Source organism: Ziziphus jujuba, chromosome 6 (assembly GCF_031755915.1).
Source record: "Ziziphus jujuba cultivar Dongzao chromosome 6, ASM3175591v1".
NCBI classification, from domain to species: Eukaryota; Viridiplantae; Streptophyta; class Magnoliopsida; order Rosales; family Rhamnaceae; genus Ziziphus; species Ziziphus jujuba.
The window spans coordinates 14,470,040-14,540,198 of NC_083384.1; the positions used below are offsets into that span (position 1 = coordinate 14,470,040).

At 32.4% G+C, this 70,159-nt stretch overlaps 9 protein-coding genes and 2 non-coding genes across 17 annotated transcripts in view; 8 read left to right on the forward strand and 3 right to left on the reverse strand.

The window, feature by feature from the left end:
• Window positions 1-9,131: 9,131 nt before the first annotated feature.
• Window positions 9,132-12,603, reverse strand: LOC125418837 (ankyrin repeat-containing protein BDA1). Of its 2 annotated transcripts, none has more exons than XM_048463479.2 (5): window positions 12,400-12,603; window positions 11,990-12,292; window positions 10,314-10,983; window positions 9,833-10,210; window positions 9,132-9,423 (listed from the first exon to the last, which is right to left on the reverse strand). In XM_048463479.2, exons 2-5 carry the CDS (start codon window positions 12,046-12,048, stop codon window positions 9,406-9,408), a joined length of 1,125 nt encoding a protein of 374 aa, XP_048319436.2. In that variant the 5' UTR covers window positions 12,049-12,292; window positions 12,400-12,603; the 3' UTR covers window positions 9,132-9,405. The 2 variants fall into 2 exon arrangements, with proteins under 2 accessions (XP_048319436.2, XP_048319434.2); XM_048463477.2 differs by having other exon boundaries at window positions 9,829-10,210; window positions 12,400-12,601.
• Window positions 12,604-25,390: 12,787 nt separating this feature from the next.
• On the forward strand, window positions 25,391-27,478 carry LOC107416291 (ankyrin repeat-containing protein BDA1). Of its 2 annotated transcripts, none has more exons than XM_016024779.4 (3): window positions 25,391-25,563; window positions 26,288-26,909; window positions 27,013-27,478. In XM_016024779.4, the coding sequence occupies exons 2-3, from the start codon at window positions 26,319-26,321 to the stop codon at window positions 27,277-27,279; spliced, it is 858 nt and encodes a 285-aa protein (XP_015880265.3). In that variant the 5' UTR covers window positions 25,391-25,563; window positions 26,288-26,318; the 3' UTR covers window positions 27,280-27,478. The 2 variants fall into 2 exon arrangements, with proteins under 2 accessions (XP_015880265.3, XP_015880275.3); XM_016024789.4 differs by having other exon boundaries at window positions 26,325-26,909.
• A 2,063-nt stretch (window positions 27,479-29,541) lies between these two features.
• Window positions 29,542-34,549, forward strand: LOC107416324 (aluminum-activated malate transporter 12-like). Of its 3 annotated transcripts, none has more exons than XM_060817817.1 (7): window positions 29,542-29,677; window positions 31,488-31,791; window positions 31,926-32,066; window positions 32,603-32,875; window positions 32,984-33,108; window positions 33,231-33,374; window positions 33,620-34,549. In XM_060817817.1, exons 2-7 carry the CDS (start codon window positions 31,500-31,502, stop codon window positions 34,235-34,237), a joined length of 1,593 nt encoding a protein of 530 aa, XP_060673800.1. In that variant the 5' UTR covers window positions 29,542-29,677; window positions 31,488-31,499; the 3' UTR covers window positions 34,238-34,549. The 3 variants fall into 3 exon arrangements, with proteins under 3 accessions (XP_060673800.1, XP_060673801.1, XP_015880299.3); XM_060817818.1 differs by lacking the exon at window positions 29,542-29,677 and adding an exon at window positions 29,899-29,917; XM_016024813.4 differs by lacking the exon at window positions 29,542-29,677 and having other exon boundaries at window positions 31,120-31,791.
• Window positions 34,550-35,445: 896 nt separating this feature from the next.
• TRNAC-GCA (transfer RNA cysteine (anticodon GCA)) lies at window positions 35,446-35,517 on the reverse strand. Its single transcript has one exon. It is a non-coding gene; the product is annotated as a tRNA-Cys (tRNA).
• A 166-nt stretch (window positions 35,518-35,683) lies between these two features.
• On the forward strand, window positions 35,684-36,640 carry LOC107416272 (uncharacterized). Its single transcript, XM_016024753.4, has 2 exons — window positions 35,684-35,911; window positions 36,052-36,640. The coding sequence occupies exons 1-2, from the start codon at window positions 35,689-35,691 to the stop codon at window positions 36,570-36,572; spliced, it is 744 nt and encodes a 247-aa protein (XP_015880239.2). The 5' UTR covers window positions 35,684-35,688; the 3' UTR covers window positions 36,573-36,640.
• A 2,352-nt stretch (window positions 36,641-38,992) lies between these two features.
• LOC107416163 (NAC domain-containing protein 71) lies at window positions 38,993-42,303 on the reverse strand. 3 transcript variants are annotated; one of them, XM_060817803.1, is made up of 5 exons: window positions 42,255-42,303; window positions 41,303-41,434; window positions 40,390-40,670; window positions 39,982-40,293; window positions 38,993-39,887 (listed from the first exon to the last, which is right to left on the reverse strand). In XM_060817803.1, exons 1-5 carry the CDS (start codon window positions 42,280-42,282, stop codon window positions 39,606-39,608), a joined length of 1,035 nt encoding a protein of 344 aa, XP_060673786.1. In that variant the 5' UTR covers window positions 42,283-42,303; the 3' UTR covers window positions 38,993-39,605. The 3 variants fall into 3 exon arrangements, with proteins under 3 accessions (XP_060673786.1, XP_048320640.2, XP_015880116.2); XM_048464683.2 differs by lacking the exon at window positions 42,255-42,303 and adding an exon at window positions 41,708-42,094; XM_016024630.4 differs by lacking the exon at window positions 42,255-42,303 and adding an exon at window positions 41,708-42,092 and having other exon boundaries at window positions 41,303-41,382.
• Window positions 42,304-48,199: 5,896 nt separating this feature from the next.
• LOC132804015 (uncharacterized protein At4g02000-like) lies at window positions 48,200-48,908 on the forward strand. Its single transcript, XM_060817895.1, has 2 exons — window positions 48,200-48,307; window positions 48,444-48,908. Exons 1-2 carry the CDS (start codon window positions 48,200-48,202, stop codon window positions 48,906-48,908), a joined length of 573 nt encoding a protein of 190 aa, XP_060673878.1.
• A 6,955-nt stretch (window positions 48,909-55,863) lies between these two features.
• On the forward strand, window positions 55,864-56,178 carry LOC132804016 (uncharacterized). Its single transcript, XM_060817896.1, has one exon. The coding sequence runs from the start codon at window positions 55,864-55,866 to the stop codon at window positions 56,176-56,178; it is 315 nt and encodes a 104-aa protein (XP_060673879.1).
• Window positions 56,179-64,200: 8,022 nt separating this feature from the next.
• On the forward strand, window positions 64,201-67,994 carry LOC107416153 (protein ABCI7, chloroplastic). Its single transcript, XM_016024614.4, has 3 exons — window positions 64,201-65,188; window positions 66,933-67,192; window positions 67,485-67,994. Exons 1-3 carry the CDS (start codon window positions 64,292-64,294, stop codon window positions 67,801-67,803), a joined length of 1,476 nt encoding a protein of 491 aa, XP_015880100.3. The 5' UTR covers window positions 64,201-64,291; the 3' UTR covers window positions 67,804-67,994.
• Window positions 67,995-69,141: 1,147 nt separating this feature from the next.
• LOC112490328 (U6atac minor spliceosomal RNA) lies at window positions 69,142-69,273 on the forward strand. Its single transcript, XR_003054579.2, has one exon. It is a non-coding gene; the product is annotated as a U6atac minor spliceosomal RNA (small nuclear RNA).
• Window positions 69,192-70,159, forward strand: part of LOC107416439 (pentatricopeptide repeat-containing protein At5g46580, chloroplastic) — a 2,584-nt gene continuing 1,616 nt past the window's right edge. The window contains exon 1 of the mRNA XM_016024926.4: window positions 69,192-70,159. This exon is cut by the window's right edge and continues 1,616 nt beyond it. Coding sequence (XP_015880412.1) covers window positions 69,511-70,159 — 649 coding nt within the window. The 5' untranslated portion in view covers window positions 69,192-69,510.

The window sequence follows — 70,159 nt, forward strand, 5'->3', positions numbered from 1 at the left end:
TAAGTGATGATTCAGATCCAGTCACTTATGAGGAAGCCATAAGCAGTTCAAATTCAAATTTTTTGTTGGATGCAATGGAAGATTAAATGAAATCCATGGCATCAAATGGAGTTTGGGATTTGGTTGAGTTACCAGAGGGTAGCAAGCCTATTGGGTGCAAATGGGTTTTTTTTAAGACTAAAAAAGGACTCCAATGGTCAAGTGGAGAGGTATAAGGCTAGACTTGTAGCTAAAGGGTTTAGCCAGAAGGAAGGAATTGATTATATATAGACTTTCTCTCCTGTATCCATAAAGGATTCTTTTAGAATCATTATGGCGATTGTGGTGCATTACGAACTAGAGTTGCATAAGATGGATGTAAAGACTGCTTTTCTGAATGGTGATTTATATGAGGATGTATATATGGTTCAACCAGTTGGTTTCCAACAAACAGGGAATGGTAATTTGGTTTGTAAACTTAAGAAATCTATTTATGGTCTTAAGCAAGCTTCAAGACAATGGTATCTTAAGTTTGATGAGGTTGTCATCCAAAATGGCTTTAAGGAGAATATTGTTGATAGATGCATATATAAAGAAAAAAAGGCCAGTGGGAGCAGTTTTATATTTCTGGTGCTGTATGTTGATGACATACTTTTGGCTACTAATGATACTGACCTATTGGCTAAGACAAAGCAGATGTTGTGCAACCATTTTGATATGAAAAATCTTGGAGATGCCTCTTTTGTTTTGGGCATCAAGATTGTTCGAGATAGAACTAATTATGTGTTGCAATTGTCTTAAAGAGCCTATATTGATAGAATCCTTAAGAGATTTGATATGTATAATTGTTCTCCTGGAAGTGTGCTGGTCACAAAGGGTGAAAGATTTTCTAAGGATCAATGTCCCAAGAATGATAGAGAAAGGATGGCAATGAAGAATGTTTGCTATTCTTCAGCAGTAGGTAGTTTGATATATGCTCAAGTATGTACACGGCCTGATATAGCTTTTGCTGTGGGTGTGCTTGGTAGATTTATGAGCAATCCTGGTCCTATTCATTACCAAGCAGTTAAGAAGGTCTTTAGGTATCTTCAGGGTACTAAAGATCATATGTTGACATATCGTCGCACCAACTCTCTTGAAGTAGTGGGTTATAGTGATGCAGACTATAAATGTTGTGTGGATGATAAGAAATCTACCACTAGTTATATATTTATCATGGCAGGAGGTGCTATGTCTTGGCGGAGTGCCAAGCAGTCAGTGACAGCATCCTCGACTATGGAGGCAGAATATGTGGCGTGTTATGAGGCTACCCGTCATGCAGTTTGGCTACGGAGTTTTATCTGTGATTTAGAAGTAGTTGACTCCATTGAGAGGCCTATTATGATGTATTGTGATAATACTGCAGCGATATCTTTCTCCAATAATTTAAAAGGTACTCCTGATGCGAAGTACATTGATGTGAAATATTTTGTGGTAAAGGAGAAAGTTGAAGAGGGCCTCATTACTGTTGTTCACATGCCGACTTATAGCATGGTGGCAGATCCACTGACCAAGGCTTTACCGATAGGCATATTTGAAGAGCATGTGTCCCGTATGGGATTGTTAGGCAGTTGAGACTGCTGTGGATCAGTGGGAGTTTGTTATGTTTTCTGTAGTAATATCCATGTTGAGAATTATTTATTTCTTTGAATATTTTAATACATTGATGTATGTGGATCATTATTTATTTATGAGATGATTTATTACACATATTATTGCTCCTTGTATTTACAGGCCTGTTGAGACTATTAGTCTATGTATATGTGTATGTTGATCCACAGGTGCCATGGTGAATCCCTACTACCTAGTTTAGGTATATTGATGTATCCTGTCGATACACAATGTGCTCAAATGAAATGGTATTTGTGTGTTGGGGGATTGCACATGGTTAGGTAAATCTCTATTACCTAGAATGAGTTTATGGCATGCAAAGTACTCGGTTGAAATGGTATAATGTTTTGGGAGATTTACTGAGAGAATCTCTACTGCCTAGTCTAGTATATTGTTGTGCCCTGTCGGTATACTATATATTTGGATGAAATGGCATCATGGTTCGGGAGATTCTATAGTAAGTGAGTTTGGATTTTATATGATGATGATTATGCAGTCCAAGTGGGAGAATGTTGAATAAATTAATATTTGTGGACTTGGCATAATCAATTACTCACTTACAGGGCCTATTTATGCCATTAATGGGACTGACTTATTTTATTATTTTGTAGTAGGGCCCTTGGTCACACACTCTCTATAAGACTCTAGTTGGCTTATTGGACTGGAGGACCAACTCTCTTTATAAGCCCATTGACTTATTCATATTTTTCCTAGTATAATTATATTATCAAATTATTATTATTTTATATGTGTCAAAATTAATGGATAAGTCTGACTTGCAGAGACTATTTAAAGGTCTAGGGCAAGCAAACAAACATATGTCATACGGTATTTTGATATTAGGGTTTTCAGAAAGCTGAGAGTGGTTTGAGAGTAGTGTGTCTGTAGGCACTACTTTACGTTGTTTCTATTTTGCAGGATTAAAGATCTAATTTATCAATGGCTGCGTTTGGAGGTTAGTAATTTATGATTTATAGAATTTATTATGTATATTTAGATCCATAAAATTTCTAACAGAAAGCTCCTATATCCCAACAAAATAGCCACAGTTGTGGAGCTTATATAAAGGGGCAGAGAGAAGAACGATGATGCATATGTATTTTGTTTACCATGTCAAAATGTTAATCATAAAAAGGTAAATTTTTTGGGTCACAGGCTCACATGTGAAGATAGCTTTATTGTTTGAGACCGTTGTAATTAAATGATTAGACCTAGCGGTATCAATGCCTACCTTATTGATTTCTTCTTTTTCATGCATGGTATATTCTCCTTTTGCGAATTTTATTAATTAAATTTACCGATACACATTATAGTCAATATATTATTCCTTCTTAATTTCCCCATCTAGTATCTGTAATTTCTCTATATAATATAAATTGTCCTCATTGATAATCTAATGGCAAAGCCCAGAGTTCAAATCTATATTACGTGTTGAGCAAGATAAATTAATTTTTGTATATAATTGTGTGACTGAGTACTAAGTTTTATATTTTTTTATTAATTTAGGTTTTATTTTTTTTATTTGTTTTAAATTTAATTTACAATATTACATTGAAGCAAAACGAAGCAGTGGTCGAATCAAAATAAATATATACATAATGGTTGGTAGTTGGTACATCCTTATAACGGTACCATAAAATTTGGACAGATGTGAGACATGAAAACATGCAAATTGCAAAGTAAAAAGAAAAAAAGCACACCTATTGCATCTCTTTATTAGATATCAACAAGATTCAATATTGCGAATGGTATATTCTTCAAAAAATAATAATAATAATAATAAAATAAAATAAAATTGCGAAAAGTTGATGTTGGTCCAAATCATTATATTTCGTTGTATGTATTCAAATTTACCGTTTGAATCCAGCCGTTGGATTTTGTCTGCCATTTGGTGTGCACATATATATTCACTACTCACTATTCTGTGGTTTTAGGAAATATCTGTGTGCATTATCAGTATGCATTGGATAGATTATTACTGTTTTAACTAATTTCGTAAGTAAAAATATATATATATATTAGGTACTATTTTGATGGATGTTAATGCTATATTCGGAATTTTGCTGGCTCCGAAAACAATTGTAACAATCACAATCAAGAACTCAAAGATCTCACTGCTTTTTTAATCGATATTGCACAATCACAATCCAAGAAAATTGTGAACTAGTCAGATCAATTCCATAGGATTATGAAGCTTCGACAGCTTTATCATTATGTTTCGATAATTTTGCAATGATTTTTAGACATCACTGCAACAGTATCGAAAAATGATGAAGCTGTTGAAACATCGTAACCTTTTATCTTCTGACTTTTTCACTATTCCTTGGAATGTGATTGTGCCGTAATATCAAAGTCTAGTCAGATCCTGTGAGTTCTTGATGTTTATATCTTAATTCTACAACAAATTGACATATTCATTCTTTGCTAGTCTGGATTTTATTTTATTTTTTTTCTTCTTATTTTAAAAGAATTTGATTGTGGAAAACAATAATAAGTGCTTTACATTTTATTTCTTTATCTTTTATTTAATTGAAAAATCGAAACCAGAAACTTAAAATAAATTACAAATAAACACTATAATAAATTACATTATTATGACCACCCCCACCCACTTTTTCCATATAAATCAAAACTTGACCTGTGCTTCCTGGTTATTTTATTTTGCTCTTGTTGTTCACAACCAAAAAGACTTTAAAAATTTAAAAATAAATAAATAAGAGCTAAGAAAATTTTGAGAAATGCAAAGTAATTAAATAGTATTTACAATCAAACCGAAGAATCAGATCCTTGACCAACATGACTCATGAGAAATCTCCTACTCAGTTTGGAGCTTCTAACCATCAAACCAAGAACAAAGAAAGTACCAAATCACAAAAATTGCAACATAAATAAATCTTTTATATAGTGCTAATTTTTAACATTGTCATGGAACACATACAAAGGTTCATAGTTAAAACTAACAGAAAATGCAGAGCCAAGTACTCTGTAAAATAGGGGGGCGAGAGTGAGAGAACCTTTTCAAGAAAATCTTTATATACGAAGTCTAATATTCTATGGAGATCCTTAGCAGTAGCTTCCTACCTACCAATCATTCTAAATATTTTTTATTTTAATTTTTTAAGATAACCCTTGTTCTATCAAGTATAATCATTTGTATACTCTCCCTAAATTTTTGTTGAACTTTTGACTTTAATCTAAATTCTAAAGTTTATGGAGATTTTAAAATGATGTTTCAGCTTTTTCTTGTTGATGGTGATTACTGTTGGAATCTATTCTTGTGATTTTGGAACAGATTTGTTAATGCCATGACAATCATATATGTTACCTTGACGTAGGTTGTGGAGGATGTTAATGCATCGGTAATCCTTTTGTAGTTCAGTTTATCATGTTCTGTATGTCTAATTGTACTGTGTATAGTTTATTAAGACAGCTATCCATTAATGGTAGCAAAGCAAAAATGATGTGTGGCGTGTTAACACGCATTGACATATATATTTTTGAGAATTAATTTACTTTTAACCTTACGCTTGTGGATTCTAAGTTGTAAAGGGTTGTTTTAGTGCGGTAATGTTAATTTTCTTCTTTCTACTCTTTTCCCATTCTCATAATCATGGAATTGGTAGTTTTGCTGCTTATGATAGATTTTTTTCCTTATTATCTAAATTGTTATAGAAAATGTTGATTCTCTTTCTTACTATCATTTTATATCATTAAAAATTTTAAAAGGCATGGTTTTGAAAAATATTATAGTACTATAAATTTTTTTTTAATGTAATATAAGATTTTTAAATTATATTTTCTCAAATTTTAATAGTCTTTTTTACTATACGTTTTTTTTGTTGGAAAGCTTAAATTTTTATTTTTTCAAATTTTATTTTATTTTTTTGGTGAATATCCTTTACTTTGAGCCATGTCGCAAATTAATTCATAAACATTTTTTAAGAGATATTTTGTATTTCCCTTTGGAGTTTTGTGGGTTAGAAAGAAGGGTAATATTAAAGGGAGGGGGGGAATAAGAAGTCAATTTTATCCAAGTGAGCTTCCTTCTAACCCCTTAACCAAATCATACATATATATATAAGTACATCATATCAAAACGATATAAAAGATACATGCACCAACTCATATATATATATTTATATATATATATATTATATCTATGCTAATTGATAACTGGGTGTGTGATTGTGGGCATTACATGTGCAAAGCAGGAAATATTGCTGAAACAAAACGAAGGCCATCATTGGCAGGGTATGCTGTGTAAACCCCAGCGTCCCACATCCAAAAAAATTGGTCGTTGCAATATATTTTATATAATGACAAGCAGTATGATCACCCCCCTGGTCAAGTGAGGATTCTGACCAGTGCACAGAGGGTTGGGGGGTGATAAAGGGCTTCTGTAATGCCATCGAGAGTTGTGTGGATTAGATAGTATATTTGTGGGCTCGGAGAGCCTATATGGCCCCAGCATGTGATGAGCCTTTAAAGAGGGTTAGGTAATGTGCTAGTTGAAGGGGTGTTCAGGAAAATCAAATGGAATGAGTAAAGTCTGGCCCTGCTCCACTACTAACTCATGACTCTACAGTTAACGGTCCCAATGCCTTAGCGGCCCATTACAACCGCCCACCCAATTTTTTTTCATTTTATTTTATTTGTAATCTATAATTAGGAAAAATAATTGATTGTTAACGGCGATTTGAATATACCAGTCACCTAATTTTTTTTTATTTCATAAATCTAAAAAAAAAGTTTAATATATTAATCTTAATCTGATTAAATTTGTAAATAATTAATAAATCCACAATTAAATGACAATGTCTATAGAATAACTTTTTTAAAAAAATATCGATTTATCCATCTCTAAATTATCATTGGAATTAGAAATCATTATATCCGGTATCAACAAGAACAATATAAATCAAAACTTGAACTATGCTTCCTGTGTCATTTCATTTTGCTTTTGTTGTTCATAACCTATTCCTTGCCAAGAAACAACCTATAATAATAAATCTTTTATATAGTGCTAATTTCAACTTTTCCTGTGCCTGATTTTCTAAATAATTGTTTTGTTTGTAGTTGAAAAGTTCTTTACATGGCATTTAATAACTTATTTTTGAAATTGCAATGAAAATGTTAGATTATGAGTTTGTAAGGTGTAATATTTTATCATTAAGTTCCATTTTAAAAGACTTAAATATAAAGGAAATTGATTTCTAAAATATAATTTTCTTGACCTAAATAAGGTAAGTGGTTTTACATGAAGAAGATTTAGCAAAGTATATTCTATTTAATAGGGATAGGAGAAGAGCTAGAATTGATCTTCTTAAAAAAACGATTAAAAAAAAAAGAAAAATCATAATCAAACCAAGATAATATTAAGGTTACTACTTTGGTATTAATTTAAAGCTTTTTTTCTTGACATTGTTTAGTCCTTTATTTTTGAAATAGAAAGAGTCATGTTTGTCTTTTGGTCAAGAAAAGAATCGTGTTAGATTATGAGTTTTTTAATTTTATTTTTTTCAAGTCTTATAAATTTTTTTAAAAAAAAAATTAACAGATTTCAGTTAGTTCAAAATATTTTATGTAACATTAGTTAATGGCTTGTTTTTGATAGAGCAAAAATATTGATAGATTATGGGTTTTTATAGTTTTAACAGTTTTGAAATAGTTAAAAAATAGTTACAGAAATTAGTTGATTTAATATATATTTATATATATATATATATATATTTTAACCTGCCATAATTTTTCCAAACCAAAACGAGATTTTCGATTAAGAAAAAGGGAATACATCTTCACATAAAAGCTTTCTAAATTTAGAAAGATAAGAAAACTTCCAATACAAAGAGAGAGAGACCTATTTAAAATGCTCTTGACTATCCAATCTGCTATTTTATTAACTATGAGAAACAAAAAAGAAAATACATAAATCAAAGGAAGGTTGCAAAAAATAGCAAAACTTTAGACTAAATTGTGATGGTTCATATAATGTGGAAAATAGAGATTGCAAAATGGGAACTATTGCTAGAGATTCAGCTGGATCTCTTCTACTTTTACACCGTCTTGTTCATTCGGCTAACTTATCTTTTCAAGCTGAATATTTGGCTGTCCTTTATGCTTCTATATTCAGCTGCTTCTCTTGGCCTCCGGAAAATCATAATTGAGTCTGATAATGCAATCTTGGTGCAAAGCTTGAATTCAAATCTAATGTGTCCATGGGGAGTGCGCAACCATAACGGCTTATATTATTATTATTATTTTTTTTTTTTGCAATCTTCCTTTGATTTATGTGAGCTAATACATAGTATAACTCACTTTCAAATACTGATTTTATCTGGATCAAATTGACGTCCTGTAGGAAAAAAATGTACAACTCTGCATACACACTAAGATTTCATTTCTCAATTTCTAAACACGTTATTTTATTTTCTTTTTAATATTCCACTGTCATTGTAGTACAACTTATCCTTATGAAATGCATCTAAGTATATTTCTCAAATTGTTCCTCGTGTACGTGAAGAGACATAAGAAGTTCATTGCTGAGTCTTTTCACCATTACAGCTGCAACAAGCAATATTTCTATTGCAAATAATCTTGGAAAGGTGTAGATTTGGAGCAGTTAATTACAAGGTAAATTACTAGCAAATCAACATCGATTTTCTGTGACAACAGCAAGCAAAAATAGATAAAAGTGAACTTAATTTATATCTTTGTATAGTTTCACATCAACGTTTTTATCTCAGTTGCAAATATACATATATATAAATATATTTTGTTGCAAATTCTTGCTAAAGTCCTATCATAACAAAAGAGCTCCAAGTGACTATTAATTCTCTAATCCTCAAACCACATCTCACTATTTGTTAGTGACATGTTGTCCCAGATAATAAGAAATTGGATCAAAATCTTAATGTAATTCAGAAAAAAAGAAAGTAGTAACTAGGAAGAAAAAAATCATTATAAATAGTGAAAAATACCAAGAGAGGCTGAGAAGAAATTTAGACAGAGAACAACTTTGTCGTCGTTACTTATTTACTTTGTGGGTGAGATAAAGCACAAAACTAACTGCAAAATTAAAGTGTAAATTAACTTCTAACATGGAAATATTTAAGTTCAAGTAATTATCCTTACTTGAAAATATGCATTGTACAAAATCAGAAAGTTCAAAGTTGGATTTGTTTTAAGCTCTGCTTCTTAAACAAAGATTGTAGCTATTTTACCTCAAAATATTGCTATGAATATGTATCAAATGGGGGCATTATATTAGAAGCCTCTCTCAAATGCTGATAAAAAACTTCAGAAAACATTATTATTGGACATCACATTCTTTTTGCTCCTCTGCAGATCAGATTAGTGAAACCAATTTCTTTCCTAATCATAACACTTTCTCATATCAAACATACATGCCAAATTGATGCCAATTTTTTTTAATGCAATAACAGAAAGGAAGAAAGAAAATCTCACTTCCATTATAAATAGGGAGTATGTATAAACTAGAGAGAAACACGAGAACCAAAACTCAATGATATTTTAAGAAACTGAAGATGGACTGAATTATAACCATTAGAAAACTAAATTGTTACGAAAACAGATTCCAATGCCAAAAAAAAAAAAAAAAAAAAATTCAGTTAAAAATTAAACATTTGATACTTACTATTTAGAAAGAAAGCAGTAACATGTTGAGAGCACAGAACAAGAGCAGCATTGGAAAATTGGTGAAGGCTGCAATGGCAATTAGTACTGTTGTTGAGACTGTCAGCAGTGGACCCGTCAATGTCATGTTGTGAGATAATGCTGTTAAAATGAAATTTCAAGCAAATAATTAAAAATAACCGAACCAAATTTCAACAATTTGTAGAAAAATAATAATAACAATAATAATAAGCACTAACTTCATATTAACTTATTACATCCGTTTAAGTGTTTTGGCCACTCTATCAAAAAACCAATACCCCAGCATAAACACTGTCAGTGGTAAGGCTACAGAAATGGTTATGATAACTACTGAGATGACAGGACTTGGTGATACCAATGACAAAGAAAATGTATAGCACTGGGAGAATAGATAGACTGGAATGAATAGCAGTTTGCTAAAACGGCCATCAATGAGGAAGAAAAAAGCAACTTGGGTAGTCCAAAGGGTTATGGAGTTCAAGATCCAGAAGAAGAGAAAAGACATATCACTCATGATAACTTTACCTGCCTGGTGAACTTGTGCTGTTGATGAGTTGCTGTCCTGCCAAACTCCTCCAGGTGGGGTGAGTGAACCCTGACAAGTGACTGTTGCTATCAACACGGTGATCACCAGCAATGCATTGCGTGTATCATGTGGTATATCTCTTTTGAAACGAATGATAGATGTTATCAAACGCTCCTTGAAAGAGGGTATACGCTTTAAACTATCAGCTGTGAAAGGTATTGGAATAGTCAAGTTGGAAGCTTTTAATGCTCCAGCAGCATTAAGCATTTTTCTGACTTCTCGATTGTCTACTTGCATATCATCTAAAATATCTAGAGCAGTCAAATTCTCTGTGTTCTTTGTATTTATATCAACTCCACAATCGATTAGCAGTTCGACCACCTGAGAAGTCGATAAAAATTCACCAAATTGCTTGATCAATAAACTACTCAATGAAAAATAAATGGTTGGAATGCATAGCTTGTTAAGTGAAAAGAGAGCTTACCTCTGAAATGTTCTTTTGCACTGCAATGTGTAAGATAGTGTTGCCTTCATAGTCCTTCCGGTTCAAGATCTCTGTTTCCTGTGTTGAAGAGCCCTCATGCTGGACTCGTTGAAGGTATCCAACCAGGAAGTAAAAAGCGTCCAGCTTGCCATTCTTCAAAGTAACATGAAGAACCGTCTCTCTTCTTGTTGTCATATCTTGGAATGATTTCGGAGAAGCTTTTAAGAACATTTTCAGGAGATCGATGTTCCCTTCTTGAGCCAAATAATGTAGGAAAACGGTTCTTTTCCTTCCCTCACAAGGAATTAGATCGCGGTCCACCTCTAAAAGTCGAAGTGCCAAATCATTTCTACCATTTTGCAAAGCAACAAGCAAAGGGCACAACCCTTCTGGGTTTAACTTGGTGAGAAAAGAAGGTTTGAAGCTCACCATCTCCATGGCAAAAGGGGTATGGCCATGTTTAGCTGCTATGTGCAAAGGCGTATTAATGTATGGCACACGATCAAATCTTTGTAGGACATATGGATCGTCCCCAATTAATTTGGCGATATCTTCATCTCTTCCTTCCTCAGCTGCAGCCTTCATTTCTTTCATTTTTCTATCGTTGATATCTTCCATGCTTTCATATTCTCTTTGAGCAGCTTCAGCATTATTCAATGTACCTTCCATTCTGATTAAAAAATATATATATATATTAAAATAAAAAAATATTAAAAAAAAAAATGTCAATTAGTAAAGGAGAACCACTAAATGTATAAAAAAACAGATAGTAGATTATCATTATAAATTGATCAACTTAGTGGCTTTACAAACTAAGGTAACCGTAGTCAATATATTGTATACCTCCTCTTTCTCTCCTTTGCGTATAAACTTCTGAACTTGACGCTAGTATGTCTTATAACTTATATGCCTAGATAAGATTGACTTTTGTACATATACGATTGACTTTTGTACATATACTATAGACTACATATAAAGCATAACATCCAAATATTGGTAGAACATATTGATAAACGAAATTAAAACAGAAAAGAGAAACGTATCAGCCAAGAAAATATTAGATCAGGTTTACTTATGTACATACATCTATGGTGTATATAAAAAGCATAACATCAAAATATAACATACTGATAAACGAAATCAAAACAGAAAATAGAAATGTATCAGCTAAGAAAATATAAGAATCAGGTGAGGGCTACCATAGATATATATAATTCTATAGCTATCTCTTAATTTCCAGAGAGCATAAGTCTTTCCTGTTTCTTTTGGGTTGGAATTTGTTCTCAAACTAATTAACAAGATTCATATCCTTGGTTTCTTTCTTTATGTTTTTCCCATCCTAAAAAATAAATGCAAATTAATTCTAGTAACGGGGATTTTCCAGTACGGAAAATCTATGGTTACAGAAACCACAACACGGGGTGAAATTTAAACTTGAAAAGCAGATATCCAAAGCCGTCAAATTAAGCATATCATGAAGATCTGGCTGCTGTGAATGGTTGTCCCTCATCGTTATTGTGCACAAATTCCTCACTATATCAAAACTATATATATATATATATATATGTATATATCAATATATGTAGATGTATAATTTCTAGATGATCTTGGACAACAAACTAAAGCATAACAATCACAGACTAAAAATCATACAGGATCTGAGTTGCAAAATTTACCTGTTTGGAGAGAACATAATCCCACATAGAAAATGAAAAAGGAAAAAGAAAGTAGACATGGATGATCTTTTGCTGTTTTTTGAAGTTCCATGAACTTTTGTTGTTTTTGGAAGAAGAATCCAATCATGTATTCGCTGAAGTTGCAATTATTACATTCACAGGCGAAGAAACGCAGCAGAGACCAAAAACAATGCTAAAATATGCATGAAACATTGGTTTGGTTAGCTTTCTTGTAGCTTAAATTCATGCAAATTGCTTTCAGGTGGAGATCAGGAACGAAAATGACTTTGAAACTGAGTGCACCTACAAGAATAGTACTGCCATCTCATATGCATAGCATAATATATAGATAGATATATAGAGAAAAGAGAGTTCCATATAGAAGAACAAAACCACAAAGAAATGTATACCTTCAAAGTGGAGAGTAGCTCTGGATTTGTGCCAATAACAAGTTCAAATCCTCCAAAAAGCAAACCAAACCAGGAGAGAACAGAGAGCTAAAAGCAAGGTGTGGATGAGAGACGCTTATAAATCATACATATATATATATATAGAGAGAGAGAGAGAGAGAGAGAGAGAATGAGAGGTTGAAGCTCCTATATGCCAGCAAAATAGCCAAAGCTGTGAAGCTTATATAAAGGGGCAGAAAGAAGAATGATGATGCATATGTATTTTGTTTACCATGTCAAAATGTTAATCATAAAAAGGTAAATTTTTTGGGTCACAGGCTCACATGTGAAGATAGCTGTATTGTTTGAGACCGTTGTAATTAAATGATTAGACCAAGCGATATCAATGCCTACCTTATTGATTTCTTCTTTTTCATGCATGGTATATTCTCCTTTTGCGAATTTTATTAATTAAATTTACCGATACACATTATAGTCAATATATTAATCCTTCTTAATTTCCCCATCTAGTATCTGTAATTTCTCTATATAATATAAATTGTCCTCATTGATAATCTAATGGCAAAGCGCAGAGTTCAAATCTATATTACGTGTTGAGCAAGATAAATTAATTTTTGTACATAATTGTGTGACTAGGTACTAAGTTTTATATTTTTTTATTAATTTAGGTTTTATTTTTTTATTTGTTTTAAATTTAATTTACAATATTACAGTGAAGCAAAATGAAGCAGTGGTCAAATCAAAATAAATATATACATAATGGTCGGTAGTTGGTAGGGTCCTTCATCCTTTTAACGGTACCATAAATTGGGACAGATGTGAGCAAATTGCAAAGTAAAAAGAAAAAAAAGCACACCTATCGCATCTCTTTATTGGATATCAACAAGATTTCAATATTGCGAATGGTGTATTCTTCAAAAAAAAAAAAAATTTTGCGAAAAGTTGATGTCGGTCCAAATCATTATATATCGTTGTATGCATTCAAATTTACCGTTTGAATCCAGCCGTTGGATTTTGTCTGCCATTTGGTGTGCACATATATATTCACCACTCACTATTCTGTGGTTTTAGGAAATATCTGTGTGCATTATCAGTATGCATTGGATAGATTATTACTGTTTTAACGAATTTCCTAAGTAAAAAAAATATTAGGTGCTATTTTGATGGATGTTAATGCTATATTCGGAATTTTCTTGGCTCCGAAAACAATTTGTGACAATCACAATCAAGAACTCGAAGATCTCACTTCTTTTAATCGATATTGCACAATCACAAGCCAAGAAAATTGTGAACTAGTCAGATCAATTCCATAGGATTGATCAGTATGAGGGTTTTTTAATGCTCCAGCAGCATTAAGCATTTTTCTAACTTCTGAATTGTCTACTTGCATATCATCCAAAATATCTAGAGCAGTCAAATTCTCTGTATTCTTTGTATTTATATCAACTCCACACGATCGATTAGCAGTTCGACCACTTGAGAATTCGATAAAATTCACCTAATTAGTCGATCAATAAACTACTCAATGAACATGAAAAATAAAAAGAAAGAAAGAAAAACAATCAATGGTTGGAATGCATAGATTGTTAAGTGAAAAGAAAGCTTCCTCTGGAATGTTCTTTTGCACTCCAATGTGTAAGATAGTTTTGTTTTCATCGTTCTTCCGGTTCAAGATCTCTGTTTCCTGGGTTGAAGAACCCTCATACTGGTTGGTACTTGGTAGGGTTCTTAATTCATCCTTATAACGGTACCATAAAAATTGGACAAATGTGAGACATGAACACATGCAAATTGCAAAGTAAAAAGAAAAAAACACGTCCATCACATCTCTTCGTTGGATATCAATTAGCTTTTCAATATTGCAGAAGGCAGATGGTCGGTCCAAATCATTTATATATAGTTGTATGTATTCATATATTTACCGTTTAATCCAGCCGTTGGATTTTGTCTACAATTTGGGGTACATATATGCATAAATGCACTACTCATGAAAACAAAGTATTGACGATAAAAATTTCGAGTACTAGGCCTAATACTAAAATTACGTCTTTACTTTATTAAAATTTAGATACGTAACTTATTTCTTCACCCAAAAAATAAATAAATAAAAATAAAAATAAAAAATGTGTACATAACTATAACTTCTTTAATGTGTTGGTGATAAAGGGGGAAAAAAAAAAAAAAACAAAGTGAGGTTAGTGACGTAATTAACGGAAAATGCAATTCCTACATAGACGGATTTTTTTTTTTTTTTTAATAAGCCTTGAAGGCAGAGATATGTGAGGATTATAATTAATGATCATTATCAACTGGATTATTATTATTCTTAGAGAACTGCATTGAAAAATTGGGAGAAAATAATCCCAACTGAATTTTCAAGATAAGTCTTTCTCTTTTTGTCATCTTTTTTTCTTTTTTTTTTTTTAAAAAAAAAAATTGTTTCATTTTTATCATTATTATGTTTTTCCTGTCTTTGATGAAGATTAAATATGTTGTCTCCTAAGCCTTTCGTAATGGGCTGCGGGCCTTTCACCTATTTGACCATCTTGGTCTGTGAAGCCGTCCATTGGACTAAAAGAAGACTTGGGCTCATGATTGGACGGAAAGAAACCATACCCTTTTACAATATTAATTGTTAAAAAAATAAATCCTTTTAACTTTCCCCCTTTTTTTTTTTTTTTTTTTTCTTTTTTAAGAAATTGTAGCTTTTTTATTTTTATTTTAAAAGCATCTTTTTATTTTTATTCTCAGCCGTTTGAATTAAAAATAATAAAGTTATTTGTATTTAATTTAAAATAGAGGGAAACAAGAGTTATTTTCTTTATTATCCTTCCCTGTTTTGGCATCTGCATGCTTTTTTTTTTTTTGATCAAGCATGCTTTTGTTTCTTGAATTGTTCAAATTTCTTTTTTATTTTTCAGAGAACATGTGACCCTATTGCACTCAAATTTCCATCTTTTCCACCATAATTACTATTGCTTTCTTTTTCCTTCTTGTTAATTTGTTTTGCAGTAAAGTCAAAGGAGTTCATGCAGGAAAATGGAAGTGGCAGGATATGGGACTCCGCAACAATATATAAATAGGGAGAATGAAAATGAAGTGTTTGGTGATGAAATTGTCTAGGATTGGAAACTTTTCCAAATGCTTTATATCGGTGTGTTTGAGCAATAACATTAATTTTTTAAATTAATATTTTTAATTTATTAAAATATTATATTTAACAAAATAATTAACTAGCATTAGTTCCATATTAATTGGAGATGACAAAGGCAAGTGAATTGCACATGTATAAATTCAAAATTTAAAATTAGATATTTGTAAAAGTTTCATATTAGAAGCGCATAAAACAATTCAAAATTTTTTTTGTTGAGAAGTTAAAGTTTTTTTTATTGAGAACACACATATTTCTATGTACAATTATAAAATTCTAAACTATTTAATTTATTTTTACTAAAATTTATTTTAATTAGTGAATTATTCTTAGTAAAATTTTTAAAATCTTTTAATCGTCAAAACAATTGAACCTTTGATTACAATCGGTAAAACAATTTTTTATAATAAATATGATTAGTAGTTAATTCTTTTTTTTTTTTAAGGAAATATGTTCGAAAAGGAAATAATTTTTTTGATAGAAGAAGGGAACTAATTGTTTTAATAAAATTTGTACCATGTACTAAAACAGTTAATTTTTTTTTTCAAACAATTTCTACATTGAATAGAAAGTAGGAAAAATTAATTTTGATAGAATGTAGTAAAAATTTTTATTAAAAAAATCAATACAAGTACAAAAAATTTTGAAACAAAAATATTATTTTTTTCAAAACAATAGAAAAAAAAAGTTAATAGGATGAAAATAGTGAAAAAATCTGAAAAATATTTTCAACATGAATCAAAAGGACTAAGAAAATAAACATGTACAAGAACTAAAAAATTATCAAAGAAAAATTATTTTTTAAATAAGAATAAAAAATTTAAAAAAATCTATGCAAGTAATAAACAAATATTAATAAAAAACGTGGCAAAAGTAAATTAGAAAATTATTATTTATAATTAATGTTAAATACAGTACTGTTTCAAAATATTCCATATGTTTTAAATATTTTTAATTTTTTGACGCCAAATAGTTTTTTTTTTTTTTAAATTGATTTTGATCTTGATCTTAATTGATAATACTATAGATTAAATTTATTAGATACATTTAATTATAACAAAGATAAATTTGTTTAAATTGATAATAACTCTACTGTAATTGGTAAAGTAGTCAAATATTATTCTTGACCCTATTTTTCTTGAGTTGACATAAGCTAGCCAAGGACAAAAGAGAAACAATCCTTGATTACACCACATATCATTACATTCTTAAAAACAGTAAAAAATTCATCGCCAACATGGACAAAATTCTTGCATTAGGGGCCCACAAATTATGAACGTAACCAATGGAAGGCTTCTACGTTTCATAGGTGGGGCATATAATGTTATTCATCTCCTTGGCATGGTTTTCAAATACCAACTCCATTACCTCTGTGCAGACAAAGTGGGCTGGCCTGGTGGTCTCATGCTACTATTTGCGCCCGAGTTCGAGTCATCGGAGGGGGCAGCACAAGGAAGAAAAAGTCGTCAATATCACCGAAATTGCATCGATATTATCGGGTTTCAACCAGCACCGGCACCGGCATCGATAGATGGGGCAATAAATATTCATCAGAGGTGTCGTGGAAATGCCGACAATAACACAAAATGTCGATGTTGTCGACTGAAATCGATGGAAGTCTCGGTTTATCGATGGATTTTTGGAAATTTGATGGAAATTTCGGTTGTCGGCGAACATTTGAGGTTGTCAATCCAATGTAGTCTTTCCTCTTTTCCTCATTTGTTCAGTAACAAATCTAGAGAGAGAGTGTGTGTGTGGGAGAAAAGTTGTCCGAACAGGTGAAGAAGAAGCAGAAAAAAAAAAAAAAAAAAGAAAGAGAATGAGTGGGAGAGAGATGCCATCAAAGAAAGAGAGAGAGAGAGAGAGAAGAAAGACAAAGAGGGGGAGGAAGAAGACGAAGGGAACAGAGGAAGAAGAAGAAAGGAGAATTGTTGAGGGAGAGTATCTTCACAACCGCTCTCTCCAAGGAAAAAAATATTTCTTCCCACATGGGGAAAAAAGAAAAAAGAAAAAAAAAGAAAAAAAATAAAATAATATAAAATAATAACATGATAATATTATATTGAGCCTTTTCATAGGCTTTTCATATGCTCAAATATCCAACTTATTAATTGGGCTGGCTAAATTGTAGTTACAGGATTTTTTTAGAAAATCTAAAGTTTTTAAAAATTGTATGAATGTAGCCAGTGAAACAAATATCACCGAGACAGGCGAGAAGTCGACGATAATATCGAGTGTCGATCACTGCCGACACCTATGGGGGGGAGGAGGGGAAGTTTCTGTCAGGATTGCCGAAGTCGAAGGATGTCGTCTGAATCGTCAGATATATATGAGGGTTTCGTTTTTTGGGTGGATAACGGTGGAAACGAGATAGAGAAATTTTCGACAGAGATTTCGGCCGGCCCTCTCTCATGATCTGTGAAGAGACCGATCTGGTGTGTGTTTGTATGTTTGTGATCTGCAAATCTGGTGTGTGTGTGTTTGTGTGTTTGTGATGTGGTGTGTGTGTTTGTGCGTTTGTGATCTGGTGTGTGTGTTTGTGTGTTGTGATTGGCTGTGTGTTAGTGTGTTGTGATCAGCTGAGAAGAGAGAAGACTGAAGAGAGGGCTGACTGAGAAAAGAGAAGAGGGGAAAGAGAAGGCGGGAGGGCCGAGAAGAGAGAAGAGGACTGAATGGCCGACCGAGAATTGAAGGGAAAGAATGGACCGGTCAGAAGGGGGATACACGGAGAGAAGACACAGGAATTTTTTATTTTTTTTTTGGGGGGTTATTGATTTTTTTTTAAAAAAAATGTGAATGTAAGTGCAAAATATGAATGAAAGTGCCGAAATTGAAAAAAAAAATGTGAATGAAAGTGCAAAATGTGAATGAATGTGCATAAATTATTGATTATTTCGATTTTTTTCAAAGTTTTAATCAAGTAGGACATCGAAAGAAAAAGAAAAACAAAATTTTGAAATGAAACTAGAATAGAAAAGTAACTGTAAATATCATAGGGGATCTTTTCAGAAATTTGATAAGAAATTTTACAACTGTGAATGTAATTCACATGTTAACAGTAAATACAGACTAAAAAAATAAAGTCATATGATGGAAAAAAAAATCACGAGAAAATTGAGGGAGAAATAATATAATAAAATTATTACAGGACAAGTACTTTACTATCTTTTTTTTTTTTTTAATATTTTGAATATGTTTCGTACCTGAAAAATAAAAATATTCACGAGAGAAATTATTTTTAAGTGATTTGAAATGCTGAGGAGGTAAGGAAATGAGTGTAGTATAAGAATGCATGTATAGCAACTCAGCCATATTTTCATGTTTTGAATCCTTCTTCCTCAGCATAAATTGTAGAGAGAGTAAGTTTAAAGGTTTCATAAAAATAAAATGAAGTGAAGGCAAAGTTTTCATTGAACGTAATTAGTTTTCAATCTTTTTTTTTTTTTAATTCAACATTTATATTCATAAAAGGAAGAGCTTTTGGAAGATCCACGTTAGAAATAAAGTCTCAATTCACAATTTCTTAAACCTCAAAAGTAAGTGTTTTAATAATAAATATCGTTAAAATTGGCTTATTATTTAACATAAAGTTAACCATATGTATAAGATATGCACCAAATAATAATTTAATATAAAATTAATTTTGCTTTATAATGTAATATATTATGTAATTATTAATACATTATTGTTATTATTCTTATTAATGTTGTCATTATTCTTATCATTATTAATATTGTTACTAGTGTTATTTTTGTTATCATTATTGTTATTATTGTTATTAATATTGTTATTATTGTTGATGTTATTATTATTATTAATGTTGTCATTATTATTTTTATTATTAATATTATTATTATTGTTATTATTGTTATTCTTATTAATATGCTATAATTGTTATTCTTATTCTTATTATTATTGTTATTAATATTGTTATTATTGTTGATGTTATTATTATTATTAATGTTGTCATTATTATTTTTATTATTAATATTATTATTATTGTTATTATTGTTATTCTTATTAATATGCTATAATTGTTATTCTTATTCTTATTATTATTGTTATTAATATTATTATTCTTGTTGATGTTATTATTATTATTAATGTTGTCATTATTATTATTATTATTATTATTATTATTATTATTGGTGTTGTTGTTGTTGTTGTTATTGTTCTACTTATTATTAGTATTGTTATTATTTTTATTATCCTTATTATCCTTATTATTATTAATGTTGTTATTATTATTGTTTTTATTATTATTATTATTAATATTGTCATTATTGTTATTCTTCTTCTTATTATTAGTGGTATTATTTTTATTATCTGTTATTATCCTTATTATTATTAATGTTGTTATTATTATTGTTTTTATTATTATTATTATTATTGTTATTATTATTGTTATTCTTCTTCTTATTATTAGTGGTATTATTTTTATTATATGTTATTATCCTTATTATTATTAATGTTGTTATTATTGTTGTTTTTTTTTTATTATTAATATTATTATTAGAGTTATTATTCTTCTTCTTATTATTGTTATTATTTTTATTATCGTTATTATCCTTATTATTAGTAATATTGTTATTATTGTTGTTTTTATTATTATTATTATTATTGTTATTATAGTTATTCTTCTTCTTATTATTATTGTTATTATTTTTATTATCATGAATATTAATAACGTTATTATTTTTCTTATTCTTATTATTGTTATTATTTTTTTTTTATTGATGTTGTTATTATTATTAATATTGTTATTATTGTTATTGTTATTATCATTTTTCTTGTTATTATATTGTTATTACTGTTGATGTTATTATTATTATTAGTAGCAATATTATTCTTATTATTATTAATATTGTTATTATTATTGTTGTTATTATTCTACTTATTATTATTATTGTTATTATTTTTATTATCATTATTATTCTTAGTATTATTAGTGTTGTTATTATTGTTGTTTTTTTTTATTACTATTATTGTTATTATTTTGATTATTATTATGGATATTAATATTGTTATTATTCTAATTCTTATTATTGTTATTATCCTTATTATTATTAATGTTGTTATTATTGTTATTATTATTATTATTATTATTAATATTGTTATTATTGTTGTTGTTATTAATCTACTTATTATTATTATTGTTATTATCCTTATTATTATTAATGTTATTATTATTGTTGTTATTATTATTAATATTGTTATTATAGATATTCTTCTTCTTTTTATTATTGTTATTATTATTATTATCATGAATATTAATATTATTATTATTTTTCTTATTCTTGTTGTTGTTATTATTTTTATTATTGTTAATATTGTATTAATATTAATATTATTGTTATTCTTATTATTATTTTTCTTATTATTATATTGTTATTATTGTTAATGTTATTATTATTATTAATGTTATCACTATTATTATTATTATTATTGTTGTTGTTGTTGTTGTTATTATTATTCTACTTATTATTATTATTGTTATTATTTTTATTATCGTTATTATTCTTATTATTATTAGTTTTGTTATTATTGTTGTTCTTTATTATTATTATTATTGTTTTATTGTGATTATTATTATGGATATTAATTGTTATTCTTCTAATGCTTATTGTTATTATCCTTATTATTATTAATGTTGTTATTATTGTTGTTTTTATTAATATTGATATTATTGTTATTGTTATTATTATTGTTCTTGTTATTAATATTGTTATTTTTCTTATTCTTATTGTTGTTCTTAATATAATAATAATAATTATTATTATTAACCTAATAATTATTTATGATTATTAAAAGGAAAAATGGAAAGTGGTAGCGAAAGAACAGATCGAGCTTGGTCACATTGTATTCCAATTTAAGGTAATAAGTATGATACAATTTGCAAATATTGTAACCATAAAATACAAAGTGATGGAATAATAAGATTAAAGTATCATTTAGCACATTCTGATCCAAAAAGTAATGTCAAAAAGTGTCCCAATGTACCTCCAGAAGTAAAGAAAGATATTTATAATTATTTGAGGAAGAAAGAACATGCAAAATTGAAAAAAAAAAAAAAAAGGCAAGGGAAGAAGATATTCGTAATGAGTTACGGGATAATTTAGCTCCGTCTCGAAATAATTATGATGATGATGATGATGATATATGTATATATCTAGCTGATATGCATCCTGATGAAAGAGACTCATATAAAGCTGCAATTCATGCATCTAGACAAGATAGATGGGAAAAAGAACAAGGAAGAAACTTTTTTAACCTTAGAGGTCAAGGATCAGGATTTTCTTGAGAGGCTGATAGTCAATCATATGCTCAGTTCCATCGTACAACAAGTGTAAAGGAATCCATTCGTAGACAACAATTTCAATAATTTCCTCCAGCTACACCTTTGTTGTATAAGTCATCCGATGTAGAACAAAAAAATATAAAAGATGCGTCAACAAAAGGTGGTGTCAAAGATATATTGGTAAGACTAGTAGCAAAGTTCTTTATTTATGATAATGTCCCACCTGCAAAGGTAAAATCGTATCATTTCAAAAATATGATCGTTGGTGCTTAACAAGTAGGTATAGGAGTTCAAATTCCATCTCCATATGAAATTAAGAAAAAATATCTAGACATGGGATATAAAGGGATGCAAAAACATATTGAAAAGTTCAAAGAAAGCTGGAAGACATATGATTGTATAATTATATGCGATGAATGGACAGGATCAATTAAGCTGTCCATATTGAATTTGATGGTCTATTGCAAAAGGTCATCAGTGTTTCTTAAGTCAGTTGATACCTCAGATAAAATCAAAAATTATAAGTATATATATAAACTTTTGGAGAATGTTATCCAGAAGTGGACAAGTCAATGTTGTGCAAATAGTCACGAATAATAGTTCTGCATTCGTAAAGGTTGGTAAGAAATTGATGACACAGTACAACTTGTACTGGACACCATGTGCTGCACACTGTATTGATCTTATATTTGAAGATATAGGAAATCACGAAAGTATTGCAAGGATCATTTAGCGTGCAAGAATGATAAACAATCATATTTATAATCATAATTAGTTAATTTCTTTAATGCGAGATATATGTAAAGGAGACATAGTTCGACCAGGAGCAATAAGGTTTGCAACAAATTATATTATTTTAAATAGTATCCTTAAAAAGAAAGCTTCTCTAAAACAAGTATTTACCAGCGATGCATGGGCTGAGCATTAATTGAGTTGAGCAAAAGTAGGTAAAGAAGTGGAGAAACTTATCCTTGATAATCATTTTTGGGATTCTGCTACTCACGTTATTAATATATAAAAGCCATTATATAATATTTTACGAATTATTGATGCTGAGTTCATACCTATGATGTCAATATTGTATGGTTGTTTTCAAAAAATGAAATATGCAATCAACAACCAAAGATGAACTCAGTGGGTTATAGACATCATAAATACTCAATGGAAAAATACACTTTCTCATCATCTCCATATGTCTGGTAATTTTGTGTCAATTACTTATTATTAATTATTATTTTATCTTATAATTTACATATTAGATTTAATTTTTATTATTATTTTGTAACATACTTTTTCTGAATCTACGATTCCAGTATAAAGAAGGAATTGGCACTAATTCCGATCTTGTACAAGCTGTTCATGATGTTTTTGCAGCATTAGATCCAAATTCAGATCGTATATCTCAATTTAGAAATGAAGTAAGATTTTGTTTATTATTTTTTTTAACTAACATATTAATAATGTTGCTTATAATTTTTTGTTATTACATATAGAGAATATGCTTTAAAGATGCATAAAAAAGGTTTAATGATCATGCAGCAATTGCCGTCCGAGCGGAAATGATACCTGGTATATGCATTTGAATTAATTGTTATAAAAAATCATGTGTGAAATATTAAAAAATTTATTAAAATTTAATATATTTTGATTTATAATATTGAAATATATAGCTGAATAGTGGACAATGTATAGTAATAGCACTCCAACACTTAGAAAATTGGCAATGCGTATTTTGTCACAAACTGTATCATCATCCCCATGCGAGCATAATTGGAGCACCTTCACTTCAATACACACAAAACAACAAAATAGGCTCGTATATGAAAAACTTCAGAAATTGATTTTTACTACTATCATATGAAATTGCGGATCTGTGATATGGAATTAATAGATGAGCTGCAATTAGATTCAGATTATTTGGATCTTCTTGAAATTGAAGCTGACCCTGGTGAAGATGAAGATAATTCTATTATCTAATGGATTAAGAATTCAGACTTAGATGATGATGAAGGCGATCCAGATCCTCGAATCGCAATGCATGCTTCATAATTAGGGATAAATGTTGACAATGTTATTGCTGAAAAAGTTATGAGCAGTGATAGTAAGGAAATAATTCGTTTGAAGTAGTGATAAAGCCTTCAACTAGATACTTTAGTCCTTGTTTAGAAACATTTGGTGGCGGTTGTTTTCAACCAAATGAATATGAGGACGAAGATGATGATGATGATGGACGTAATGATTATGGTGGCAATGGAGGAGGAGAATATAATATAGATGGAGGTGGAAGTGGAACATACTATTGAAAACCAAGCCAACAACCATTAAGCCCATTTATTGGTGAAGATCAATACACACATGCAACACATGATTTTGATCATGGGGTTCGAACAGCAGGCACTGAGTCAAGAAGACACTATGACATTTCCATGATGAATCAACATGATAAAAATTATCTTTCTAACTCTTTGGATGCAATGAGTTTAAATAACTTTCTCAATATGGAAATTCTGTGATTCGAATTGTGTATCCAATTGGTCAAATGAGATCACATAATCCCCACAGTGATCACGATGTTGATATCTTTAATCATCCCATGTCTCAAAATGAATGTTATACTCCTCCTTGGATAAACCCACATTACCCTGCACTTGGACAGTTGGTTGGGATTGATAGAGAGAGATATACTTGGCACATCCACAATTATATGGAAAATTTCTCTAATATAATGAGTTGGAATGCCTATTTTATACTCGCGAAACATCGATATATGATCATCAATTTGAAGAACCAAGGAATTGTTTTTTGTATTGATAATGTATTAGAGATTATATTTGAGAATTTCTTGTATCTACTATTATCTGTTAAATTTTCAATATTTTGGTGCTAATTAACATTATATTTTATTCACTTATAAATAATTTGTTATATTTATAGAATATTTTATTATTATTGTATTCTAATTATTATATTTTTATATTATTTTACTATATTAATTACTTCACATGTAAAAATTTGTATTCTAAATTAAAAGTTTATAGTTTTCATAACTTTATCGATATTAATGTTTCCACCGATATTTTCGTAAAATTATACCCTCAACATTTCCATTGACATCGATATTTTTTTCACTAATTGTAGCATCTCAATACATATCCCTTTATCCTCTTTATTTTTTCGTCTACTCTTTTAATGTTTAATTTGATTTTATCTATTCAAAAACAAAATAATAATAATAATAAATAAATAAAATTATTAAATTTTTTTAATTAATATATAGGATTTTAGTATATATACCTAATTGGATATATATTTTATTATAATTGTATTCTAATTATTATATTTTTATATTATTTTACTATATTAATGATTTCATATGCAAAAGTTTAAATTTTCAATTAAATATTTATAGTTTTTATAATTTTATTGATATTTTTATCAACATTAATACTTTTATAAATATTTTTATAAAATTATATTTTTAATATTTTTATTAATACCAATATTTTCACTATTGTAGAGGTATAGGGGTAACCCAAAAACAAAACAAGCCAAAAAAAAAAAAAAAAAAAAAAAATCTCCATTACCTGTGCGTGTGCAATGCCAACTTTGGGAAGGTGAAGGTTGCTACTATATAAACACATCGATTCCCGCGCCGACCAACATTTTGACGTGAGAACCCTTGACAACGTCAGGATCATCGTCCTCATTGTCTCCGGTGAGCTGGTTCTTCCCTGCTCATCATCATTTTCAAGTTTCTCTCTCTCTCCAATTGTTTGTCCATTTTCTGAAATTCTCTTAAACTTTAGAAATCTGCTTCTACAGTTTGTTTATGGGTTTTCTCTGATGTATTGATTCTTTAAAAGAAGAAAGAGAAAAATTGCAACTTGAATTGTTTTGGTTGTCTGTTCTTACAGTTTATATTTTCTCGTTCTGGTTTTTTCTTTGTATATTAATGGAAATGAAATTTCTCTCTGCAAAATTGATACTGGAATTGGTTTCCTTTATTTTAAATTTTGCTGGGGTTTTCTTACTTTTGAAATTGAAAAATAATGGAAATGAAATTTCTCTCTGCAAATTGATACTGAAATTGGTTTCCTTGATTTGAAAACTTTGATGGGGTACTCTACTTTTGAAATTCAACCGTCCTATATATGCATAATATATATATATATATATATATTCTTTGCCAGTCTGGATCTTTATTTGCATTATATAATGTCATTCAAGGGTGTTATTACAATCTTCAACATGTATTGTGGTGCTCTGATTTGTTATTTGTGGTGGTTTTCTTTTCTATATTATGTAAAACATCCATACCTAAAGATTATGGTTGCCAAACACTTATTAATTTCATTACCCTTTTTCATTCAACAGAAAAATAATCACTCCATTATCTTTCAATTCATAACAAGCTATGTCTTTTTTTATATGAGTGCAAGGTTTTATATAACACACATTTTCAAAAACAAAATGAAGGCAAAATTGAAAGAGGCAGCTGAAAGAGGAGATGTCGATATGCTTTGGGACCTAATTAGGGAGGATCCAAATCTGTTAGAGAACTTTAATGGTTTTGTTAACACGCCACTACATGTAGCAGCATCAATGGGAAAGATAGTTTTTGGCTTGGAGGTAATGATGTTGAAGCCATGTTTTTCTGCCAAGCAAAACCCCGATGGTTTTACCCCTATGCATTTGGCCATTAGAAATGGGCATGCTAGGATGGCTGAGCTGATGTTCGATGGTAACGACAATCTCATTCGTATTCCGGGGAGGGGAGGAGTTACTCCTCTACATCATGTTGTTGAAAAAGGAGATATTCACCTCTTGAAGAAATTTTTATCTCCTAATCCTCAATCAATTGAAGATGTGACTGTTGGAGGGGACTCTGTTCTTCATATCGCCTTAAAGAATTCTGAGATTGAAGTTTTCCGTTTCCTTGTTATAAGACTTAAAACAGCCATTCATAAAGATGCTCATATTCAGGAGAAGAAAATTTTGAACTGGAAAGATGGTGAAGGCAACACAGTTCTACACATTGCAGCAGCAAACAATCAACCCAAAGTAATTTTACACTTTTTCACTCTGCCTTCTTTGTTCATAATTTTAATGACTCTTGGCATATATGTACCTGGTACATGAATATTTTTTATGTATGCAATTTCAGGTGGTTGAATTCTTAATCAATTGTGGAGTTGAAGTGAACTGCAAGAACTTTGCTGGTATGACTGCACTTGATATTGTGGAATCTGAGGTCCATGTGGATCACAAAGAAGTCAGTGAAATACTACAAGCTGCATTTTATAGAAGGACAACAACTCCCTTTGTTTTGGCTGTAGGTAGTGTTGTCAAAACCATTTCATATGGTTATGTTGCTCTAACACTTTCTTTGGTTTTACTTATTGTTGCATATTTGACTATTCAGTGGTTTTAGGAAATATATATGATGCAATATGCATTAAATGGATTGGTACTGTTTTATGTAATTTCCCAGGTAGAAAATATATATTAGGGACTGCTTTGTTTTGTATCAAATTTGGGCATCACTTTGGGAGTTTCTCTCAAATACTGTTAAATATCAGATTGGTTATATCAAATTCAAATTAATAGTTAAGAAACTGCAGACTACACTATTATTGGACATTGCTATCTTTTTCTTCTTTGCAGATCAGATAAACCAAACCAAATTGCTTCCTAATGAAAGCACACTTTCTCATATCAAACAAACATGTTGAATTGATGTCCATTTTTTTTTTTTTAATGCAATAACAGGAAACAAGAAAGGATTATAAAACTTCAAGTCCATAACAAATAGAAATGAAATATAAACCACAGAGAAATAAAAAAGGAGAACAGAAACACAATGATATTATAGAAAAATGGACTGAATTATAACCAGTAGCTAATCAGACCAACAAACTAAACCGTTAGAGAAACTGACCACAATGTCACCAAAAGAAATGCAGTTAAAGTGTGTATATATATATATATATATATAAACCCTCTCCATAAGTTCCCTCATTATATCAAACCAATGTGTATATATATATATATATATTTATATATTAAACCCAATATATATATATATATATATATTAGGTTCTACTTTGTTTTGTGTTAAGTTAAAAATTGAGAACTTATTCTGGTTTTATATTAAACTCCATCTTCTTTTCTTTTCTTTTCAATTCAATTGAGTGACAGAATATGGACAATAGGAATTTGCTATAGAATTACGAATATATTCCTGTTGAAACAAAACAGATGCTATACAGGGTATGTACACAAGGTTCTACTATGAAGCTAATATGATTGGTTGATACCAAGTTCGATTTGTTAGTTTAATTATCAATGACATTTTTTATGTATATATATATATATATATATGCTATATTGCAAAAAATAAAGGTTCATATACATCTGTTTCAATGATATAAAAACATGCCTAATTTCCATTGTTTTTCTCTGTGTCCAAACAGATATATAGGGATGTAAAATATATATATATATATATATATATATGTCTAAAACTAGGCTCTAATAAAAATATTAACTTAATTATATCGTGCAAATGCACATTATACAATATGCCACGGGAGCAAAACTTGTTATGCAACAAGTTGTATGATGTATGTCCGCACAATATTTTTAAATTAACGTCCTTGTTGGAACTGAATTATACATACATATATATATATATATATATATATATGTGTGTGTGTGTGTGTGTGTGTACATGTGTCTTTAAGTGAGGGCAAAGGTCTGCAACAAACCACAAAAGTAATAAACAAAGGGCTCCAATTGATTTGTTAGATAGGCATGCCATGCCAACTTCCCAAGTAAAGAAAACCAATAAATCAGTCAAAACAGTTTGAGGGAAGTTGTTGGGAGATTGGAGGTGCTGTTTATCTACGCGTAAGAGTAAATAGGACGGCTGGTCAAATAGAAAGTGTCTTTCTTTTTAGGCTAATTTCTATCAATATTCTCTAAATCAAAATGTAGAGAGCAAACAATATATATATATATATATATATATATATTAAGCCTATAGAAAATAAGATATTGTTATTTTTTCATTATTTTTAAAAATTTTAGTGCAACAACATCTATCCCTTCATCTCTTCACTCTCCATCAATATAAAATAGTTCAATTACAATGAATAAGTAGTTCACATGGAATTGGCCAATATGGCATACAAATTGGCTTGTGGTAAATTGTTTTTCTTTTACATTAATTTTTAAAAAAATAATAAAGTATTTTACTTCTAGACAACAAATAATAGAAGTATTGAAATAAATGGTATTATTATTCATTTATAAATCCGTTAAAAACACAAAAAAGAAAAGTGCCACGTGGCAAGCAAAAGCAAGGTGCCACATGGCAAAATCAGAGCCAGAAGAAGAGAAGTTGAGAGTGCATCACGGGAGGTTGAAAAAAATCAAGCAAAGCTGTATGAAAACAACCGTGGAGAGAAAAGTGCTCAAATAATTGTTGATTGTTAGGTCATCAAATAAGCTGTAAAATTAAATAATTTTAGCTCTTTTTGGAAGCCCTTATTATTATTATTATTATCTTTTTTTTCTTTTTTTGTGATTTGATATCTGGGGCAAAATCAAAGCAATGTGAGTTTATATAGCTGCTGCAAAATCCGTGACATTAAAAGTGAAAAAGCTCCAACTTTTTATTTAATTCAGAATATGAAGTTTCCCACAAAACCCCAAATTAGGGTTTTGTGGGGAGGTTTGGGGTTATTATTCAGTCAACCGCCGGTGCATAGAGCTGACACAACCACCAAATCTATCTGTCTACATCTATACGGTTCACATCAAATCTTGTATGTATTATGAAATGACCACTAAACTTGTAAAAATATAATTTGTAGCACATAGGATTATAGGAAGCCTATCTCCAAACTGATATTTTGGAAAAAGAAATTTTCATGAATGTTATTTGAGCCCAGATTTTTGTGTAATTTCAGACTTCTTTTTTCGGGTGTTTTTTTGGGGTGGATTTTATGGAGCTTTTATTTTGAAATTGCTATAAGAGTTTGATTCTATACATCAAGTTTACATTGGTAAGTATTTTGAATTTTTTCTTAAGAAAAACAATTTTGAATATATTTTTTCTTTTACATTGGAATTGATACAGAAAAACTAATGAATGAAGTGAGATTCGGCGACACTTGATTTTGAGATAGAAAATCTCCTTCCATTCATAAACTGTGATAATCGACTTTTAGTTTGCCCTTAATTAAATTTAAATTCCCATCTCCGGAAATTAATGTGAAATCATAGATTTTTTTTTTCCGGTGGTTAATATTAATACCTATTTTAACTTTAATTTTTTTTTTTAATGTTCATGAAAATAATTAAATTTTCAAAAAGCAAAATCAAATCAGGACAGTCTTCCAGCTATATAGTGATATAGGCAACTAATTTTCTGTATTGTGTCAATGTACTTAATTTTTACAATGGCTTTCTATAATTCAGATTTGAATCCTCTAGCTTCTTCAAAAAAACTTTTGTTGACTTATTTGAGAAAAAAAAAAGTATTTATCGAAAATATTCGAGTGGTCTTAAAATTTTTTCTCTTTTAATTTATTTATCTATTTTTACTATTTATTTTTTATTAGGGATATTAAAATTTTAATTCAAATTCTTGGTTCGAGAAAATAATGGTTTTAGCATTAGAACTCTTACACATGCACATTACCATTTTGATTAAAAGTACATGTTTGTACAGTTAAGATACCATATTTCTTACCGTATTACTTATAAAAAAAAAAAAAAATCAATTTAAAATTGCTTATACAACAAATGAGAAATGCAATATCATGTCTCTATAGTGGTTCTTGGTTCTAGATATAACTCCTCTTATTCTCTTCCTAATAATTTTTTTTTTTTAAATTCATATTTACTATATGAAAAACATAAATCATGTTAAATTTGCCAATAGAAAGTTTACAAATATTGATTTGGACAAAACAATGTCTTTACTATGCCCATGAACAAGGAGACCCAAAAACAAAAAAGAACCACCTCATCCTTTTCAATTTCATTTATAGATTTCCAGCAAAGATACTAGAATGGTAGATTATAGAAACCTCTAATCACCCTCAAACATCATAAATACATATAAATATTAGTTAAACTGGTTTTTGTATTTGGTTTTGACTCCTAGCCCATGTGAAAGCAACCCATATCTAGTATGATTGAGCTACTTTAATACAAATGCATGTGAATGCAGCAAGAGACTCACCTCCCAAACCAATATAAAGTCACAACCTGCCCAATATAGAATTCTGAGGCTGTCACAAACTTCACAGACAAAACCAAAAAAAAAACGAAAAGAAAAACAACTCTCAAAACCAGTCACAAAAGCAAATCATCACCATCATAAACATTTATTTATTCATATCCTTCCCTATTATGCTTATGCCTCCTGCATGCTACTGCTTCATGAAGTACTAATTATCACTATCAAAATTTTCCTGAAAAAACCATCTGGCTTTGTTTCACTTGGATTTTTGCTATTTTTCTCCACAATAATTCAAAACTAGTTGAGCTTGTTAATTACCTAGCCTTGTTGATTTGTCTAGTTCTGTGTTTTTTTTTTTGGTATCAAAGAAAAATATGTTTCGTAAGGTTCATGCTGGCATGGAGATGGAAATGTCTGGAAATGGGGAGTCTGGGAAAGAAATGGTGAATAGTGAAAAGAGTTACATGCAAGTGTTTGTTGAGAAGACTAAAAGATATCCAGGTTTGGTATGGAAGACTATATGGAAGGTGGGAAAAGAAGACCCTAGAAGGGTGATTCATGCTCTGAAAGTAGGTCTGTCATTGACACTGGTTTCTTTATTATATCTGATGGAACCATTGTTTGAAGGGGTTGGACAGAATGCTATTTGGGCTGTCATGACTGTGGTTGTGGTGCTCGAGTTCACTGCAGGTTAGTTTGATCATAATTCAGAACTTCTTTTTTTTTTTTTTTTTTTTTTTTTGGGGACTGTTTTCAGATTTCTTTATGAAATATTTGATGAATAAAAAAGGCAAGTCTCAATGTGAATTTGTTCTTGACAATAGGGGCAACCTTGTGCAAAGGGCTGAACAGAGGACTTGGAACCTTGTTAGCAGGATCATTGGCATTTTTCATCGAGTATATTGCCAATGATTCCGGTCATACTCTTCGAGCTGTTTTCATTGGAGCTGCAGTCTTCCTTATAGGTGAGATTGAAATTCTGATAACAAAACAATTTTTTACTGCAAATTTTTATTTTCATACAGGATCATATTATGTTTCCTGGAATTTTCATGTTGAAATTAAATAATTCAAGAATGAAATCTATTTTCTTGTTTCTTGGCCCATATATGATGGAGTTGTATTTCATCAACATTGGTACTTTGATAAATGATATGGAGAACATTTCATGTTACTAATTATCATCATTTGCTTGTCTTGATGTATACAACTGATTTTTATATGCAAAAGATGCTTATATTTTTAAGGGACGCCAAAATCCCCTATAAAAATATACCTCAAATATTTTTCCAAAATATTTTATGAACCTGTAAAACAATTCCCTTAACAGATCAAGCTGATATCTAAATTAATTCTGAACTTTGTCATATTCTGTCCAACTATCTTGATCTGGGTTTCTAATTGACTATATAATTTTCATTTTGTAACCAATTTATATTGTCTGCTAACTTCAACAGTGTTAAACATGGACATTACAGAAAAATCTGCTAAATTTTTGCAGGAGCTGCAGCCACATACATGAGGTTCTTTCCCTATATAAAGAAGAATTTCGACTACGGCGTTGTCATATTTCTGTTGACATTTAATCTGATTACCGTGTCAAGCTACCGTGTAGACAATGTGCTGAAGCTTGCTCATGACAGATTCTATACCATTGCAATAGGCTGTGGAATATGCCTGCTAATGAGTCTACTTATATTTCCAAATTGGTCAGGAGAAGACCTGCACAATTCCACAGTTTTCAAGCTCGAAGGCTTAGCAAAGTCCATAGAAGGTATGCAAAATGTGCAAAATGCTATGAACAAAGATTAAATATAATCTTTTTTTGGCTTAAGGATGGATGTCAAAGTTTACAACTAATACTTTATGTATGATTTTGCAGCCTGTGTGAATGAGTATTTCAGTGATGCTGAAATAAAAGAAGAAACTCATGATAAAACGAAGGAGGATCCTATATATAAAGGTTTCAAGGCTGTTTTAGACTCAAAATCAAATGATGAGACCATGGTAAGCTAGCTGTCATCCAATTTAGTAAACTTTTGTTTATTTACCGTATTTAAGGTTCTCTAAATTTGTATTTTAACTTCTTCTTTTCCTGTTGTTTTTGTTACTGTATTTAAATTAAGTAGGCTCTACATGCAAGTTGGGAACCAAGGCATTCTAGACATTGTTATAGATATCCATGGCAGCAGTATGTTAAATTGGGAGCAGTTCTTCGCAATTTCGGATACACTGTTGTAGCTCTGCATGGATGCTTGAGAACTGAAATTCAGGTAAACAAAACATCAAGAAATGATGATGATGGTTCAAGAGAAATCTACTATTGATCATAGATTGAAAAATTGTTCACACAGAAAAAAGTATGTTAACTTGAATTGGCAATGAAGTCTTAACTAATGCTTTTGATCATAAACTATGTTACATTTTAAATTATTATTGCTTAAAATTTGCACATGGATTTGATGTTCCATATTTTCTTCATAATTTTATAACCTCATTCGGTTTTGATCTCTTTCAGACCCCACGATCTGTTCGAGCTCTATTTAAGGATCCCTCTGTTCGACTTGCCAGAGAAGTATCAAAAGGACTAATGGAACTAGCCAATAGCATAAGAAGTCGCCGCCATTGTTCCCCTGAGATACTCTCTGATCATCTCCATGAAGCTTTACAAGACCTCAACAATGCCATAAAATCCCAACCAAGACTATTCCTTGGCTCCAACAGCAACCAAGCAACCAACATGCTAGCCCTGGCTGCTGCACACGCCAGCCAAAAGCATGGCTCCGGTATCTCATTATCAAGCGTGAAAACAGACTCCTCAGCACTACTAGAATGGAAATCGAAAAGGGTCTCCGAGCAATCAAAGGAAAATGAAAGAAAAGTTTTGAGACCACAAGTAAGCAAAATTGCAATCACTAGCCTTGAGTTCTCAGAGGCACTTCCTTTTGCTGCTTTCGCATCTTTGCTAGTGGAGACAGTGGCAAAGCTTGATCATGTTATAGAAGAAGTTGAAGAATTGGGAAGGTTAGCATGCTTCAAAGAGTATGAACATGGTGATGAGCATATTACAGTGACTTGTGAGATACCGAGAGTTGATGTTTCTCAGAATCATTTGGCTTCTCATGGAGCAGACTAATGGGTATATTGGTTTAGGATCATACATGCTGTTGTTTGCAGTGGCTGGCTTTTACTTGGAATTGAAGTTTTAGATTTGTAATCTAGGTGGCATTTTACGTGATTCATATCTATATATCACAGAATAATTAAGCCAAAAGTAATTTTGGGATGAGAGCTATTGATTTTCTAGCTGATTTAGATTAGTATTTGGGTTTTAAACATATTCGTTTGTTTTCATTACACATAGAGATTTTATTTTATTCTATTTTAATTTTTTTTTAAAACTCATTGGACATGGAGATTTATTAATAAAATCTTACAACATTTTCCACTTAGTACAGCATTGAAAACAAAGCAATTGAATTTAGAGCATTAATCTAATGAATGCCCAAAAAGAAAACTACTATGCTAATGATATCAGGACAGGCTCCCCACAGGTCACAACTTCTCTGTTCTTTGCAAGTTCCTAAAATCTATTTTCAAACTATCATGTCCTACATCGATTCAGGGAGTTATTTGTAAATATTAATAGTTTAGAGGGGGTTTTGTATATTTTGCCTTAATAGTTTAGAGGGGGTTTTGTATATTTTGCCATGTATATATATATATATATATATACAAGAATTATCTCAACCACTTAAAATGGGTTAGACTTTAGACTTAGGCCACATTATAATTTTGGGTATTTATTTTTCCATAGCTTCAAAGTGGAACCTGCATTTTTTTTTTTTTTTTCATTTTAAGGCCCTTAAATTTAACTTGACAACTACATTTTACCTCCATAACAATACTACATTTTACTCTTTACCCCTCATACTACAAAATCTTTTATATTGTCTCCTAAACTTATTTTCCGATCAATTTAGTTTAATCAGACAATTTTTTCTAATAAAATCGACAAGACTAGTCATACATATTGTCCCAAAGTAAAATAAATTGAACAAAACAAACAAAATTATAGGAGAGGGATTTCACCTAGGTTTAGATAACATATTAACAATGTATTGTTAGTGATTTTTATCATTAGCTCAAATATATGAATACTTAGATAAAATATAATTGAAATCATTGGATCAAGAGGTATTATATATTCCACCTTTTTTTTTTTTTTTTTTTGAAGGAAAATAATATAGTGGTTTTAAATAATAATTTTCTATCGAATTGAAATATACCTTGAGAAAGACACAACAAAATAACAAATCGGCAGAAAAGATAAATAATTAAAAAAGGGCCCAACCGGGTTCGAACCGGTGACCTCTTGATCTGCAGTCAAATGCTCTACCACTGAGCTATGGACCCGTGTTGTTATTTTAGTTGTATAAAATTTTAATAAAGACTGACAGATAACAAACCCGTATGATTTATACCCATAGGATCAAGGTACACATGATAGAAACCAACAAGAAGCTGACACATGTCAACCATTGAATAGAGTAAGTTATGATAATAAGATAGTTCCTTATTTGTCATATGCAGATACTGGATTGGGTGTTCAACCAGTGGGTATGGATTAGTATTCTGCAGATGGCTTTTTGCATCCCAAACACTGTATTTTGTGGGAGAAAGAGAGGCCCTTATAACTTGTTTGGGTGGAATTTAGGTAACAGAAAGGATGATTATACTTCACAAACCAAGTACCATGATCTTGATCTTCCTTTCTCACTTTCTCTTGTTGACAGAACCTTCTTAAAGGGTACTCTCTATATCCCTCCTTGCATACATACATATTATATAATTATTATTATTATAACCCATATATCAAACTTTTTTCTTGGACCAACCAAGTTAAAAACATCAAAATGCAATGGTTTATTTGTGACATTGATGTTGCAGGTAGAGAGCTCAAATGCTGCTATAAGGCCAGCATTGATGGATTTAGTGCAGCTGATTTCCACAATTTCTGTGATTTCAAAGGACCTTGCGTGATAATTGGGTACACAAACAAGTCCTTCAAATTTGGTGCATTTAACCCTGAAGGCTATAGAAGCACAGATGATTATTATGACACGTTTGATGCATTTCTCTTCTATTGGACAGACAATGAAAGAATTGACCCCATTGTTCTACCCAAAATAGGGGGAAGTGGTGCAGCCCTCTTTGATTATGCTCGTGGAGGCCCACAATTTGGGGCCGACGGGCTACTTATCGGGCCGCCTCTAGCGCCGGTGATGGGTGGATTTGCAGGGCCTGACACCAATTCAGGTATTGGTGATCTAAGGCAAGCCAAATCTAGATTAGGATTGTCATATGCAAAGAGGGAAGATGGGAAGGATTCACTTTTTGGTGACGAGTCCAAGGCTACTCTAGATGATGTCCAAGTTTTTTGTAGTCCTCAAATTGCTAGCTTGTACTAAAAATGCAAACAAACAAGTTATACTAAAGTTTCTATACATATATATATATATATATATAATATTAGATATATGCTGCAAACTTAGTGTAGTATACCACTTTTTTAGCAAGACATGTCTCATTTCATATTGTTGATGATAATATGTATTTTTACTCATTTCATTTTCAACCGAAACAACTGGAGCATACTCATATTTTGAACCAAAAAAAAAAGAACGGACGACGCGCTTATTCGATGCTTTTTAAGGAGGAATTAGGTGTTGATGTTGAAGCAATAGGGGGGAGGTGGGAGAATCTGTTTAAGAGAATATTTGGTTGGTGTGTTAATGTTTGATAGAAAAAAAGTGTGGAGTATAGGCCTTTATGTAGTTTCTTTATCAAATTTTTAACAAAAGTGTAAAGAAGGGGCGGGGAACAATTTGAAAACTTTGGCACAGAGAAATGAACATTTGATTGGGAACTTAGTGGGTGGCACTTTCTAATGCACTCTAGCTTTTGTCACTTTTTGGGTTCAATGATATATAAAAATACAAGTTAAAGTTGCAATTTGTTCCTTTTTTGGATAGAATGTTCATACCATTGAGTGAGACTTTCACTGGGAAATCTATAAGTTGGGGATTGAACAAAAAAGAGTGCTATTTTGGTTCCATAGAAGCACTTCTATGAATAACATATTAAGGAAAAGAAAAAAGAAGTTTTTAAAAACTCGGTTGTGCACATCTCTCTTTTTGACAGTTCCCTTTGATTTTATTCTTTTTGAAAGCTACAATTCTGTGATTAATTGAGGCAATGAAAACATACTCCCCCCCCCAAAAAAAAAAAAAAAAAAAAAAAAAAAAGTATGAATATGAGGTGAAAGGTTTTACTTCCTTTTGCTGTCGTTATGATTGAGTGATTTAAAGACAGTTTTTAGAAATAGTATCTAAAACTTAGTAGTTCACACAAATACCCAAGTAAAAACTGAGGGAAAATTACAAAACCAGCTTACTAGTTGAATTTAGAGTACTAATCTAATGAATGACAAAAAGAAAACTACCATGCTAATGATATCAGGATTGACTACTCAAAGGACACAACTTTTCTGTTCTTTGCGGGGTCCAAAACTCTGTTTCAGATTCTAATTCCTTCTCTAACTCCTCAAAAGACTTGTTATGACAAAACTCTGCATGTCTTTATTGATAATAACCTTGATACACATAGTTGGACCTCCTTCTTTCTTTTTAAGGTTTTGGAATAGTGGTAATTTATCATTGTATCGGATCATTAGTGACCATAAGGCCTTTACATCGAATCTTGATACTCCATTGAATTTGTATTTTGTATATATGTTAAGTAATTATTTGGCATATTTAACATCCAACTTCTTTTCACTTTTTTTCTAAAAATCCTTAACCTCAAACCGTGGGCTATTCAATAGTTGTTTGAGAGGTTTCACTGCAAACCACAAAAAAGATATGATCCTTCTAACTCTATTTTAATTCTAAAGAGAACATGTAAAGTAAACAGTTTCTTGACTGCCATGTTTATCTACTCGTTCTTTTCAAATAAAATATTTTGATCTAAATAATGGTGATCTGGTCTACCACTGGGACCCTCAACCATATATTTTCCCAAGCTTCAGGTATGCTTTTAAAATGGAAAGCTATTTTGTAGGTCTAATTATATACAGACAAAAATAAAATTAAAAAAAAGGAAATTGAAGTATGATAGAAAGTGATTCTTTTGATAAGCTAGCTGCATCAAAACTAGAGTATGGAGGTCTTTCAGATCTCCACCAAAACAAAACTGACCCACCAAGTCAGTAAAATAAACCAATCCAAGTGTAAAGAATGTGTGAAAAAAAGTAATTTCTTAACGAAAATGGCTTAAAGGTGAACTTTATCCTTAGCTTTAAATCTTAAGCGAATATTTTCATTCTGTAATTTTGACGAATATAGTGAGTAAAGATTGAAACTTTGGCGGTTGAAAGTTGAGACCAGAAGACCTATTTCAAGTTCGCATGACCAACAACCTCAATTTTTTTACTGTCATGGCCTTGTACACTAACAATATTAAAGCTCCATTTAGCATGGCTTTTGAAATATTGCTTCTGGCTTTTTGAGGCTTAAAAGCAGCTTATTAGGGTGTTAGGACAGTTTTCTGAAAGAGCTTAAAACAAAATCAGTGAAGTGGAGTTTAGTTTCTCGAGTTGCTCCAGAAACAAAAGTTATCCCAAACAGAGCCTAAATTTTTATTTTGAAATTCAAAAACGGAATTAAATAATGCAACCACTAGAAGCCACATTAAATAGCTACATATCATAAATGTCCACATATGGAGTCCCACGACAACCCAAAAAAAGGATGAAAGTTCCATAAACAAAACACAGAGATGTTCTTCATGAGCAACATAGGAACCTGAAAATAAGCAAAGCTCCGGTAGATTTATGAGAAAGTTATTTCATTTTCATATGAAAGGAATTTAATACATAAAGATGCTTCCACATGCACTAGGCAGAGGAAAATACAAAAACTTTTGACACTGGCAATGCCATATGTACCACAGGGAAGCTTCCATGAAAGAAGCTTACTTTATTAGACCATATAGAAAACCCCAAAACCAACTCCAGTCTTCAGGTGTAATCGATAAAAGTGATTACCGCCTGGATAACTATGATCCTGAAAACATAAATAATAAACTTAGAAGGTAAAGCTCATAAAGCCAGCTCCAAACAAAGCATAGCAATACAGAAGTGTTACAGAAAATCCTTTTTTCTTACTTAACTATACCCCTTTTTCCCCAACCAAGAACCAACATAAAAAGGCGTTGTCTTGGGCCCCTTATAGATGACACATTGCATGGTATCCCAGTTGGACAATATTACTATGAGCAGACTCCTAAATCAGAATAAACAAACTGTCTTCATCCATCTATAGAATGCTAAGTTCCCAATACTTTTCAGCTCCACCTGGTTGCCACAAATAGGATATTGATCCCAATTCTGAAATTTTAAAGCCCTGCATTGTGAGCAAAAGTCCCAATCTCCTCTACTTGTTTCAGAAGAGGTTCGGATATCCTAAGGAACCAGTATGGTTATAACCCTCATATTGCATATCTTCATTTCCATAGAAGTCCATGTAATTTGAATGTCCTGAGTATGGCGACATGCAGCCAATTCGACTGAAATCCTCAGCGAGTTCAACTTCCCCTGTGAAATTCGAGTATGATGAACTAGGTGACATATCTGTATGTTCATAGGACTGCCATTGGGTCGTTGAACTAGGAACCTCATACTGTGGAATGTACTGAGACATTGTCTCTCGTAATTGTGGGTAGTCCTGTAATAAGCCAAAGACAAACGTTTTAAGGAACTTCAGATAATCTGACAGCTGACTCAGAGAACTTTCTTCTTACTTCTCTCATATTCAATACCTTAGATGAATCGAGAATGTAGTCAGGTGAAACCCAGAAGCTTGCAGGATTGGTCTCTGTCATTGACTGCTCCATTTCCACTGCAGGAGTGACTTGGTGTGGAGAAGTAACTGGGCTCGAATAAGTACTCTCATTGTGCTGGTAACTTGCATGAGATGAATTGTCACCAGAGATGTTCAGAGGCTCGTTCGAGATCCTTGTTGAGGTGAAATCACCATAGCTCGAACTACTGGCAATTTTCTTGCCCTTTGGTTCTCCATGGCTCTGTGTGTGCTCATTCTTTTTAACAACACGGCACAAGGCAAAAGCTCCCTGCAGATATTATTTACATAAGCCAAATCTATCAGTCTACTTACTTACCATGTGAAATCCTACAAACATATGCATCTTAAGGAAACTCAGTTGTACCTGAACATTCTGTGAGCTTTGATTAAAATCATCAGAAAGGCGGTACTCATGCATGACCCAATCTGTTCTATCTCCTAAAGGAGCACGTCCCCGATAGAAAACCAGGGTCTTACGGTAACCAGTTACAGTTTCAGACTTGCAAACAACCTTCCTGTCTTTTCCAGTGGCCTTCCAGTAGCCAGCTTTAGTAGCTCTATTTGTTCTCGAGCCATTTGGGTACTTTCGATCACGTGGACAGAAGAAAAACCATTCCATATCTCGTTTTGGAAGAAATGATTTCTCTGCAATTATAGGCCTACACATCAGAATTTCTAAATTCCCCAAATAATGAACATACATGAAGTTAAAAGAACTTTTCACTGTTCTTCTACTTTATTTTTAATTAAAATGCTGGGAAAGAATACAAGAAAGAAGATTAAATTGGCTTTTAAAAAGACAAAAAGTCCAATGGCCCATGAGTTAAAAGAATACTTGAGACAGGTTTAGTCCATAAAGAAGCAAAAGGAAGATCAGATAAACTAAAAAGTAATCTAAGAAATATTGCGTTCACACTAGTGCAAAACATCGATTTATTTCACTAAAGCCACAACAACATTTTTTCATCCAACCAAAAGAAAATACTCCCAGATCACCAAAGGGTGGGAATGAGGGTACATATTGGTACTTGTTCATGCCCAAACATGCTTATTCACAGTCCCAGAAGAGCATAATAGAAGCGAAATACTACTTCCAGCTTTCCATGGCAGCAACTTAAATAGCTTCTTAGTTATAGTTACTAGTAATGCACTTTGTTTAAGCTTACACAAACACAATGAAAGTTCCTTTAAATTTTTAGCCACCATAGAAATAACAAAAATTCTATTATAACAGTTAGGATTTCCAGGGTAAAAGAGAATGATCTGAGGAGGAGTACCTGGCAATTCCCAGGGGTCGAATTTGTACAAATCGATAACCGGTATTACTTCGAGCTCAATTTCAAGCCCCTGCACTTTTCTGTTCAAGTAATAACCCACCAATTCCTCATCAGTTGGGTGAAACCTGAAACCTGGTGGCAGTGATGCCCCTCCCATGATTAAACTTTCCAACTATCAAGATTCTAAAAAGAATAGGACCAAAGCAAGAAAGTAAAACAGAAGGAAGAAGAAGAAAAAAAGAAACAGAGAATTGCCAAAAGCTTTGGATAATTCTGGGATTTTGATAGTGAATTGTTAAGTGCCTGTACTGTATCTATTGAAAATCTGGAAGATCCAGAAATAGAAGCTTTTATCAACAATTGATTTCTTATCAAGAATCGAGTAAAACTTCCATTGAATGTTACCGTTGAATAGCAGAAGCATTGTCTTCCGGTGCTAGACCTTTTCTTATGGATCAAACTATCACCCACCCACCCCAACCAACCAGTCAAAATATTTAAACCCCAAGAGCAAGAGTAATATAGAACAAAAGTCAAACAAATTTCAAAGCAATACCCAGAAGCAAAAACAAAATAACTGTCTCAATTCCAAAGTTTTTTTAAAAAAAAAAAAAAAAAAAATTAAACAAACCCTTAAAAAAAAAAAATGCTTAGAATTTCCAAAATTGGAACCTTTTGCAATACCCAGAAATGAAAACCATTCAGAACCACTTAAATTTTGAATTTTTTTAATGTTTTTGAAAAGAATTTGGTTGAACAAAGAGTCAAGTAAAAAAAAAAAAAAAAAAAATTCAAACAAACAAAAAAGAAGAAGAAAGAAGAAAGAGGAAGAAGGGTAAGAGTAAGAGCAGAGGCAAATGGGGTATGGTATATTTATACTATGATATGGAAGAGGAACCAACAGTCCAAAAACAAACACCGAAAGTGGTGAGATTGCTTGTCTGATGCATACCCAAAATTCCAATTACACTGGCCCACATCAATCACTGAACTTGAATTGAGTTCACACCTAAAATAGTTTCACTTCCCGCCAACTTCATTATGTGACCGTTGCCTGGCGGCTCTCTCTCTCTCTCTCTCTCTCTCTCTCTCTCTCTCTCTCTCTCTCCGGTTCTTGAAGCTTCAGCATTTCTCCAAATCATCCAAAATTCCACGCCATACGTCTCTTTACACATAGATATATAATCTCATATTCTCTGTACTCGTAATTACACTTTAATATTCTAAATTTTTAGATTTTATTTATGACTTGGACCCTCAATTTTCATAAAGTCACTGTTTAGCCTTTAATTTCCATTTGTGATGTATCAATCCAATTACCAATATGACAAAACAAATTGGTAATAGTTTCAAACATATAATTATTTTCTTCTTCTTCATCAACATTCTAATTTCTTCCTTTACATATCACTATTATAAGTTTTTGAACTGAATCATTATCTATTATTTATTTGATTAGAAATTGAATTAACATGTAACAAATTAAAAAATTAAAATTTAATTTGTAAAATTTTATAAATTAAAAATATTATAATACAATTAATCTTAAAAAAGAGGAGGAATAACAAACTGTTAAATTTATGACAAGGGTTTTCAAAAATATAGTTTTTTTAAAATATATTTACCTTAGATTTTCAGCTTTGTTTTAGTGAATAAATTTTTCATAAATATAGTCTTTTTAAAATATATTTACCTTAGATTTTCAGCTTTGTTTTAGTGATTAAATTGCCGGTGTAATAAAGATTTTATTTTTGCAACGAAGAGAGTCAAAGTCAATTACATGGTGCTCACTGTTTCTTTTCTTTTCTTTTTTCTCTTTTTTTTAAAAAATATATATATATATATATTGTCTTGCACTTTTTTGTCCCTTGAGGAGGTGTTCATTATTGCGCCTTTTTTTTTTTTTTTCTTTTTTTTGGTGGGGTGGTGGGGGGTCGAAGGCGTTCATTATTGCTTACTTTTGATTTTTACTGCAAAATCAATTAAGAATATTGAGGGGTTCAAAACTTGTGAGGATTTCCAAACTGGAATATCTCTCTTATAAGGTTTCGCTGATGCAGAATCGTAGAAGTGGAAAAATGGCAAACAATGATAAATTGCATAGACTAGATCATATTATATCCATAATAACAAATAAAAAATAAAATAAAAAAGTAATAGACCATATATATTTTAATTCTTTATGAAATTTAAACAATGATTTATAAAGATTTAAAGTCTTTCCAGATAGTCCAACTATAAAATTTACTTTTTTTCACAAAAGAAAACATGAATTTGAATCCTCATCTAGAAAAAAATTAATCGTTTAATAGAAAACCAAGGATGAAGATTAGATCATGCCTTGTTCATTGACATGCATTGTAAATAACTCTATGCAAACATAACTATTGAATTTTCACTTTTGTTTTTGCTTTCTCTTTTTTTTTTCTTTTTTTTTTATCTTTTTCCTTGCAATATTTGATTTTGTATTGAACATACTGTAAGGATCAAACAGCAGAGGTGTCAAACTCACATTGATTGGGGAATTTGGGTTTTCTTGGTCATGTCCTCCAAGTCCCACTGCCTTCCACATCATTCTGAGTAGGACAAAACACTTTCTCTTTATTTTAATGAAGTAATGGCGTCAGCTATCTGGTCCCACATTTCAAAAAAGAGAGTTCCAAAAGTGCTTGCTGAGCTCTTGGACCTTTTTAGAATGTCCAAACACACCCTAGTGGTAGCTCAAAACTCTTTCTGAATTCACATATATTTTGCACATGTAGTAGAAGTATGCTTCTGAGACCATTATCAGTGGGACCAACTACAAAACCATGTTTAGCGTATGACCTGTTTTGGTGGTTGATGACTTGATTGAACTCATTGCTTCTACATTAGTAAAAGGATAAAAAAGTTGGAATTAAAGTGTTGCTTTAGGGCTTCAGGGAATGTTTATTTACTCGTTTATGCAAATCAAAGAGATTAAAAGAAAGATTTTCCACCTAGATTGTGGGGTTGGTAGTAAAATTTACCAAATAAACTATGTGTTTTAATGTGTGGGAATAGGAATACTCTTTGCTTTTGACAAGTAGGATTAGCAAAACACCAAATTGGAACCAAAAATCAATGGGTTGCTCTTATGGGCTTTATGGAGCTTTTTTGGCTACTATTATAAGCATATCGGTTTGGTTATTAGTGCAAAATATGTCTTGTTTATAAAATTTGTCAAACATAGATAAATAGATTATCAACAAAGATGTTTGCTTTTCACACCTATAGGAATTGATAAAAAGAAATAAATATATTACAAATTTTATGCATTACTTTAGTGTGTTTGGTTATTATAGTATAGTAGTTTATATTCCAAATAGACTTCTGTTAAATATAGCAGATAATTATATTCTAACTGATAGATATATATAAACTCACTTGTTGCTCAGTTTAGTTAAATGGATAAATAGTGTGTTTGGTTGCAAGTAGTGCCTACCCTTATTTAGCAATCATTTCTACGAGTGTATGTGATAACTTTTACATCAATTCTACAACATATAGCCAAAGAAAAAACATAATTCTAAGAGTTGAATAAGACTAATATTTTGTCCTTATCAGTTGATTACTTAAGTATCTACCTTCATATATATATTAATTGGATTCTTTTGATTTTCCAAACGATGGCACTTCTTCAAATAATTAAAGTCTCCTCCAATACTCCATGAGCAAATAACTCCAAATCTTTTATCAACTTTATCTTATAGAATCAGTGTTTCTAATAAAGTTTAGGGAAAGCTTGAAAGAGAATGAACAAAAGAATGATTTCAGAGCCAATAATTTGAAGTTAAGTCAAGCTGATGAGGTGGTTTACAATTTGGGACAGCTTGAAATTAAGCGTGTGAAATGAAGTCAATGGAAAAGATGGTCATGGCCTTAATTTTGGATGAATAATACAAATGGAAGAAATAAGGAGGGGATTTTCTTTTATGGGGAATTGGAGAGAAAAAAAAAAAAAAAATTGGCAAATATAACCTTATCCTTGTCTTGTTTGTCTACTGCTTTCGGCCCCTTTGTCCCTTTGATGCCAGTTTAATGTGCACTTGCACTTATAAAATAAACAAAAATAGAGGATAAAAATTAAAAAAATAAAATAAAAGTCAAAACATGGTTGCATAATTCTTACAACTATATGGGGCTTTGGTCAACTCTAAATTTCACATGGCATTAAAGGATTAGTGTTTGAATTTTTCACCAAATCATTATTATTATTATTTTTTTTTTTGGTAATAATTTTTCATCAAATCTTGTGATATATATATATATATATATATAAGAGTTGAATTTGGTGTTTCCTTTGTTTTGCTCAGCTAAATTGATCATCGCGGTGGTTCTTATTCTTTAAATTTTACGTAAATACGTTCACTATACTGAGAAGGTTGTTTTCTTTAGAATATTCAATAATGTTTTTTTTTTTTTTTGATAAAATAGAATATTCAATAATGTTAGTATTATCTAGTACTCCTTCTTCTTGGTTTACAATTTTTTTCAGATTCATCCCCATTATTAAGAGGTCGGTATGGGGTCAAGTTTTTTTTAGTAAATTCTTTACCAACTGACCCCCCTTTAACAGTACATGAGATTGAGAGAGATGTGACAAGTTGCATTCCCAGATCAGTGGGTGATAAGGTGAATTATGGAAGATCTTGCTCTCTCTCTCTCTCTCTCTCTCTCTCTCTCTCTTTCACACACACACACACAAAAATAAACAAAAAAAAAAAAAGAAAAAAGGTGAAAGTTTTCTAGATTTTGGTTTCATTCTCCAACTTACAGCCCAAAGGGTAAGTTAAGTGAAATGAAAAGTTCTTTTTTTTCTTTCTTTTTTTTTTGGGTCATCTTGGCCGCATAAATTATGAAAATTTATGATTTGTAATAATTTAGTCAATTTACCTAAGTTGTGAGTTTGTATTATGTAATAATTTTGTCATTTAGAGAAAAAAAAATAAAAAATTAGGTCCCATAAGACAAAAAGACAAAAAGGGTTTGATTTTGCACCTACTATTCTCAATATTTTTCTATAAAAATTGTCCCACGATTATAACAATTGTCTCCCCTAATTACCATTATTTTATTAAAAAGATATGTATTAATAGACACGAATCATATGAAAACATATTGGGAGTTATCTATGAAACATGTCTCAGACATAATTACGTGAGCTTTGATTTGGTAATCTAATTGATTAACTAGTTGAATATGCTTTTTAGTGTTGATTGTGTATGATAACTTTGAACCAAGAAGGATTTTATATTGAAACGCATTGACGTTTTATTAGATTGGTAGATTATGCTAATATATATAAATTTTTAATAGTCAAAACACTTATTTGTATATGAACAAACATTGGTCCAAGATATAGGCAGTTTTGCCGTCTTCCTCTATAGTGGCTTGTTAAACACAAAACTAGCGTGTGTTCAAAAAACCATTTATTGTTTTCTCTTTCTTCCCCTCGTGTTTCACAATAATTTTGTCCTTATTGGTTTTACGTTTTCCTACTACTTTAGGCCATGAGCCTCCTGTCCTTAAAACAGAGAAATTACTGCTTCACCATTATAAGGTTTCTTTTAAAACAGTTTAAGATGATGGTAACATTTCAAGGGTGTCCAAATGTTGAGATATTTAATAAATGTTTTAAAAAATCATTTTAACGTTTAAATAGGTTCATCTAATATTACATAGTCAATAAGAAATTACGGAGAGTTAAGATATTGATTTATATCATTGGATATACCTATTTAATCACCGAGATATACTTGTTAGAGTATATTTTACATGCATAAGTATATAGAATCGGTCCCATTCCCTTTAATTTAACATACTTTTAGCTTTTTTTAAAATAATTCAAATGATAATGATTATCCATGATAATTTTAAGTCCTCGATTTAGATCTGGTTTTAAAATTTTTCTTCCTAATTTATATGTATGTCCAAAAATTATGCAAAAATAAATAAATAAATAGCTGCCTTAATGTTTATACCATTGCATTAGAAAAAAAAACTCTTTCATTGTAAAAGAATAACATTAGAATATTGAGAAATTACATTGAAAAGCCTTTTGTTTATCAAATTTTGCATATATATTTTCAATATTATGGATATCTATCCAAAAGTTTTATTACTTTTTTTCTTTTTTTTCCATTTCAATGTGTTGGTTCACCCAATTTTAGAATTTCCTTTGTTTTAAACTAAAGTGCATCAAAATGCATGTAAGGTCAATTGTACTTTAATTGATATCCATAAAAAAATTAAAAAAAAAAGGTGTACTTTAATTATACATATAAAAAAAGTGGAAAATGCATTTCAAAAATTCATGTACAAAATGAAGGAACTAAAAACTTAAATATCATTTTAATAAAAGAAAAAAAAAATCTATAATTTCTATAAATATATAAGCATGTGGTCATGACCCTCTAGTTGCAAAAACAAAGAAAATAGTGCTTTTACATGTCATCGTCCTTTCGAAAGAATTCAGATGATAGTAACATTTTAATAATGTCCATATGTTGAGATATTTAGCAAGAAGTTTTGAAAAATCATTCTAACTTTTAAATAGATACATTTAATTGTAGATAATCAATAAGTAATTATAGATAGTTGAGATAATAATTTATATATCACTGGATATAGCTATTCAATCATAGGAATGATATTTATTAAAAATATATATTTCATACATTAGTATATAGAACCAGTCCCGTAACCTTTTTGTTTGATTTCCAAATGTTTTGGTCATGCATGAGAGTAGAAAAATCTTCTCCCTTTAATTTAACATAATTGTAAGTCTCTCCTCTGCATGGAGAGTTTTTTTCTCATGATTTTCTACATGAGTATGTTATCCTTCTGTTCTCGGGAAGGAATTTCTTTTTCAAAAAAATGGAAGAAATGACAACTATATTTCAACATTTCTTATTCACATCAGATGAAAGTTCATCTTTAGATCTTCGTTCTCATCATCGTGACGAAGAGGCGAATATTCCACAAGTATGTCTACTAGTACAACTTTTGACTAACAGTAATTGTAATAAGCATGCTTTTATGGATACAATGACTTCATTATGTGGTTCACCATCTCCAATTCAAATTTTGACAATTATATGAAAATATTCTTGTAGCCCAGTTCCATAGAGTTAATGATAAAGAACGAGTTCTTAACAGGTCACCATGGCATTTTGATCATTCTTTAGTCCTGTTGGAAGAGATAACTGGTGCAATTATCCCATGTCAAGTCTCTATTACACATGCTACATTTTGGATTCAATTGCACAATCTTCCTCTTCAGTGTATGACCCAATCTGTAGGTCAAGCTATCAGTAATCAATTGGGTAATTTGGTGTCCATAGATTCAAATGAAGAGGGTCAACATTGGGGTCGATTTATGCGGATTAGAGTTAAAATTGACATCCGGAAACCATTGTGGAGAGGCATGAAAATTCTGCTTGATGATGTGGAAAGTTTCTGGGTAGATTTTCACTATGAGAAACTGACAGAGTTTTGTTTCAAATATGGTTTCTTGGGGCATTTGCAAAAGGATTGCCATGTTGTAGACTCTCATTCTAATCCTCAATATGGTGTTTGGCCGTAGGCAAATTCACTTGTGAATTCGTTGAAAGGTTTAAAACTTGGTGCTGATAATCGGCGACCTGGATCTGCGGAATCACAACCACACACTAGTGGTGGTCGGACAAGGAATTTGTAGAACGGGATTGAATCAAAGACAAAGAACAATGATGGGGAATTACAATTACACAAAGAAATGATTATGGAAATTGAATCTGATACTTTTTCTGTAAAGATGGCAGTTGAAAAACCTCCTATGCAACTGATGATGTTAACCATGAATGACCCTGATGATGATGTGGCAGCAACACCAACTAATAACAAATCTGATGTGGAAAAATTTTTGGACGAAGATGACATTGATTATCTTGCAAGTAGGGTTTCTAATATAATAAAACCGCTTACACGTGGAAGTGTTCGGGGATGAAGTTCAACTTTGAGATAATATCACCACAGCACACTTTTTACGGTAGAAAGCACATTGGTGTGAAATGGACTCGAGCTACAAAAAAAGGCTTATTGTGGCAAAAGAGATTGAAGAATTTAGTGGACTTCACAGTAGAAGATGTTGAATCTTCTTAAGTGGTGGGGCTTGCGGTGCAACCCCACCACGAGCCATGAAGGTTCTCAGTCAGAATGTCTGTGGGATCGGGAACCCACAAACGTTAAGAGCATTCCCTCAAGTGCTCAAAATGGAGAATCCCAACATTGTGTTTCTTATGGAGACATTGTAACACCCCATACCAAAAAATATACATGATTAAACAAATTTGACCAAATTGACTAAGTTTGGCCAAGTGAATAATATATGGGTTCAAGTTGACTTTTTCAATAGCCAATATTTTTAGTTTGACTGAGGTACCATTATATAGATCTCGTCGATACGAGTTCACAGACTGGCGGCATGCCAAATTCTGAGTTACGGATAAAAAGTTATGGTCCTGAGAAGTTTTAAACATAAAGTTTTATATCAGTGTCCAAACCAGTCCCCAATTTTTGTCTGTTAGTGATTTAGGCTCTATATAAGCCTCGGTAAGTGTGCCAAATAGGAAGAAAAGCCCAAAAATAACCATTTTCTCTTCAAAACCCGAGAAAAACACCCCAGACCCACGGGCCCGAACCGACCATTTTTACCTCCAACCGGGTTTACGCTGTTTGACCCATCTCCGGCCACCACCTTGCTACACGCGCCTGATAGAGAGAAACAGGGGATGGAGGCCAGCTCAGCTGCAAAATTTCAAGGCCACCTGTCGCCAGACGCGCCCAGATGGGGCCGGAGAAGCCCGACGGCTGGAAATTTTCACTCTCCTCTTTTCTTGTATTTTTCGACCAACCCAGCTCAACCCATACCTCTATCCCACCATTTTCAACCCCTCTGAGTCCATTTCCGTGGTTAGATTGCCCAAAACCCCCACCATTTGAGAGATCTCTCAAGTTCAAGTTCGGCCGAACTTTTACGTCAATTTTCCGGTCATTGGAGGAGTCACCAGACAAAGGTAAGACCACTGGTGAACTTCTTGTCTCTTGGGCTTTCCGTCAATATAAAGTTTGTGAATTTTGGAGATCGTTTGATAATTTTTCTATTTTTGGATCAATTAGTTAATTTTCGGATAAGTTAGGGACTGTGTTTGGACAAAATTGGTCAAATTAGTTAAAATTGGAGTTCAATTAGTGAAATTGGATATTATTAGAACCCTTTAGGTGGTTCAATTTTGAAATATTAGGTTTCGGGTGAAAATCCCCAATTTTGGGTACTAGGTCCTTAGGACACGCGGTATAATTGGACTGTTCGGTGTCCAGTTTATGCAATTTTGTAGTACTGTAAATTATTTTGAGACATTTGGATTATACAAGTGTCTCTGGTTTAGTTGTTTGGAGCCTGAGGAATATTTTATTATATTACAGGCATTCGAGTTGAGCATGGAGGCAATTCTGTAGAGGAGCAGGCATGAGCATCTACAGTACTGTGAGTGATTATATTATTTTTAAATGTTTTGGGCATATAGTATAATATATATATGTGGTTTAAATATTTTACGTATATATCATTTGATTGAAATGTTGTTTTATGCATATATAAATATTTGTTTTCACATATATGTGTTATCATTTTATGTGACTTTTTATAATATTTTAAGTGATTTTAAATTTTAATGGGTCCATAAATGGACTTGTGGTATTTAAATATCTTGGTAATTAAATTGAGATTTTAAATCATTTTGGAAACTATTTGGTTTGAGAAACCAGATTGAAAATCATATAATTTTAAGCACGATCAAATATTTTATAATTTTATGTGCTTAAAATTGATTTATAGTAAATAGATTTCACTGTGGTATTTATGGTTTTCGTATGAAATGATGTTTTGAGATTTTGAAGTATTTAATTAAGCGGTGGAAGTTTAAATGTTAAATTATGATTTATGATACAGTATGCTTTGGAAAAGTATATTTATAATCTTACAAGATTCTTTCATGTATACTGTATTGGTTATTTTTAAATTGATGTACCATGTAATGCCAATACCTTGGATCGGTATTATATTATATTATATTACCGCGCGCTGGATTTACTACGGTGCCGTGAGGTTGGTTGCATCCAACGGTTATCTATTATTATCACGAACTGTGAGGTCGGGTTTATCCGACGGTTTATTATTATTACCACGGTGCCGTGAGGTTGGTATCATCTAACGGTTTATTATTGCGAAAGACCGTGAGGTTGGGTACGTCCCGACGGTTATTTATTATTTCCACGACACCGTTCAGTCGTGAGGTGGGTGTATCCCACGGTTTACAGATTGGTATATCGTATGGTACATTGTATATGTTTGTATATATTGTTGATTTACAAATATTGTGATGATCTCTGCATTTTCATATTTATTTGGTGGAATTATATTTATTATATTTTGTGCTCAAATATTTATATCATGATTTGAGACATTTTATAATATTTCAATGATCGTTCATTCATACTTTTGAGCATCGATTTTTATGATATTAATTGAGGTGCAAGTTTGGGTTTTGTGAAATAATTTTTAAACGGGGAACTTTTCAAAAGAGTGGAACGAGAGGTCTTGAGAGGAAGATTTTTCAGAAGTAAATCATTATTTTTCTATTATACTACACCACTCACTGAGATTTTTTTATCTCACGTTTTATTGTTTTAAATTTGTTCCCCTAGGCCCAGGCAGCTAGGAGCAGTCTACCTCGCGCATAGCTTATCTCTTGTTTCCTTCCACTGCAACAGCCGTATTTATCCTTTCTTCACCTATTGTTATCTTTTGGACTTATGTATTATTTATTTGTACTCATAGACTTTGCTGACACTCTTAGAATGCTCTGATTTTAATTATGGGACTCAGTAGAGACCATGGTACTCATGTGTGTAGTTATGGTCTGTAGTACAGTAGGCCGGTTATGGACCTATTTATATATATATATATATATATATATATATATTGAGGTATTAATTTTAATGCTGGCGTTTGATTATCTACGTTTTAAGGTGAGGTTCCATTGGATATTTTCTAGGGATTGTCCAGTGAGACTTCACTAGGCAAGACCACCGGGAGGTCCTGGGAGAGTTCCCGGGACGGGTCCTGTCAGCTTGGTATCAGAGCTTTAGGTTCTAAATTCCTCGGGGTTGCGCATTGCTGTGCAACTCATCTTGTGTTTTGCATACTTTCCTAACCTATTTCTTGACATTGATTTCATTTCTTTTATTCGTGGAAATAGTTCCATTTTTTTTTTCCTTATGGCGTACAGAGGTAGACGTAGGTCTTAGCAGGCTTCAACTGAAAGTACGAATGCACCCACTTATGAGGAGCATCTTGTCGAGCGCCTGGCTTGATCACTCGAGAGGAGTGGGTTTATTAGGTATTCTGTTAAGTAGGCTTGTAGACTTGGAGCAGTTGGTTGTGATGGCTCCATAGATCCTATGCAATGTCCGGATGAGGACAAGGTCACATTAGTTAGCTTTACGCTAGAAGGAAACTTGAGGAAGTGGTGGACGTATGAAAGGACTAGGAGACATCACCCTTGAACATAGTTTAAGACTACATTTCACATTGAGCTTTGTTCTCCAACCTTTATTAAGATTAAGAGGTTAAAGTTGAGACACCACTCACGGTTCAAGACAATGGACAGTGAACAACGATAGCAGTTTTTTTTATTATTATTTTTTTTTAGAGATCTGTAGTCCGAGGTAGCTTATGTGGCAGGTTTTATGATGGGTAGTGCCAATGGGATGGATCATGCTTTCATTACAAGCAGTCGGAACACTTTAAAAATGATTAACCTTATCGAAAATATGGTCATGCTAGAGCTTTATGATCGGGTGCACAATTTCAGCTAATTTATGTATACAAAGTATATGATACATAAGTAGGCCAGACTCCAAGAGATTCTACCAACGCTAGACAACGGTCTTCATCCACAGCCAAAGGCAGAGGTCAAAAGGGATGACAACTTACCAGAGGTAAGGTACATGCTATGATCAATTAGGAGAATCACTCTGATGTTGTGACAGATACATTATCTATGCTTGGTAGTGACGGACATATTTTATTGGCTCAAGGACCACACACTCTTTTGTTTTACGTGAATATGTTACACTAGTCGAGATGGCTCAAGTTTGTTAGGGGTGTTACCTGAAAGGTTCCACATCCATAGGAGGATTCTTTTAACCTCGTCCGGTGTTTAAGAGTAGTTATCTTCGTTGCATGGAAATTAAGGTTCTTAATATTATAATCTAGTATAGGTAAAGTTTGTTTATGCATTTTGGTGATCTTGTGTAGGACAATTTGCTGAGAATTAAGTGGTAAATTTCATAAGTTGGTTTTGTAGCATCTGCTTTTGGATGATGATTTTAGATCTTGGTTTTGATATTTTGTTTTCTTGAAGATTGAAGGTTTTATATCGATGATGTTTTATGGATCTAAGGTGGTTGATATTCTTGATGATAACTTAATCTCCTAAGGAATATGATTTTGGGGGCATAACTAGAATATAAGCAAGTAATGAATGTTTCTTATGATTTGAGAATCTAGTAACTAGTTATAGTATTTGGTTGTGATATTGGAATTAAGATTTAAATTTCCTTATTGCTCGAGGTATATATTCTTATAGTTTGTTTGAGAATTGGAAGAATTTGAGGTATCTTCAAGAATGATATTTGAGACGATGAAAGGACTCAGACTTGATCTTTTGGCTTCATATTTCTTGGTGTTGACAATCTTGAGGATTTCTTTTAGGCTTTATAAGCAGTCTAAAGCTCTCCATTGGAATAAATATAAGGAACCTTGTTTTTGACTTTGATGAATTTGGTTAAAAGAAAGATGTTTGTCAAGGTTAAGAAAATTGGATAATCAATGAGGAACATGGATCTTATAATTGCAAGTACTAGGAGTGTAATCGGGGGCAAAGAGAATAATTTACATTTTAACTTTGTGACACTAGTATTTGGTTTGAGGAAATTAGATTTAAGTTCTAAGCCTTCTTTTTGAATTGATGGATGGATTTTCTTTTAGAAAGTTATGAGTTGATACTTATGCTTCTAGACAGTTGAAGAAGCACGAGCTGAATTATCCGACTCATGAGTTAAAGCTTGCTATAATGATCTTTATATTGAAAGCTTGGAGGCACTACTTGTATAGAGTTGCTTGTCGGACCCTTACTGATCATAGAAGCACTAAGTATTTGTTTACTCAGAAGGAGTTGAACTTAAGGCAAAGGAGATGGATAGATTGCTCAAAGAATATGATTGCACTATTTCTTTAATGTTTGAGTTGCACAGTTGGGTGTTAATTTGTGCATGCATACTTCATGAGGACTTTTTACTAGCTTTTGACTACGACCAATACTTATGGATTGTGTTTTTGAGATCCAATTTGAAGTCCCTTACTTAATGAGTATAAAAAGAAAAGCTAAACAAGAGGGAAGTCAGATTTCACTATCAGAGGCAATAGAGCATTGGTGATTGGTTCTAGGCTTTGTGTTCCCACAAATGAAGAGCTGAAAAGGCAAGTACTAGATGAAGCGCATAGTTCTGCATATGCCATGCACCCCGGTAGCATCAAAATGAACCATACCTTTAAAAAGCATTATTGGTGGGCAAGGATGAAAAGAGAAGTTGATGATTATGTATCCAAGTGTTTCATTTGCCAATAAGTGAAAGTAGAGAGATAAAAGCCTTTTGGACTTCTACAGTCCTTACCCATCCCAGAATGGAAATGGGAGCCTATCACGATGGATTTTGTATTCAAGCTTCCCCCCACGGTGCTGAGGCATGACGATATTTGGGTGATCGTCGATCGACTCACTAAGTTTGCATATTTCCTACCCATTCGTGAGAAGTTTTCTCCTTAGAAGTTAGCGGAACTCTTTATGAATCATATAGTGAGCTTGCATGGAGTGCCAATATCGATTATATCTGACAGAGATCCACAGTTCACGTCAAGATTTTGGCAAAGATTAATGAATGAACTTGGTGTCAAGTTGAATTTGAGTACCGCTTTTCACCCTCAGACCGATGGACAATCTGAGAGGACTATTTAGACCTTAGAGGACATGTTGAGGTCATGTGTGCTACAATTCAAGGGGAATTGGAACGAGTATCTACCTTTAGCAGAGTTCACCTACAACAATAGCTATCACTCGAGCATTGAGATGTCACCTTATGAAGCATTGTATGGGAGACAATGTCGAACTCCATTATGTTGGAATGAGACAGGTGAAAGGAAACTTCTAGGCCCTGAGATTGTACAGGCGACAGTGGACAAGGTCAATATTATACGGGCCAAGTTGAAAGCAGCACAAGACAGGCAAAAGAGCTATGCGGACATGCGTAGGAAGGATCTCGAGTTCGAGATTGGCGATCGAGTATTCTTGAAGCTCACTCTTTGGAAAGGTGTAGTACATTTTGGAAAATGAGGGAAGCTAAGTCCTCGCTACATTGGACCGTATGAGATAGTAGAGATGATAGGTCCAGTGGCTTACAGGATTGACTTGCCGGAGGAGCTTTCTCGAGTCCATGATGTTTTTCACATTTCCATGCTCTGCAAGTATATCTCAGACCCATCACATGTGTTGGAGACACCGGAGATTGAATTGAGGGATGACTTGTCTTATGAGGAGCAGCCAGTGCAGATTTTAGGAAGGGAAGAGAAAAGGCTTCGCAACAAGACTCTAGCTTTGGTGAAGGTTCTTTGGAGAAACCACCTTGTTGAGGAGGCGACTTGGGAGCGAGATGATCAAATGCGGAGTCAGTATCCTTACCTCTTCCAAAACTAAGGTACGAATTTCGAGGATGAAATTTCTTTAAAGGGGGTAGGTTGTAACACCCCGTACCAAAAAATATACATGATTAAACAAGTTTGACCAAATTGACTAAGTTTGACCAAGTTTAACCAAGTGAATAATATATGGGTTCAAGTTGACTTTTTCAATAGCCAATATTTTTGGTTTGAATGAGGTACCATTGTATAGATCTCGTCGATACGAGTTTACAGACTGGCGCCAAGCCAAATTTCGAGTTACGGATAAAAAGTTATGGTCCTGAGAAATTTCAAACATAAGTTTTATATCAGTGTCCAAACCAGTCCCCAATTTTTTTTCTGTTAGTGATTTAGGCTCCATATAAACCTCGATAAATGTGCCAAACAGGAAGAAAAGCCCAAAAATACCCATTTTCTCTCCAAAACCTGAGAAAAACACCCCAAAACCCACGGGCCCGAACCGACCGTTTTTACCTCCAACTGGGTTTACGCTGTTTGACCCATCTTTGGCCACCACCTTGCTACACGCGCCTGCTAGAGAGGAACGGGGGACAGAGGTGAGCTCGGCCGCAAAATTTCACGGCCACCGGTCACCGGATGCGCCCAGATGGGGCCGGAGAAGCCTGACGGCTGGAAATTTTTTCTCTCCTCTTTTCTTGTGTTTTTCGATTAACCCAGCTCGACCCATACCTCTATCCCACCATTTTCAACCCCTCTGAGTCCATTTCCGTGGTTAGATTGCCCAAAACCCCCACCATTTGAGAGATCTCTCAAGTTCAAGTTCGACCGAACCTTTACGTTAATTTTCCAGTCACCGGAGGAGTCACCGACCAAGGTAAGACCACTGGTGAACTTCTTGTCTCTTGGGCTTTCCGCGAATATAAAGTTTGTGAATTTTGGAGATCATTTGATAATTTTTCCATTTTTGGATCAATTAGTTAATTTTCAGATAAGTTAGGGACTGTGTTTGGACAAAATTGGTCAAATTAGTTAAAATTGGAGTTGATTTAGTGAAATTGGATATTATTAGAACCCATTAGGTGGTTCAATTTTGAAATATTAGGCTTCGGGTGAAAATCCCCAATTTTGGGTACCAGGTGCTAAGGACACGCGGTATAATTGGACTGTCTGGTGTCTAGTTTATGCAATTTTGTAGTACTGTAAATTATTTTGAGACATTTGAATTATACAAATGTCTCTGGTTTAGTTTTTTGGAGCCTGAGGAATATTTTATTATATTACAGGCATTCGAGTTGAGCATGGAGGCAATTCTGTAGAGGAGCAGGCATGAGCATCTACAGTACTGTGAGTGATTATATTATTTTTAAATGTTTTGGGCATATAGTATAATATATATATGTGGTTTAAATATTTTACGTATATATCATTTGATTGAAATGTTGTTTTATGCATATATAAATATTTGTTTTCACATATATGTGTTATCATTTTATGTGACTTTTTATAATATTTTAAGTGATTTTAAATTTTAATGGGTCCATAAATGGACTTGTGGTATTTAAATATCTTGGTAATTAAATTGAGATTTTAAATCATTTTGGAAACTATTTGGTTTGAGAAACCAGATTGAAAATCATATAATTTTAAGCACGATCAAATATTTTATAATTTTATGTGCTTAAAATTGGTTTATAGTAAATAGATTTCACTGTGGTATTTATGGTTTTCGTATGAAATGATGTTTTGAGATTTTGAAGTATTTAATTAAGCGGTGGAAGTTTAAATGTTAAATTATGATTTATGATACAGTATGCTTTGGAAAAGTATATTTATAATCTTACAAGATTCTTTCATGTATACTGTATTGGTTATTTTTAAATTGATGTACCATGTAATGCCAATACCTTGGATCAGTATTATATTATATTATATTACCGCGCGCTGGATTTACTACGGTGCCGTGAGGTTGGTTACATCCAACGGTTATCTATTATTACCACGAACTGTGAGGTCGGGTTTATCCGACGGTTTATTATTATTACCACGGTGCCGTGAGGTTGGTATCATCTAACGGTTTATTATTGCGAAGGACCGTGAGGTTGGGTACATCCCGACGGTTATTTATTATTTCCACGACACCGTTCAGTCGTGAGGTGGGTGTATCCCACGGTTTACAGATTGGTACATCGTATGGTACATTGTATATGTTTGTATATATTGTTGATTTACAAATATTGTGATGATCTCTGCATTTTCATATTTATTTGGTGGAATTATATTTATTATATTTTGTGCTCAAATATTTATATCATGATTTGAGACATTTCATAATATTTCAATGATCGTTCATTCATACTTTTGAGCATCGATTTTTATGATATTAATTGGGGTACAAGTTTGAGTTTTGTGAAATGATTTTTAAACGGGGAACTTTTCAAAAGAGTGGAACGAGAGATCTTGAGAGGAAGATTTTTCAGAAGTAAATCATTATTTTTCTATTATACTACACCACTTACTGAGATTTTTTTATCTCACGTTTTATTGTTTTAAATTCGTTCCCCTAGGCCCAGGCAGCTAGGAGCAGTCTACCTCGCGCATAGCTTATCTCTTGTTTCCTTCCACTGCAGCAGCCGTATTTATCCTTTCTTCACCTATTGTTATCTTCTGGACTTATGTATTACTTATTTGTACTCATAGACTTTGCTAACACTCTTAGAATACTCTGATTTTAATTATGGGACTCAGTAGAGACCATGGTACTCATGTGTGTAGTTATGGCCTGTAGTACAATAGGCCGGTTATGGACCTATTTATATATATATATATTGAGGTATTAATTTTAATGCTGGCGTTTGATTATCTACGTTTTAAGGTGAGGTTCCATTGGATATTTTCTAGGGATTGTCCAGTGAGACTTCACTAGGCGGGACCACCCGGAAGGCCCTGGGAGGGTTTCCGGGGCGGGTCCTGTTGGACATGATAATTGATACGGCAATTAGAGAGATGTTTCGGGGTTGATCGGGTAGGAATTGGTGGTCTTGCTTTATTTTGGAGACGAGATTTGCAAGTCTAAGTTAAACCTTTCTTAGTAGGCCATATTAACTCTGAAGTTCTATACCCATCAAAAGGTTGGCTGCATTTAATGGTTTATGTGGTAACCCAGAAGGAAATCAAAGGCAACCATCCTTGGGAGCTTTTTTGTCGCTTGAAATCTGTAACATCATTGGCGTAGTTTGTTATTGGAGATTTCAATGAGTTTCTCAACTTGAGTGATAAATTGGGTGGTCTTACTAGTGCAGCATCCTAGATTAATGGTTTTTGTCATGTAATTGACGTCTGTCAATTACGTCTAATGACTTTCTCTGGATGCAAGTACACATGGTCTAATGGGCAAGATAGGGAGGCTAATTTGCAAGAGTTGCTTGACAAATCTTTTTGCTCAGTAGAAGGTCGACTCATGTTTTCTGCTATTCAAGTCCTCCATCTTATATCCTCCATGTCTAATAATTGTCCAACACTATTAGGACTAGATGGCTTTAGTGGAAGGAACATTCAGTTTGGGAAGAGGTTCCATTTTGAGGCTTTTGGACTAAGGAAATTGAGTGTGAACATATCATTAAAAATGTATGGAGTTCTGCGTGTGATGGGTTAATTCATTTGCAGCATGTTTCATCAAGATTGGTTACATGTGCGAATAAATTGGGGATTTGGAATAAGTATAATTTTAAACAAATTACTCATGAGTTAAATCATTGCCATTGTTCTTCAGAGTCCATAAAGTTGGCATCATTTTCAACAGAGAATTTTCATCGAGTAAGGGCAATTGAAAGACGAATTAATGGACTATTATATAAAGAAGAGATTAAATGGAAGCAACGATCTAGATTGTCATGGTTGAAGGAGGGTGATCAAAATACTCATTTTTTCCATAGCTATGCTTCTTCTAAGCAGAGGCGTAATGTCATCAAAGGTGTTATTAATAGTTATGGAATTTGGAATGATACTCTAATTTCTTTCCCTAAGGTTTTTCTTGATTGTTTTGATAATCTATTTTTTACTAGTGGATCTTTGATAGATAAAGATGTTTTATTTGGAGTTCAGAGGAGATGAATATTACCTTATGTCATCCATTTACTACAAATGAAGTGAAGGCTAGTTTGTTCCTAATGTATCCAACAAAGGCTCTAGGTTGTGACGGAATTGCTACTTTGATGTTTTGAATAACAATGGTGATGTAAGCATAGTGAATCATATTTTGATTGCTTTGATACCAAAAGTTAAGAAACTTATGCAGGTAATAGACTATAGACCAATAAGTTTATACACTGTTGTTTATAAAATTATTTGTAAGACAATAGTAAATAGACTTAAAGCTATTTTATCATCTATTATATCTCCAAAGCAAAGTGCTTTTGTGCCTGGTAGGCAGATAACAAAGAACATAATGGTTGCTTTGAGTTCTTACATATGATTGGTAAGCAAAAATCTTGTTCTGACCTTTTAATAACTATTAAGCTGGATATGAGTAAATCATATAATCGAGGTTGAATAGGATTTGCTAGTACCTGGATAAATTTAATTAAAAGGTGTGTTGCAATGGTTACCTACTCTATTTTGGTTAATGATTCTGCCACTAGTTTGATATGTCCATAAAAGGATTAAGACAAGAAAATCCGTTGTCTCTTTATATTTTTCTTCTATGTGCGAAAGGTTTATCTTGTCTTCTGAAGAAATTTCAATTCCTTAATCAGTTTAGGGGCTTGCAGGTAGCTCAATCCAGTCATCTAATATCCTACTTATTTTTCGCTGATGATACAATTTTATTCACTCACGCTTCAGAGAACATTTGTTAGATTATTTTCAAATTTTGAGGAAATATGAAGCAGCTTTTGATCAACGAATAAATATGTGGAAGACTGACATCACTTATAATCCAAATGCTTCACCAGAACTTCATGGCTATATAAATTCATTATTTCAATTTCAATGAAGTTAGGATCATGCAAAATACTTAGGACTCCCTTCTTTCATTGGTCATCAAAAGGTAGAATTGTTCAAAGTTATTATAGAACGTGTATGGGAAAAGCTGAAAAGTTGGAAAGAGCAATTGTTATGGCATGCAAGAAAAGAAATCTTGTTAAAAGCAGTAGTTTAGTCCATCCATACTTGCTCCGTGTGTTGTTTCAAGCTATCAAAAACACTCTTGGATGATTTGACCAGCATGATTTGTCGAATCTGGTGGGGGAGTTTAGAAGGTAAGCGTGGCATTCATTGGGTTTAGTTGGCCGCAATTATGCCAACCAAAATCAATGAGTGGTCTTGGAATACGATTGTTGCAGGAGTTTATAGAGCTATGTTAGCCAAACAATGTTAGAGAATTATTCAAAATCCTAATTACTAGGTTGCTTTAATTTTGAAGGGAAAGTATTTTCCACATGGATCCTTTTGGAATGCAGGAATGGGAAGACAGTCTTCCAATTTATGAAGAAGTCTTTGTTAGGGGCGCAAGATTTTGGACAATTGTGGAATTTGGTATATCGGGGATCGGCTTTCTATACGTATCTATAAGGATCCTTGGTTTCCATGGGCAAATTCTCGTAGAGTTTTGTCATCATATGTATTGCATGAAGACTCTTATGCTGATAATCTTTTCGATGTTTCTGGTGGATGGAATATCCCATTGATTCATTCTGTTTGTTCTTCAGATGAAGCTAATGTAATTTAAAAAATCCAAATTGGTGGTTATGGTTGAAAAGATCGTTTTGCATGGCATTATAATAGACGAGGTATTTACTCTATCAAATATGGATATTAGGTGGTTCAATCCTTAGGTGTGGGTGGTTTGCTTGCTGAATCAAGTACTTCAATTAATCACACTTGGTGGTGAGAGTTATGGAAGTTGTCAGTTCCAAATAAGGTGGAAATGTTTTTGTGGAGAGCTTCACATTCTGCTATTCCATATAGGCAACAGCTTGCTAAACTTCTTCTACATGTGTATACTTTGTGCCCTTTGTTCAATGGGTGATGAAACAGTACTTCATGCCTTGTGGGAATGTGCTTTGATACATAAAGTTTGGAAAGAATTGGAAAACTATTCAATTCTGAAAGGCAAATGTTATGATTCTTTTGCTGGTTTATGTTGTTGGGTGATATCATCTTTATCTGATGTACAATGGGTGAGATTTGCTTATGTGGTATGGAGTTTGTGAAATTGAAGTAATTTTGTGCATGGTCATGAGATTTAAAATGATAAATGGTTGCTAGATAATGTTGCTAGTTTGCTGGTGGAGTTCAATGAAGCAAATCGGCCAATGATGCAGCATGCTCAAGTGACTAATTTGTCCTGATCACTTCCAGTTGGGGAACATTTGAAAATCAATGTGGATGCTGCTTATAGAGATGCTTTGGGTAAGGTTAGGATAGGAGTTGTTGTTTGTAATTCACTAGGTGAAGTAATAGGTATCCTTGCAAAGCATTTTAACCATTCTTAGTTTGCTTTGTAAGGTGAGCTCTTGGCCATTCGTGAGGCTATTTGCTTCTGTGTGGATTCCGATTTCTTACAGGGAGAAATTTCATTGGATTCGCTTACTGCAGTTAAATTACTGGGAGAGGAAGGTAATTGCTTGGATGCCGATTGCTATTTGGTGGATAAGATTCGTGGGTTATTAGCTAATGTTAAAGGTTTTTGTGTTTCTTACTCTTGTCAGCAGCAAAACAAAGCTACACATTATGTAGCAAAATATGCTGGTAATTTAATTTCTTTTGAGACTTGGCTGGAAGATAGCCCTTCGTGACTTAATCCCGTGCTTCAAACTAACAGTTGTATTCCTTTGGTTTCTTACTGAATTTCTTTCTACTTTTCAAAAAAAAAAAAATTAACATAATTGTAGCTCTTTGGAAATAACCCAAATAATAATAACCATTAATAATAATTCTAAATCTTGAATTTAGATCAAATGTGCTAAAATTCTCACCCTCAATTTTTAAAAATAAAAATAAAAAACATATTTGCAAAATATAAATAATTTGTAGCCTTAAATGTTTTTACCATTGCATTGGAAAAAATACTCTTTCATTGTAAAGAATCGCTTTTACAAGGATATATTCAATCTAGAATTTGAAGGATTTTAAAAGTATTTAAAAGTTTGAAGGTATTCGATTTAGATTTTAAAAAAGTTTATACAAATCCAATAATATTCAATTCAGATTTTAATAGATTTTATAAAAATTTATTAAAATCCATGTGTATTTAATTAGGATTTTATAGAATTTTTTTGAAATATAATGGTATTTAAAAAGTCATTGATTTTAAAAGATTTTAAGAAATGATGAATTTTAATGGATTTGAAAAGATTTTAACAATGAAATTGTAAAGAAAATTGTCATTATAAAATTCAGCCTTAATCCTAAAAATTTCGTTGATTATCATAAAATCTTTATGAAATCTATGGAATTCCATTACAATCTATCAAATCATTTAAAATCTATAACTCATTTTAAATTATTAAATTCTAAATTAAATATAGCTCCCTTAGATTATTGAGAAATTAGATCGAAACCCTTCTTGTTTGTCGTATTTTTCATTATCATCGATACCTATCCAAAAATTTGACTTTCTTTTTTTTTTTTTTTTAATGTCAATGTGTTGTTTCACCCAATTTAAAAATTTACTTCGTGTAAACTAAAATGCATCAACATGTATGCAAGGTCAATTGTACTTTAATTTATAAATATACATACAAAAAACTGTGGAAAATGCATTTCAAAAAATCATGTACAGAATGAAGTAACTAAAACAAAATTATATTTTTAATGAAAAAATCTATAATTTCAATAAATATATTAGCATATCTACGAAATTTATAAAGTAGGAAAAAAAGATTAAACGTAAATTTTCCCAGTTTGTAAAAAGATAATGGGCCTTCAGGCACAAAAAGAAGAAATCGAAGAAGACAATGTTCCAACATAAGCCCAAAATGAAACGAAGAGCCAGAGACCCATTTAGTCCAAAACAAAAAAAATAAAAAAATAAAACTCACCAACCAAGAACACAGAGAGGCCCGAAACCCACCCAGAGAACAAATAAAACGGAGTTCTAGTGCTGTTTAGAACGTTGATGGTCTGTATTTCCGTGCGAGTTTCTGAGCATTTCTCATAAACCACCATCCATGGCTGCCTTAGCATTCACACCCCATATTCATAGACCTCCAACCCCTTCACCATCCACACCAAGAATCCCAAAACCCATTGCCAGACACAAAACCGAACGCAGAGTTTCAGTTCAAACTTCAGCATCTCTACAGACCTCCTTCTCAGACCCCTTTGTCCTTCAATTAGCTGAAGCACTTGAAGATTCGCTCCCATCTTCTTCTTCTTCTTCTTCCGTGTCTTTGCCTCTGCAAAACCTCAGAGACAATTCCTCGGAGACTCTTCTATCAACCCCATGGCCTTCTCGCAAAGACGAGCCTTTTCGCTACACAGACACTTCCTTCATCAAAAGCTCTCAAGTCCAACCAGTCTCACACCCGCCTCAGTCTCTGAGCATTTCCTCGGATACCCAGTTCCCCAATTTCGTTATAGCAGATGGCTTTGCCGTGAATTCGGTATCGGATTTGTCTGGATTGCCCAATGAGGTTTTTGTGGGTAACTTGCTTGACATCTCTTCGGAGAGTATTTTGAAAAGGGTGAGTGAGTTTGTTTCTAAAGGTTCTGAGGGGGACTTGTTTTGGTCCATTAATGGAATTGGAGCTCCGGATTTGACTGTGGTGTATGTTCCTGCTGGGTGCATTGTAGAGAATCCAATCCATTTGAGGTACTTCTCCATTGAAGGTGGTGAAGAAGGTTCATCTAAACTACCCATATCGAATCCGAGAGTGTTTGTGTTTGTGGAAAAGGGAGGGGAGATTGGTATAATTGAGGAGTTTTTGGGTGGAGATGGGAATAAATCTTATTGGGCTAATGCTGTTCTAGAGGTGGTAGTTGAAGAAGGAGGAAAAGTTAGACATTCTTATATTCAGAAACAATCTTTCAGTGCTGCCCATATTAAGTGGACTTCAGTTAGGCAGGTAAATTCTGGCTTTAATTTCTTTACTTCCTCTTTTTCAAGACATATTATTTTTGTTGCTTAGTTTTTATTGGAGGTTATGTTACGTGTTTATAGCTTGAATTGAATTTGGTGAGATTTTTAAGAATGAGAATTGGCCTAGGTTCCTGTTTTCTGTTTGGGCAAGAACTGAATAGTTTCTGCATATAGGTTGGAGGTTTTTCCTATTTGAGTCCAAGCTATCAATGTGAATAAGAGAGGGTAGGTAGTTGAAGGCGATTTCCAGGTCTTGGTAAGATCTGGAAAGTGAAAAAAACCTGTTTTTGAAAGTGAAAAAAACCTGTCTTTGACGACTATGTAATTGATAAGAAAACCCTAGAAATTCCTTTGGTTCCTTAGTGTTACACCTCTCCAATCAGGTAAGCCTCTAGCAGAAAAGCAGATGTTTAAGAATAGGTCCTTATTCCATAGAAAGGGAAGGTGGAAGCTTAATGTCCTATTCCATAGTTTTAGCGGTCACTGAGATGATCCATTTTCATGTTTAATGCTGAACATCTTGCATTGCAGAAGGGATGATGTCAAAGCCAGATAATGTAGAAAAATAATTGGCAAAGTAATTACATTGATTAACTGTTTGAAGTAAGAAAAAGACTGAAATTTTTGGGTTCAGGACTTCTTCCACATTTGATCCGAGGACCAAAGGAGACATTCAGCTGTCTTAACCTCAAGGCTATAAGATTATTGGAAAACAGACTAAAATTTATCTTGTTGGTATAACACAGATGTAGCTTTTAAGGTTGCCCCAATAAATCAGATTACATGAGAGTTATAAAAAAACTTCAGCCCCATGTTGGCCTTGGAGTGAGAGTAGATTTTATTGTTAAGGAATGATCTTTTTTTATTTGTGGATTAATGTTTAGCTTGTTCTCATGCTGAGGCAGATAATTAAGATAAAGATTGCAGTATACCAAATAGAAGTGGCATATAGATGGATTTGGCTAAGAACGGTTGGCCAACAAAGTATTTTCTGGAGATATTATTGACCTTGCAAGACATTGAGTCGGAGTTCATTAGAAAAGGTTTAGTTTGCTAGGACAAGAGTTAAATGCTTTAGTTCTAGTCAACATACATCCTTTGGAAGAAAGTATCCCATTATATTTGTTAATAGTAGAAATAGCTTGGTTACAAGGTGATGACCATTCTCTTCTGTTCAGACTCTCCATGCATACTGAGTTTAAGCCAGGGACTAATGTAGTATGCCATTATAGCCACTGACTGGGTTGTGTTTGTACGTAATATCTTCTCTCTTTATTTATTCATTTCTATTTGCTTTAACAGTTTTTTTTTTTCTTTTTTTTTTTGTTTGGGGGGGGGGGGGGGGGGGGGGGGTGTTCTTCTTATATTAGGGAGCAATATATTTCCTAATCCAATCCACAGGAAGTGACATAATTTACTAGTTCGGTCATTCTTCCACTTAGGTTTTTGAAAGAATTGGCCATCTGTAGCCTCGTTAATTGCATACGATGTTTATTCTTTGAAATAATATTTGCCACCATTAGTTCGCTATTAATGAATCATTAACCCTTTTTTTTTTTATGTTTTAAGTAATGAATCGCTAACCTTCAATAGCTCTAATGCATATGTTACATCAAATTTGTAGCCTGTTACATCAAATCTGTAGCCTGTTCTGTGGACTTTCATCATTATATGTACCATGACATGAGTAAATCCTGCTGCACTAGATTCATCAACTTAATCGTTTGCAGGAATCAAACAGTACCTATGAGCTTGTAGAGGTTAGCACTGGTGGAAGATTGAGCAGACACAATCTCCATATCACACAATTGGGACCTGACACAGTCACTGAGTTATCAACATTCCATTTGGCTGTCAGTGATCAAACACAAGATTTACATAGTAAACTAGTTCTTGATCATCCCCGTGGTTATTCCCGTCAACTTCACAAGTGTATTGTGTCCCATTCTCTAGGACAAGCTGTATTTGATGGAAACATAAAGGTCAACAGGTAATTATATTCCATCTGATTATTTTGTTTCATATCAGAACAATGCCAACTTACTCACCCCATTGACCGCCAAACAACTCAAAACAGTGTATTTTAAATTTTTTATTGAAGTTTCCTTTTAAGAGTATAAATTGTTTTTACCATCTGGGCCACCTTTTTAACCATATACTCTGTTGATGCTGTTACCAGAGATGATCTTTTTCCTCATTCGTTGTTTTGCTTTAGTTTTTGACTGAAAATTTAAAGCCATACTTGGTATGCTTTTTTATACATGTTCATTTTTATTGTGCAGATATGCACAGCAGACAGATGCAGGTCAGCTAACAAGGAGCCTTCTGCTTGAACCTCGAGCAACTGTGAATGTCAAACCAAACCTCCAAATTATTGCAGATGACGTCAAGTGCTCGCATGGAGCTGCAATAAGTGATCTGGAAGAAACCCAACTCTTCTATTTCCGAGCACGTGGGATCGATGCAGAGACGGCTAGAAAGGCTCTTGTCTTGTCTTTTGGAGCTGAAGTGATTCAACAGTTACCGTATCCTTCTGTAAGAAAAGAAATCGAGACTCATTTCAAAGAATTACTGGAGCCTGCAATTAAGGCATCATCGTAAGACATACAATTGATGATGTATTATTATTTTTTTCTTTTTCTTTTTTTGCATTATATCGGTTAGTAGCAATTAAGATAATCATGCTATTGAAATTGAAGCAACTTTTCTTTTTGTTTGTTTTTTTTTTGTAACTATACAATTCCAAATGTTCAATATGATTTGAAGAGAATAAATTTTTGACTTCTGTGATAGTAAGATGAGTGTTGTTACAAGTTTATATTGTCCTGAGAACGCATTGCGCATCATAAAAGCAGCTGTGCCTTGTTGGCGGTCAGAGCCAGTTTTGTTGTGGGTAGCTCTCTGTTGTTTCCAAACAAGCAGTTCAAAAGTAAAGATCTTTGGCCGAGAAAATATTACCGTACCCTTATTGCCAATGAAAGACAATTTCCCCAATCTATTGGATGTTGTATTGGTTAAATATTTCTGAATTTATATTTTTAGTTTTTAGTTTCAATGGTGTAGAATTGATTTTCTCTTTATTTTTATTTTTTTTTCCCCCAAAATTGACCATTCTCTAATTATTGTTCTTTTGATAAAAAAAAATAATAATAATAATAAAAAAAGTGGTTATTTCAATTATCATTATCCTTGTAAATATACATTTGATTAATGAAAATAGAAAATAAAATACACAGACGTTTTGCTTAGGTTTGGAGTTTAATCCATGGAAAATATGCTGATTCTGAGAATGGTTTATTGGACTGAGCAATCTGTATGCATGTGGAATATTAAGGATGTCATGACTAGAATGGAAAAACCAACTGGCAAATGCTCAACAAGTATTAGGAAGTGCAGGAGAGTGCCAGTTGAGGATGCTCTCAAAATAGATATTGATGCAGCTAATTGGGATGATGATGAGAGGCATGTAGGAATCGGGGTAGTGGTATGAAATTCTGCTGGTTTGCTAATGGGAGCTACTGAAAAACCTATTGCTGCTGGATGGAAAGCTCTAATAGCATAATTGATTGCTATTATGAAAGAGGCAAATCGAGTTGTCCACTGAATTGCTAGATATGCTGTTTTTTTTTTTTTTTTTTAATAAGTTTTGAATGAAAGAGGGTCCTGAATGGGTACTCTATGCTATTAAGGAGGATGTTTGTATTTTCTTTGATTTCTTACTAAAATTTTATCTTAGCTCTCAAAAAAAAAAAAAAAAAAAAAAAAAAAAAAAGAAGACTTCAGCAAACAGACTATAGAAATCAATCCAAATACTAATTATTATTTGCCATGTTTCCCAAACAATACCCTTTTTTAGCAAAAATCACCATTCTAATCCCACATCGCTTAGTTACATTGTTCTTTAATTCTTTATATAAGTTTAACACAGCGCTCACAGCCGTGTTCGTAGAAAGGAGAGACGGTTGGCATCTCCCCTGACAGGGACGGGAACAGCCTTCGGGCTTTCTCTGACCATACACATACGGTTAAGGCTACCCACCCTTTGTGGTGGATCTCTAACCCAATTTTTTTTTTTCAATTTTAATTATCAAATTTTACATTCAATAATTTTTGACACTTTTTTTTGTTTTTTTTTTCTTATCCATTTTGTCAAATTCCTCCAAAAATTTTCCTTTCATTTAAGATAAGCTCCCCCAAGAAAAAATATCTCAAACACACTCTAAAACTAGCTGCTTCTTCTTCATATAGATTTTTTGTCTTTGGGTTTTGACCCAGAAAAAAAAAAAGAAAAAGCATATCCTTCTCAGTATGGCTTCCACTGCGCTTTCGGCAGCTCTGGATGTACGTTTCTCTGGCCATTCCACTGAAACCAAGAGACCCATCTTCTTCGCTTCACCATTAAAACAATTCCCAAAGAAAAGATTCACCATTTATTGCAGTTCCTCCAAGTCTCCACCCAAATCTCCACCTGATTTAGCACAACCTAACAACAAGAAGAAAAACCCATCTTTATCCGACCAACTCAGACCTTTATCCAAAACCACTCTCTCCAACACTACCAAAGAGCAAGCTAATCTCTTATCCAAGCCAAAGTCTACCTGGGTTAACCCTACTAAGCCCAAGCGTTCTGTTATTTCCCTTCAGAGGCACAAACGCTCTTCTTCTTCTTACTTGTACAATTCTCAGGTGAGAGATCTTAGACGCTTTGCCTACAAGCTCAATAATAGTGATATCTCTGAGACTGCTTTCCTGGCTGCTCTTGAAGAAATCCCACACACACTCACTAGGGATAATGCGCTTTTGATACTCAACCTTTTGAAGCCATGGCAGAAAACCCATATGTTTTTCAATTGGGTTAAGACCCAGAATCTGTTTCCCATGGAAACTATATTCTATAATGTTGCAATGAAGTCTTTAAGGTTTGGGAGGCAGTTTCAGCTCATTGAAGAGCTTGCCC

Coding starts and splice junctions, on each gene's coding strand:
- LOC125418837 (XM_048463477.2), bottom strand. CDS start 12,048: ATGTCTACTTTCTTTTTCCTTTTTCATTTTCTATGTGGGATTATGTTC. Junction 10,984..11,989: donor ATTATGTTCTCTCCAAACAG/GTAAATTTTGCA, acceptor TTTTTTAATCAG/AATGGAAGGTACATTGAATA. Junction 10,211..10,313: donor TGCAAAAGAACATTTCAGAG/GTAAGCTCTCTT, acceptor TCGACTTCTCAG/GTGGTCGAACTGCTAATCGA.
- LOC107416291 (XM_016024779.4), top strand. CDS start 26,319: ATGAAGGCAAAATTGAAAGAGGCAGCTGAAAGAGGAGATGTCGATATG. Junction 26,910..27,012: donor CAGCAAACAATCAACCCAAA/GTAATTTTACAC, acceptor ATGCAATTTCAG/GTGGTTGAATTCTTAATCAA.
- LOC107416163 (XM_060817803.1), bottom strand. CDS start 42,282: ATGTGGGCCAGTGTAATTGGAATTTTGG. Junction 41,435..42,254: donor CAGTGTAATTGGAATTTTGG/GTATGCATCAGA, acceptor CACTGCCACCAG/GTTTCAGGTTTCACCCAACT. Junction 39,888..39,981: donor ACATTCTCGATTCATCTAAG/GTATTGAATATG, acceptor GGCTTATTACAG/GACTACCCACAATTACGAGA.
- LOC107416272 (XM_016024753.4), top strand. CDS start 35,689: ATGCAGATACTGGATTGGGTGTTCAACCAGTGGGTATGGATTAGTATT. Junction 35,912..36,051: donor TGACAGAACCTTCTTAAAGG/GTACTCTCTATA, acceptor TTGATGTTGCAG/GTAGAGAGCTCAAATGCTGC.
- LOC132804016 (XM_060817896.1), top strand. CDS start 55,864: ATGATAGGTCCAGTGGCTTACAGGATTGACTTGCCGGAGGAGCTTTCT.
- LOC132804015 (XM_060817895.1), top strand. CDS start 48,200: ATGGAAGAAATGACAACTATATTTCAACATTTCTTATTCACATCAGAT. Junction 48,308..48,443: donor AAGAGGCGAATATTCCACAA/GTATGTCTACTA, acceptor CTTGTAGCCCAG/TTCCATAGAGTTAATGATAA.
- LOC107416324 (XM_016024813.4), top strand. CDS start 31,476: ATGTTTCGTAAGGTTCATGCTGGCATGGAGATGGAAATGTCTGGAAAT. Junction 31,792..31,925: donor GGTGCTCGAGTTCACTGCAG/GTTAGTTTGATC, acceptor TCTTGACAATAG/GGGCAACCTTGTGCAAAGGG. Junction 32,067..32,602: donor AGCTGCAGTCTTCCTTATAG/GTGAGATTGAAA, acceptor AAATTTTTGCAG/GAGCTGCAGCCACATACATG.
- LOC107416153 (XM_016024614.4), top strand. CDS start 64,292: ATGGCTGCCTTAGCATTCACACCCCATATTCATAGACCTCCAACCCCT. Junction 65,189..66,932: donor AGTGGACTTCAGTTAGGCAG/GTAAATTCTGGC, acceptor AATCGTTTGCAG/GAATCAAACAGTACCTATGA. Junction 67,193..67,484: donor GGAAACATAAAGGTCAACAG/GTAATTATATTC, acceptor TTTATTGTGCAG/ATATGCACAGCAGACAGATG.